Source organism: Emydura macquarii, unplaced genomic scaffold (assembly GCF_026122565.2).
Source record: "Emydura macquarii macquarii isolate MOO-44397 ecotype Brisbane River unplaced genomic scaffold, CSIRO-AGI_Emac_v2 contig_3485, whole genome shotgun sequence".
NCBI classification, from domain to species: domain Eukaryota; kingdom Metazoa; phylum Chordata; order Testudines; family Chelidae; genus Emydura; species Emydura macquarii.
Genome location: NW_027133622.1, coordinates 701,602 through 762,549, shown reverse-complemented (window position 1 = coordinate 762,549; position 60,948 = coordinate 701,602). Strand labels below are relative to the sequence as shown.

General features: G+C 47.2%; 2 protein-coding genes across 2 annotated transcripts in view; both read right to left on the bottom strand.

Annotated features, from left to right (window-relative positions):
- Positions 1–725: 725 nt before the first annotated feature.
- LOC137144806 (RING finger protein 112-like) lies at positions 726–40,375 on the bottom strand. Its single transcript, XM_067535293.1, has 13 exons — positions 40,136–40,375; positions 39,818–40,003; positions 18,389–18,601; positions 16,968–17,105; positions 16,514–16,618; positions 16,262–16,312; positions 15,112–15,168; positions 14,280–14,366; positions 10,942–11,071; positions 10,658–10,788; positions 3,555–3,608; positions 1,794–1,868; positions 726–1,229 (listed from the first exon to the last, which is right to left on the bottom strand). Exons 1-13 carry the CDS (start codon positions 40,373–40,375, stop codon positions 726–728), a joined length of 1,971 nt encoding a protein of 656 aa, XP_067391394.1.
- Positions 40,376–60,501: 20,126 nt separating this feature from the next.
- The window catches only part of LOC137144794 (serine protease 27-like), a 2,948-nt gene continuing 2,501 nt past the window's right edge, over positions 60,502–60,948 (bottom strand). Inside the window, exon 6 of the mRNA XM_067535283.1 lies at positions 60,502–60,765. Coding sequence (XP_067391384.1) covers positions 60,502–60,765 — 264 coding nt within the window. The remainder of the gene's footprint in view (positions 60,766–60,948) is intronic.

Genomic DNA, 60,948 nt, shown 5'->3' with positions numbered 1-60,948 from the left:
ACAAAGAATAGTATTGTTACATTCAAACTTCCAACTAAGTTTTCACATGTTCCTTCTGAACTCTTAATCAATAGAACAGTGACAGACAGGAAAGCAGTTTATCTACCTTGCTAACCTCTAACAGAGATATGTAAATAACATCAAATAACTACCAGCAAGACACTTGCATATCAGAGCTCTCGGCTACTTATAAAGAATGAGCCTCACTACCTTTGTATTTTCATATAACATATCTTGAAAGGTCAGAGTTGTGCCATGCAACTTGCAAAGTTGCTTGGCTTTTTTTGGCCTAGCATCACACCATGATATTGGGAGGTAACACTGATTTGGTACAACGCATTTGGTACAACTGATTTGGTACACACTCAGGTATGATTGCCCTGATTAAAGGACAATTGAGAACGTAAATTTGATGGTCAAACATGATGCGACTAAAGCAACCAAAGTCCTAGGGTATGTCTACAGTGCGGAATGAAGTTGATTTATTTAGTTATGTAGGGAGTTGATTTAGTTAGTGCATTGCGCAATATCGGGCCCAACGCAGGAGAAGTGGGCGACTTTCTCCAGGCCAAGTGGTACTGCAGGTCAGATGAGATGATCCAAACATCTCTTCTTAGAACCTGCGGCTGGATGTCTGCCCCGCTCCAGGGTGGTTTGTGAGTGACGTGTCTGAGCCACGCTGCAGCTCCATCACCCCATTCGTCACCCTGCGAGGGCGCTGCGGTTCAGATCAGGGGCTTCTTGTCAGACGGATCCTCAGTGCCTTCCTCCTTCTCCTCCCTTTGGCTGCCAGCATCCTTGACCCTCTTTATATCCTTCTTGGCAAAGATCCAACTGAATCCCCAGCCCATACTCCCCCCGATGCCTATCCCAGCCGCGACGCCCACCCCGGCTCCAGTGAGACCCACAGTAACTACAGCGGCAACGGCACCGACAGCGATCCCGGCACCGACAACTCCACCCACTGATGCCAGCGCCAGCGCCCCTACGCCAACACCTGCCCCAATGGCAAGTTTCTTAAAGCGCTTCCCATAAGTCTCCAGGAATTTCTCATCCTCCCTCATCATCTTCGCCTCCAGCTCTGTCAGCAGGGCTTCTTTCTCCAGCGCCAGCTCCCGCATGTCTGTCTGGCACTGCCACAGCAACTGCTTACGCTGCTCTGCGAACTGCTCCGCCATCTTGCTCGGTCGCACCTTCAGGCAGGCGATTATGTTCTGGGAGTCGCCGTCCTGCACCCGCCGGGAAGGGAGACGGCCAAGTGTGTTACAAGGGGCCAACATTGCATAGATCCCTCCCGTCTGTCCGCAATCGGTGCCCCTCACACACTGGGTGCTGCAGAGACCTGCACTGAGATCAGGCTCCCCATCACGCCAGCCGCTGCACACAAAACTGGCCCAAAAATCTCAGTCTAAACACCCAAAGGCAGGATCATTCTCCCCGTTTTATAGATGGGGAAACTGAGGTCCAGAGAGGGACTCAGTAACTTGCACAAGGTCACACCAGGAACTCTGCAGCAGCACTGTGGACAACACCCAGGAGTTCTGACTCCCAGTCCAGCCCATTAACCACCTGGTCCATGATGCCACCACTACTGCAGCTGCCCAGAAGGGGGGGACCAAGAACAACTTCCCCCCGGTGCAGAAGTTTAAGTCTCCCATCTCTGCAACCGTCCTGGGAGCCAGAAGTATGAGGTCCCATCTCCTACCCTGGAGCCTGGAGCCCACAACGCTGGTCAGGATGGTTCCCTGTGGTTTACCTGAGTGGGGGGCACAGACGCACATGCCCAGACTCACCTTTTCCCTTAGAAAGGCAGTGTGGTCCATGCGGACTCTGTCCATGGCTCTCTGGTTGTGGAAGGTGATGGCCATCTGCGCAGGGAGGACAAGACTGGGGTGAGCTGCCGTTTATGGGACCTTGTCTCCACCCCAGGGGCCATATCTTTCACTGTAGCAGACTTACGTAACAGAACGACACCGTTATCTGATGTGGAAGCGACTTCAGGCTTCTAGTGCCGCTGGTCACCAGTTTGATCCTCACGGCAGCCTAGCCTCAGCTCCCTTCCCTGCCCCGACCTGCACTTTGCAATTGTGGCTCTGTCCTGTAGCTGAGAACTGTGGAAACTCCTGCCCCAGCCAGGCTCGGCCTGAGGCTGACGCCTGACAGCACATCAGTGACACCGGATCCTGCGTGTCTGGTGGTATTTGGGGGCTGTTATCGATCTCGGGGAGGCAGATTGTTTGGGTGCGAATCTCAGCTCTGATTTGGGGCGGGGGGAAGGGTATTGTTCTGGGCTGGGTTAAACCTTGCTATGAAGCAGGAATGACTCCAGAATAGTCTCTGCTGTGGCGCTATCCTGGAGTGGCTATTGCTGAGTAGTTATTCTGGAATAGCTAGGCCGGTCTATTCCCTTGTGTAGATAAGCCCTCTCACCACCAATTCTCCTCTAGAAGAGGGCCTGTGTAGCACCTGTCGCAGCTGATCTGAGTCTGACACCCAAGCCTGTATCAGGTTTACAATGGTGCCATGGTGCTGGGCTCACACTCAAAAGGGGCCAGCGCCCGGACTGTAGTCCCACCCCTCCACCCATGCTCCACCTTGAGACCCTGCCCCCACTTGGCCTCTTCTCCTTGAGACCCTGCCCACCACTTGGTCCTCTCTTCCCCCTCTCCCCACATTCCCTGCTTGTTCCTCTCTACCCCCTCTGAGCAGGCACGGAGCATAGGCAGGGTCTCGGGAAGAAGGGGCAGAGCTGGGGTGGGAGCTTGTGGCCACAGTCCAGGCATCAGGACCCAGAAAAGATTAATCTCGCCATGGTCCCAGCCTGGGGCTCTAGCATCTCCACTGCATTATGCGGGTCTGGGTGCAACCACTCGTAACCCAGACTCCCAACTTCCCTCCCCAGTTATGGCTACCCTGTCCCATTGTTGGAGGCGCATCCTGGGAAAAATTGGACTGTCCTAATTTCACTGACCAGAGGAGAAAGGAAGTCGGCCTGTGGGATACTTTCAGGGTTGCGTTTACACTTGAAAGGAACAGGGCTTGAACCCTGGCTCCCTGTTTGACATTGGCTCAAACCCCCTCAGATTCCGGGCTCGTGGGAGCTGCTCCCCACCAGAGTGCCTGACCCACAGAGGAGAAAGGGGAATGTGAGGAATGTGTTCCTACAGGTCCCAGGAGCCACCTTGGTGGCTCTGCCAAATGTAAACATTTGGGGGTTTTGCAGGAAACTCAACAGTTCCTGCAGGAAAAACAAGAATCCCCATTTTCAGGCCAGCTCTGATAAATGGCTCTCATTTGCACACCACACCCGCAGGGCTGGTTCATGCTAGGGGTCTCACGGACTGGAGACATGTCCATAGGCTGGGTGACCCATCCAGAACCAGTCACCCTCTAGTCTAGTTAAATTCCTGTATCCCAGAGTCCAAAAACCTGAGACCCAGACCCTTTCCCAGTTGCCTTCAGCAGAATGCACCCAACTCCCAACTCCACCCCAGCCCTGACATGGAGAGGAAAGCGGAGAGACCCCACGGTCAGGTCAGAGACAGAGACCTTACCTGACAGGGAGAGGAGAAGCCAAAGCGACTTTCCTTCATCACATCAGATAAATTCTGTGAAGGAACCAAAACAAACCATCACATCACAGACTCCACAGTGCTTAGAAAGGCTGGGAACAGTGCTGAGATGTGGCCTCCTCTGGAGGTGGGGTCAGCTAGGAAAGAGCCACACAGTGATACCTGCTTGCACTGCTACAGACGGGGGACCGACTGGCTAGCAGCAAGAAAGGACCTGGGGGTCACAGTGGACAAGAAGCTAGAGATGAGTCAGCAGTGTGCCCTGGTTGCCAAGAAGACTAATAGCATACTGGGCTGCATTAATAGGAGCACTGCCAGAAGATGGAGGGAAGTGATTATTCCCATCTATTTGGCAGTGGTGAGGCCACATTTGGAGTATTCTGTCCAGTTTGGGCCCCCCCACTACAAAAGGATGTGGATAAATTGGAGAGAGGCCAGTGGAGGGCAACAAAAATGATTAGGGGACTGGAGCACAAGACTTATGAGGAGAGACTGACGGTGTAATACAATCGTGCCTAGGGTAGCCAACTGACAATGCCAGGGTCAGAGCAGGCTGCAAAAGGAGAGCAGATTCTTCCAATCACTGGTGGGTGGCACTGAAGCCCGGTTTCCCAACCAGCCACGAACTGCTTCTGATTTCCCCTCACTGATTATCACAAAGCCAGTCCACAATTGCCCACAGCCTCCTTTACTGCATTCCAGTTCCAGGCTCCAAATCAGCATCAGGTCCAGCAAAGAGCCCAGTTACTTAAACTCTCTGCTCTTTGCTAAAAAAGTTCTCTCTGGCCCCAGAGGGTTAGCCACAGCACCAGATCAATGTAGGTTTGGATCTTACCCAAATATCATACTGCCAGCCAATCCTTTAGTATCTAAACTAAAGGTTTATTGTAAAAAGAAAGAAATAAACCATGAGAGAAATATTAAAGGGTTAAAGTAAATCACAGATATACAAATGATTAAAAGTCCATATACATCAGGTTTCTGGAAGAAATGTGGAGTTTCAGGCTTGTATGGTCCCCTCTGGTTCACATCCAGTACCTGGATGGGTCTAGGTCCTTCAGTTCAGCTGCAAGATGAATTGATCCAGAGATAGGTGTGTGTCTGCAGACTGGACAGGAACAAAGACAAAATGAATCCAGTGGTTTCATATTATAAACCCCCTCCCCCGGCCATGTGGCCTGTGGACAGTCCCAAGACCCAAACTGCAGTCCAGAGTCATGTGGGCCAATCCTGGTGCCTCTTCAGGTGTGCTGCCTGCAATGGAGTCCAGAGTCACGCAAGCAGGTTCTGGTGACTCGTTGGTGATACTGGCTTCTTTCTCTGGGCCCCTCGCACCTGGGAATGCCTTAATGGGCCATTATGCGGGCCATTGTTCTGCGGCCATCCTATCTGGGGTGTTGCCCAGGCAGCACAATTTGAAACACAGATATCTAAAATCCATCTATAACTTCCATTTCACATATTACACATGAACATAAGTATTATTATCTTACTTAGCATATTATAACCTTCCGAACAGTACCTGACATGGCATATCTCACATGGATTATTATGATTCTGCCATGCTGATGTCACACAATATTCTAAATGCCCCCCCCCCCCCCCCCCACTCAAGCCACTCAAGCCAACGCGAAACTGGTGGAGAAAGGAGTAATCGGAGCTCCTGAATACACCTCAGGGCCCCCCCATCCAGACAGCATGACACCCCCCATGCAAAACTGATGCAGAAAGCGGTGTCCCTAGACACAACTGAATTCATCATAGGAACTTTCCCTCTTCAGGTTTTAACATGTTTCAAGGCTTTTACACAATATCAGGCACATGGTACATTTTTACAATTCTTGCACTAACCACAAACTACCTACAAGACTTAATAATGGCACACAGATCATTAGCAAAATCATGTTTAGCTAAAACAGGCTTTCTCCTTGCAAGGATCACTAAGGAGTTAACAATGTTATACAATTTTTTACAAACAGTTGTAAAGGTTTAGTTAGTTCAAGGGTGACACATACTTTACCACTGGTTGTTCTGTTACCTCTACATTATCCTCCTGCTGGGGCCAGGCTTTGGACCCCAACTCTTGCCCCCTCTAAAGAAACATTCCTTCATTGAGCCTCAACAAATTCATTCTGTATGTGACTCCAAGTCAGAGCATTCCAGGCATGCCCAACCCACTCTCAGCTGACCACACCCAAGAGGAATTCTCCTTGCTTACAGCCATCGATGGATCTTTTCCTCCCCTGTCTGGCAGGTAATCTGCATTAACCCATACACTAGCCAGTTTACTAGTTTTCAGATGCTTAACTGCTATCCCCTTCAAGTCTGGACTAGGTTTTAAAGAGAGATCCACCATTTTCACTAGCATCTCATAAACAGGGTTCTGATGTTCCTTCATTGCCAATCTCTGACCCCACATAGCATCAGATGTACCTGAGCTCACTAAGAGACTACAAGATACATCCAAAGCATTCAGAGGTGAGAGTTTGTCTGCCACCCCCTGTTTTCCCCAGAGATCACCAGCACAGCTGTTCTGCTGGGTAGCTTTAGGTACCCAAATTTCCCTCTGAAACTGAGGCACTATCTGCTCACTTAGAGAGCTAACAGCCTGGAGACATTCAGGTTCCAACCTCATTGTCTCTCCACTATAATGATTAAGCACATCCATTTGGTTACAGGGCTGTTTAAGCTTTCTAAATATCTTCACCCCATCTGGAATCTTTTTCAAGGTATCCAAATTGGACCTTTCTAAAACAAAGTCAGTGAATCCATCCACCTTTGGAAAACTTTGGCAGTTAGAAACTGAACTACTTTTCCCAACCTCTAAGCTGTTGCTTGCTACAAGCAACGGCCCATCCTGAGCTGACTTAATCAATTCACTTTTACACTCTTCAGTTGCAGCAAACTGCTTGCAAAAGCCATCAAGAGGTTTTATTTCTTCAGGAGCAGTTTTAGGCAACAATCCATTTCCCAGAGAAATGCCCCTTCCCTCTTCAGCTAGAGGCTGCTCTAAAGAAACATTTCCCTGAGCCTCAACAGACTCTTTCTGGGTTTCAGGTAAGTCCCGGCCCAAATCTGATACCACTGGCACCCCCTCAATTTGCATGAACTGAGAGGCACACCCTGTCTGCTCTTTAGACAGAGGATTGGAGCTAAACTCTCTCTCTGCAGATAAACTGCTATTCTCAACCTTCCAACCATTTGAAATTTCCCCCTTTTTGTCCCAGTCCACATGGCTGTTCCCAGACAAACTTTTGGAGACCGGGGTTGCTTTCCCCTCGGGCAAGTCAGTGCCCCCAACAGACACAGGCTTAGGAACCTTTCCCTCCTGCGTCTCAGTTGAATCCAGAACCACCTCTGGTCCAACTGACATAACACTGGAGATTTTCTCTCTCTCAGCATATAAACTGCTCTTCTGGACAAGCAAGCTGCTATTTTCCACAGTCCCAAGGCTAGAGACGCTCTCTTCCTTGTTATAGCATACCTGGCTAGGCACAGACAACTGCTTACATTCATGCACCCCCCTTTCCCACATTTTCCCATTGCCTACTGGTAATGCAGGAGACTTACATTTATACTCCCTCTGAATTTCACTCAGATTCAGAGCCGTCTTAGGCACATCCAACTCACGCCCAGCTGGTAGCACTGGAAAAGACCCCCCCTCTTGACTACCAGATAGGGAATCTACATCAAAACCACATTTTCTTTGTGATCTAGTGACGACATTGACCTTGCCCCTCAGAACTACAATGTCATTTCCTATTAAAATATCCGCCGGGATCAGCTCCCAAACCCCCACCACCATTTCACCCTTAAAATCTTCCCACTCCAAGTGGACCTTTGCCAAGGGCACCTTTACTTTGTACTCAGAAAGAGCCACCAAATTCACACTCCTATCCGGAAAATAATCCTCCTCCCAGATCAATTCCTTTTTAACCAAGGTAATTTCTGAGCCGGAATCCCTCCATCCAGTGCACTCAATCCCATTGACCCTGGCTCTCTTTACAAACTCCTCATTGCCCCTTTCCATCTCTGCCCTCACATAGTTAGTGAGCATTAAGTGAGCAAAGTGGTAGCATTAACTACTGCAGTGTTCGTCTCCCCACACAAGGTGGCAGGGCCTTCCTGTATCTGGACAGTCTCTGTGCTTAAAGAGACAGCGTTGGAATTAATTGCTGCCCGGGGGATCGCTGGCCTTGGATTATTCCTGTCGCCTGGGTTTGGATAATTTGGCCTTATAGGGCCTATCTGTCCACACTGGAAGCACGCAGCAGGCTTTCCCCCTGGGTTGGTATAGGACCTCCTGGCTAAATTGGGGCTAGTCTTATTCTGGACCCCTCCTCTCTTCTAATCTGCGAAGAATAAGGGCTGTTCTTCCCTTGAGGTTTATGCCCCTCCCAGTTCCTGTTTTCCACAAAAGCATCTACAATCTCTGCAGCCTCTAAAATGGTCTTGGGGCTTCTATCCAGGACAGCTGCTCTGATCTGGTGGGGTGCTATTTCTTGGAGTTGTTCCCTAGCAAACAAATCAATAACCTTGCTGAAACTGTTACAAGCCTTTGCTCCCTCAACCCACTTCTTCAAATACCCGAGCAGTTTATGAGCAGTTTCAACGTAGGTAACATTATCAGACAACTTAACATTTCTAAATTTCAGCCTGTAAGACTTGGGGGTAATTTTAAACCTTTGCAACACCCCTTTTTAAATTTCCCATAATCTAATGCATCCTCTAACTCCATTTCATTAAATACCGTCCTGGCTTTTCCAGTCAATTTGGTGAGGAGAACAGGCATCCTTCTCTCATCAGGAACCTGATGAACACTACAGAGTTTTTCAAAAGCAGACAGAAACTCTTCAATATCCTCGTCATCTCTGTAAACGGGACAGAGCCTTTCCAGATCTTTGCTGGTGGGAAGCGAAGAATTCTCAGATGGCTGCGGTGGATCCTTTCTTCCCTCCTGGAACTGGAGTTTGGCCAATTCCATTTGTCTCCGATGAGCTTGTTCAGCCATCTCATTATCTCTTTTCTTTCCCTGCCACTGAAGTTCTGCTATTTCTCTCTCATATTGGAGATGCTTGTCTCCCCAGGTTGACAGCTGATCTTCTTCCCCTGCTCCCTTTGCGGGAGAGTCGGTCGGGGATCCTATTTCCTTGTCATTGTCTTTGAGCAGATCTCTTATTTTCTGCTTAAAGACATTCCCTTTAAGGGTGATCTTTCTATCTATACATAGCTGTTTAAGTTGTTTTGTTCTCATAGCATCATATGATCTCTGCTCACTCATCTTGACTACTTTAATCTTTAACACTCTCAGTATCAAATTTCAAAATTTGGAATAGCGTGAGGTTCTGATCTAAACTCCAAATGTTCTGGTTCTGTGGATCCTGCCACGACTATGCCACTGTGATACGACTGTGCCTAGAGTAGCCAACTGATAATGCCAGGGTCGGGGCAGGCTGCAAAAGGAGAGCAGATTCTCCCAATCGCTGGTGGGTGACACTGAAGCCCGGTTTCCCAACCAGCCACAAACTGCTTCTGATTTCCCCTCACTGATTATCACAAAGCCAGTCCACAATTGCCCACAGCCTCCTTTACTGCATTCCAGCTCCAGGCTCCAAATCAGCATCAGGTCCAGCAAAGAGCCCAGTTACTTAAACTCTCTGCTCTTTGCTAAAAAGTTCTCTCTGGCCCCAGAGGGTTAGCCACAGCACCAGATCAATGTAGGTTTGGATCTTACCCAAATACCACGCTGCCAGCCAATCCTTTAGTATCTAAACTAAAGGTTTATTGTAAAAAGAAAGAAATAAACCATGAGAGAAATATTAAAGGGTTAAAGTAAATCACAGATATACAAATGATTAAAAGTCCATATACTTCAGGTTTCTAGAAGAAATGTGGAGTTTCAGGCTTGTATGGTCCCCTCTGGTTCACATCCAGTACCTGGATGGGTCTAGGTCCTTCAGTTCAGCTGCAAGATGAATTGATCCAGAGATAGGTGTGTGTCTGCAGACTGGACAGGAACAAAGACAAAATGGATCCAGTGGTTTCATCTTATAAACCCCCTCACCCGGCCATGTGGCCTGTGGACAGTCGCAAGACCCAAACTGCAGTCCAGAGTCACATGGGCCAATCCTGGTGCCTCTTCAGGTGTGCTGCCTGCAATGGAGTCCAGAGTCACGCAAGCAGGTTCTGGTGACTCATTGGTGATGCTGGCTTCTCCCTCTGGGCCCCTCGCACCTGGGAATGCCTTAATGGGCCATTATGCGGGCCATTGTTCTGCGGCCATCCTATCTGGGGTGTTGCCCAGGCAGCACAATTTGAAACACAGATATCTAAAATCCATCTATACCTTCCATTTCACATATTACACATAAACATAAGTATTATTATCTTACTTAGCATATTATAACCTTCCGAACAGTACCTGACATGGCATATCTCATATGGATTATTATGATTCTGCCATACTGATGTCACCCAATATACTAAATGCCCCCCCACTCAAGCCAGCCCGCATGACACCCCCAATGCAAAACTGGTGTAAAAAGGAGTAATCGGAGCTCCTGAATACACCTCAGGGCCCCCCATCCAGACAGCATGACAGAGGGAACTGGCCTTGTTTAGTTTGCAGAAGAGAAGAGTGAGGGGGGATTTGATAACAGCCCTCAAATATCTGAAGGGGGTTCCAGGTAGGATGGAGCTAGGCTGTTCTCAGTGGTGGCAGATGACAGAACAAGGAGCAATGGTCTCAAGTTGCAGTTTGGGAGGTCTAGGTTGGATATTAGGAAAAAGTTTTCCCCTAGGCGGGTGGTGAAGCACTGGAATGGGTTACCTAGGGAGGTGGTGGAATCTCCATCTTTAGAGGTTTTTAAGCTGAGGCTTGACAAAGCCCTGGCTGGGATGATTTAGCTGAGGTTAGTCCTGCTTTGAGCAGGAGGTTGGACTAGATACCTCCTGAGGTCCCTTCCAACCCTCATCTTCTATGATTTTAGGATTCTATGATACCGCACAGTTATTAGGGTCATCAGTGACTGCCCAGGGAGAGTTTCCCTGTCCTACATTCTGCAGCACATCTGGCCTCTCCCCACCTTTATCATGGCAGCAAGCTGTGTCCTGTTGAGCGGCTCGCCATGCTGGTCCCTCCGGACGTGTTGGCCAACCGAGCCCACCAGGGAGGTGACGTAGCCCCTCAGGCTCTCCCGGAAATCCTCATCCATGTCTGCAAAGGGGAGAGAGATGGACAATGGGCGTTAATCAAGGGCCTCTTTGATCCCCCTTCTCTCTGCCTTCCATGCCCAGGCATGAGCAGTGACCCAGTCACATTGCTCTGCACATGGCAGAGGGGTCGGAGCTGCTCTCCTGGGTCCTTTACCTCTCAGCCTTCCCTCGTTTCCAGTCATGATCCCTTTGCCAGGGAAGGGCATCAGGTAACAGTGGGTGCTGCTTCTCTTCAGTGCTTCCAGGGCCTTGGGGTGTTTGCAAGGGGATGTCGCCGCCAGCATCTGCCGGAGCCAGGGGGAATCGTTACAATGACACACGATACACAGTGTTAGCGTTAGCCAGAGCTGCTGGGCAGTAGGAGAGGGTCTGGAAGAGCCCTGCCTGGTTTGTGGCAGACGTTGGGAGGGGTGCAGTGAACGAGGCAGGGGATGGCAGGAAGAGAAAGGAGTGGCTCCAAGTCCCAGTCTCCACTTCTCCGGCTCCCAGCCTCTCCAGGCTCCTTGTCCCAGCCTGCTCCTTTCCCTCCCCTGGCCTGGCTTTTCTCCCCTCCACACTGCAATGAAGCCACTTCCTCCTCCACGCTGCCTGGGCTCACTGTAAACACGGGGTGACAGGCGTCCCCGCTCTCAGTTCTGGCACCTAGCCTGGGCAGGAATTACAGGGAGACTCCAGCGTTGCTTCTGCAGCCCCGGGCTGGAGCATGGTCCTTATGAACGGACTCTTTGGAGACTGCAGAAGGGAAACACTAGCACAGAGTTCTCAACCTTTTTGTGCTGGCAACCCACTTTGAATTTCAAACACAACTGTGACCCCCCTGCTTGAAAAAATTGTGACTCCCTCCATCTTACACTTGGTCCTGAGCTGCCCTGGGCGGAAGCACGTAACTTAGCTTTTCAGTGTCCCTTGTGGCGAGGGGGTCCTGGGCAATTTTCCTGCTTGCCGCCCCGTAACTGGTTCTGCACTTGTGAGCCCCGAACCCATCCCACAGCTCCCCTGGGGGTCGCACCCTCCCCGATTGAGAGACACTGACCTAGCAAGTCTCTCCAGAGTATTACTTGGCCTGGCTTGTTACTTGGCCAAATGTGGGGGGATTGTCTTGGGAACAGCCCATGGCAAATCTCTGACACACGGGCCACCCCCAGCCAAATGTCAAGTCCCTGCTCCAAGGCAGGGGTTGCTAGAGATGTTCAAAAAAAGGAACATCCAAATTTTTCTTTCAATATTGCCCAACCACGTGTCTTTCTTTAGCCACATTCTCAGAAACAGCTGGATGGATCACTCGACGATTGCCTGGTCTGTTCGTCCCCTCTGAAGCACCTGGTGTCACACACTGCACCAGCATGTACACCCTTGTGGTGTGATTGTGTATCATTCATGTTCACCCTTATAGTGTAATTGTGAGCCAGGGTGATGTGTAAGAAAAAGAGATATGAATCGATTTTATACTAATATTTGCCAATTATATATTGATATTTGCTAATTGCCCTGTGTGATTTTTAATGTAATATTAGAAATGATGCTGTTCTTTAATGAATTTCTTTACTGCTTGACATAAGTGAACTGTATTTTGTTAGGTTCCTTCATTTTGCTGTGTTTCTGAAACTTGGATTAGTTGCTTTTTGGGTAGAAGTGAGGACTGTGTGTGGGGTTTAAATAGATAAAGAAAGACGCTAGCCCAAACCATTTGGACAACAAAGAGGGGAATGAAGAAGCCAGCTGCAACTATCACCCTGACCCTGAAGGCCGAAGAATGCAGATAACAACCCTAAAGCATGGGAGAATCCATCCTGAGAATGTAACAAAATCTGAAATAAGAAAAGGAGAGGGCATGCTTGCCACTGACTGGTGCATGGCTACCATACAGAGTCTGAAGGCAGCAGGACACAGCAAGAACCATAGACTTACATGAGAGCCAGCAACTATAAAAATGGGTTGAGAACATGGAGACTTTGGGATTGTTCTGCAATTATCATCAAGGACCATCAGTTTGCGCACCGACAGAGGCCCGGCTCCCACCTCGTTCTCAGCCTATGTGGCCAGTAGGCTGGCTTGAACAACAAATAATAAGGACTGGTCATTATATTATATCAGTCTCCACAACTCTTGGGTGCGTGACTATGAATGTTTGAATGCAATAGCTTTTTAAGAATTTTTTTTTGTATTTACAATAAACGCAGCATATTGCCTTGTCCCCTGAACAGATCCCGCTGATCATTTCTTTTACAAGTATAACATAATTGTGTATTCTCTAATGCAAAGTATGTCATGTAAGATGTTTTTGGAATGCTCATGGTGTACTGAACCTTATTGTTATAGTAGTATGTTTTTTGCAATACCACATGTATGACTAAAAGCTCTGCTATGTAATATTCCCAAATATGTGTCTCATGGCTTGAAGCAGATTCAGGTAAAACCCTCCAAAAGCAGAGAGGTAGTTCATGCCTCACGAAGGCATGCATAAAACAACCCAGCTCTGCCAGGAACAATGGACTAGCCTAAGCACTACTAAGGGGTACTCATCTAACTCAAATGGAGGAATCTGTAGGACTGCCCAGGGGATGGGGAAGGAACATGTTAAAAGAAGAGATGTTTTGCAATCTTTCTCTCCTCCTCCTCCATCCGCAAACAGGACCAAAGAGCTGAAACGCTGACTTGGAGAGATCCTGGCTGCAGGCCAACCAGCCAGCCAGTGGTGAGAGTCATCTAAGACTGAAGGGTTGCTGAAAGTGTCCACCTTAGTTTAAAATGCGTTTGGCTTCTTTTTCATCTTGTAAAATCTGATCTACCTAAAATCTTTCTGCACTTAATACATTTGTTTGTTTTATCTAAAGCAGTGTGTGTGGTTTGAAGTGTATTAAGAATTCCATTTCAAGTGACAAGGCTGATGCATATCAATTTCTTTGGTAAATTGACAAACATATGAGCTTGCAAGGTGCAGTGTGCAGCATGTACACTGTAAAATGGCAATTCCTAGGGTTGCTTCTGGGATTGTGGGGTTTGGCCAGGGTCATTCTAATCCCGAGTGGCCGTCTAGAAGCACTCACTCACTTAGTGGGGAACAACTTGCTTGCTGGGGGCTGGGCCTGGACTGCTCAGGAGGGAGGTTCACACAGCAGAGCAGAGTTTGATAGGCTACAGGAGTGAGGGTTTGGGGTGACACAGCAATATACCAGTCCAGATTGCAGAATGGAATGTCACACCTTGCATTGGCCACTGTCAAAAGGTAGGATAATGGGCTGTGTGGACCATTGGTCTGACTCGGTTTGGCAGGTCTCATGTTCTTATGGAGAAATACAGAAAGAATTTAGCGTGAGGCAGAGAAGAAGCATGGAAAATTTCAGCCCGAACAGTTAAAGGTTGGCAAAGCAACTAAAAAGGGGTCTTATAATGGGATTTGTCAGGCAACTTTTATCCAGGGTGGTGCAACCAGCCCCCTAGAAAGGAAAGGCCCCATATACCAGTCCCCACCCCCATGAGCCCCGGAGTCACCTGTCTGACGTTTCTCAGATACTCCTTCCCACCGTCGGCTCCAAGGATCCGGGAGCTGCTCCAATCCCGAACCAGTAGGTCTAGGTGCTGCAGGAGAGACAGGAAGGGAATGGAGGTCACTGCAGTGTGGGAGGAAGCTGGGATGTACAGAAGGACAATGTCTGGAGGGAAAGCCTCAACCCTTGCGGAATGGGACAGGGGTGCCTGGGGCAGGAGCAGGCTGTGGAGTAGGGGAGGGGTCTTCAGCATATGTGCAACATGCCCAGCCATTTGATAGCACTGTCGTCAGCCAGGTGGAGAGCCGATAGCCCGTCGTCGATCTAAGTCAGCAGGCCCTCGTCAAGGCTGTACACCGTAGTCTGAAGATGAGCACAGTTGGCTCGCAGGTCGTTAGAGCCACCCCATCTGAAGCGACCAGCCACACAATTGCCCTGACCTGTTCGAAACCAGCTCAGGTGCCTTGGCAGGTCCAAAACTGGTGGTCCGATGGTGGGGTCAGTGACGACTGAGAGATTCGCTGAGCGCTCGTTGTGCCAAGAGATTCCACCCACATGCCCCACAGTGCCATAAAATGACCCTAAAAAGCATCTTGAAGGCAGGTGAGCTGGCGGGTGGTGGACAAAGTCTGCATAGAAAGGCAGGTCGCCATTTTCATGGCTCACAGCCAGCAGCATGACGGAGGTTCCCTCACAGCGAATACGGGGTGATGCTGCATTACTATGTATTGGCAGCGGAGTTGCACGGAAAGTCCCTATAACGATGCGCATAGGGGAGGGGTGCAATGGGGGGATACGTGGGGCAGGGCAGGTGATGAGGGGTGATGTTGTCTCACCTGAATAGGCTCCAATCCGTAGGCCTCTCCCACCACTTCAGCCACATGCAGGAACATCTGCAGAGCAAAGAGAAGGGTCGGGGGGTGAGTCTGGGGCTCCACAGGCATTTACCATGGGGAGGGGACCCTGCCTGTGATCAGAAAGGGGTCTGACTGCCCCATCCCCCCATCTGAGCCGCTCCCTCCACCCGTGGCAGAGACTGAGGCCCGCTGAGCACGAAAGAAAACTGGAGATGGACAGAGACGTTTTCACGGGTCACAGAGAAGCAGGCTGCACCCGGTCAAGGGGGTGTGCGGGGAGGCTGGGGGGCCACAGAAATCTGGTGCCAGGAGATGGCCATCGGTGCACACCCCTCCTCCACATACTGCGCCCCACAGAGGGGCAAGTCTGGTTCTAGGGCTCCGTGGAGTTGGGAGGCAGGTCAGATCAGTGATCCCAATGTGGGGGTCCTTCACACGAGGCATTCCCTGGATGCACCCCGCACCCCACACAAACAGCACTGCCTCAGGCTGACAGATGACACCAACACTCTTTGCACAGCCCCGGGGTCAAACCACAGCTATGCTTACAGCTTGAATGATTTTCGCCATGCCGCGTTTCCCTAGGCTCTCCCTGGGCCACCGTCACTCTGCATTAACCAGGTTTTTGCCAGCGACTAGACCCAGGGCAGCATGGACGGATACAATCCCTCCCCAAGCCGACCCATCCCATGCAGAGAGATTCCACCCCCCAGGGTACGTCCGAGGGCAGGATGTGGCAGATGCTGCAGGTGGTAGTGACCTCGCTAAGGGCGCAACCTGGCAGGGCTGTCACTGGGTAAGAGCCTGAAGAGAAGAGCAAAGCAGAGCAGGGTGCAGAGTGACTGCCCCAGGCCCTGGCCCCAGCAGCCTTCCCATCAATGGCAGAGCTGGGCTGGAAGGGAGTGATGGGTCCTAACTTTGGCTCAGTGGCCAACCCCGGACACCTGGGAGCAGAGAGCCAGGCTGGGCTGTGTGGGCTGACTCAAGAGACCTACATAACCGTGGGAGAGTCAGTTTCTCTCCAATGGGCCTCAGTTTCCCCACAGGACCAATTGGGAGGGAAAATAATCCTGTGGGGCCAACGGAGAAACCGGCATGGCCATGTTCTGTGTCGCCTGCTCTGCCTCACCTCCAGGTATTCGAGATCCGTGTCCTTAACCCGACTGCCAATATTCAGTATCTGCAAATAATCATGAGACAGACAGAGCTACAGCCACGAGCAGTGACAGCCGGCCCGGGACACATCATCCCCCATGGAGCACAGCACCCCCTAGTGCCGCACAGGGTATTGGGGCCAGCCCTGTCTGCTAAGGGACAGCACCCTCTACTGAATACCCGCCACACTCCCTGCAGCACTTCACCCCCTGCTTAGCCCCCCAACCTGGTAGGAGCTGAGCAGCATGGACAAGGCGGAAAGTTTGATGCTGGTCTCCTTGTTGCTTTCAATGTCCATGGAGCCCTTGGTGTCTATCAGCAGCACGGCCACCTGGGGGACAAGAGTGACAGCCCCAGGTCAGCTCTCAGCTTTGTGCAGTAACTCACAGCTCCTCTGCTTCCCACAGCCTGTCCCCTGCTCAGCCCCAATGGCACCTAGCATCTTGTTCCAGCCCGCCCCAGTGTTAGGTCCCTCCTCTCGTGCTTCTCCATTCCCCCCATTATCCATCCCTCAAGGTTATCCTGGAGCCTTTCCATGTCTCCATCCTTCTCTCCCTATTTCCCCCATTCCCTCTGTTCCCAGCCTTCTACCCTCTTCCCTCTTTCCCCTTTTCCTCCTCCCCACGCTCCCATGACCTCCTCCCCTATTACTTTGCACCCTCAATATCTCCCCCACTTACTTTGCCCCCCTCTGCCAGAACCCAGAAGGGCTGACTCCACGCCCACACACCCTCAGTGACTCTCTGTATGTCCATGCGCCACTCAAATCCCTCCAGGGGCTCATCCTCCCAGCCCATCCACGACCCTTCACTCGCCTCCTGCCGGAAAGACACACAGGAGGGGGTGGGGATGGATGTCAGTACAAGGTGGGAGAGGAGAGTGACTTGTCTCCCCCACCTCCAGGATGCAAACTCTTGGGGACGGGGGCAGAAACAGGGGTTAATTGCACTAGTGTGGGGTGGGGAGGAATACATGGTGACGGGTGTGCTCAGAATCTGACAGACAGATCAACAGAACCACTGCCACCTAGACAGCGAGACGGATGAACACACTGAGTTCTAAACAGACACACAGGCAGACAGAGAGAAATGCTTGGGTCCAGACAGACAGACAGACAGACACTAATATCAGACAGAATTCCAGGCAAACAGACACACTAGGGTCCAGCCATGGCCCCACCTAACCACGTATGTTGGGGGGGCAGTGCAGACAGACTCAAGTGCATCTCTGGGCCCTTCAGCAAGGGACAGAATGGGGCCACTCACACCCACAGCTCACAGAATCATAGAATCGTAGAAGATGAGAGTTGGAAGGGACCTCAGGAGTTATCTAGTCCAACCCCCTGCTCAAAGCAGGACTAACCTCAGCTAAATCATCCCAGCCAGGGCTTTGTCAAGTCACAGCTTAAAAATCTCTAAAGATGGAGATTCCACCACCTCCCTAGGTAACCCATTCCAGTGCTTCACCACCCGCCTAGGGGAAAACTTTTTCCTAATATCCAACCTAGACCTCCCAAACTGCAACTTGAGACCATTGCTCCTTGTTCTGTCACCTGCCACCACCAAGGACAGCCCAGCTCCATCCTCCCTGGAACCCCCTTTCAGGTAGTTAAAGGCTGCTATCAAATCCCCACTCACGCTTCTCGTTTGCAGACTAAAAAAGCCCAGTTCCCACAGCCTCTCCTCATAAGTCTTGTGCTCCAGCCCCCTCATCATTTTGTTGCCCTCTGCTGGACTCTCTCCAACTTGTCCACATCCTTTTTGTAGTGGGGGGCCCAAAACTGGACACAATACTCCAAATGCGGCCTCACCAGTGCCCAATAGAGGGGAATAATCATTTACCTCAATTTGCTGGCAATGCTCCTACTAATGTAGCCCAATATGCTATTTGGCTTCTTGCAGCCAAGGCACACTCCTGACTCATATCCACCTTCTTATCCGCTGAAACCCCCAGGTCCTTTCTGCAGAACTGCCTAGCCCATCGGTCCCCAGTCTGTAGCTGTGCATGGGATTCTTCCGTCCTAAGTGCAGGACTCTGCACTTGTCCTTGCTGAACCTCATCAGATTTCTTTTGGCCCACTCCCACCCCCATTTACACTCACCAGGCTCTGGAGCCGGCGCAGCAGGTAGTTCATCAGGAAGGATTTGCCTCGACGCTGCTCCCCGACGATGGACACCAGGCAGACGGGGGCAGCCCCCACCTCACCCTGCTCCAAGCAGCGACTCAGGGCCTCCTCATCCAGGAACAGGTCCCCTTCCTCATCCAGACGCACCAGCTGCACCGGGCGTCCTGGCTCTGGCTGAACTGCTGGCCCCTGCAGCAAGGACAGAGAAAGGTCAGAACTGGGACCCCATCCCTGAGCCAGACAGGAACCTGCCCCCAGATCAGATCCCTGTGCACCATTTCCATCTCCTGTGAGACATCCTTCTTGAACTGAGGACACCATAAATGGACACAGGATTCCAGCAGCGTTGCACCAGGGCCCAATCCAGAGATCAAATAAACCTCCCTGCGGTTTCTTGTGATTCCCCTGTCTGTGCATCCTTAGCTGTTTTGGCCTCAGAGTCTCATGGGGGATCACGGGGGGCTGATGATTCACTACAGCCCCCTGCTCTTTGTCAGCATCCCTGCACCCCCCGAGAGAGCCCCCAGCCCGTGAGCATGGCTGACATTCTTTGGCTGTGTCACGGCGCGTGTTGTTTGCTTGTGCCCAGCAACCCTAGCGATGGGGCTGTTGGGGAAGCCAGGCTTTTCTCTGCTCCCTACGGCCTGTCAGACACCGTGTGCCGGGGGCTAATCACTGGCTGTGTCGCTCCCAGCAGGGGCACAAGCCCCCGAGAGGAGGCTGATCTCAGTCTGCCAAGGGCAGCTGGGGAGACACAGTCGCTGCTGAAGCCTGAGTCCGGGAGACACCGAGCTCGACCTCAGGAAAGGCTACGCTCAGGGTGTAGCAAGGAAATAGCTTCCTTCCAGTCATTCAGTGAGCTGGGAGCTGATTGGCTGAGCTTTCCTCCTGGTGGAGTGAGAGCAAAATCACCTTCTCACACCTGTAAAGCCCTGGGGTTGGGTGTGGAAACTGAGGCACAGAAAGGGGAAAGAACATGCTCTGCCCTAACTCCCCTCTCCCAGTGCTGGACTTTGATGACAGAGCTCCAAAGTCATCTCTTTTTCTGCTGGAGCCTCTCCCCAATTTCCCAGCCTGGGATCCCTCCCAACCACCAACATACCCGGAATGGGACCTGCTCTACCCGTCCTACCAGCAGTGATGCCTAAGTGAGCTCCAGGGCTGGCCCGATTCGTTTTTTCATCCTAAATGGATTTTTCCCCCAAGATAGATGGAAAATGAGATTTTTATTTCCCTCCTCTTAGGAGACTGTGAACAAATAAGGTGAAAGACTAAGTAATAATCCTGCTTTTGGCCTTGCTTTTAGCCTAGGAGGCATACAAGAATGTAAGTGAAGGCACAAGGTTAAATTTGCCCCTGCCCAAACAGAGCAAGAGTTTCGCCTCTCTGTAATAAGAGAAGATAAGGGGACAGACCCCAGCAGGAGTTGCTACAGTAATCAAGCAGCTCAGGGAGAGAGAGGGAAACGCTGACACTAGGAGAAAGGGACTGTAGCTAAATGTAACCTCGCTCCCTAACCCCTCCTATTAGGTATAAAGGAGGCTCAGGTGGTATTAAAGACCCCAGACTCCCTCCAGAATAGAACGTGACCATATATTGCAAGGGGTGGTACCGGTGGAGGGGGGCCATACAGGTATAATTCAGCCTACCAAGAAGCAGGAGGGGGAGAAGTGGGCTCGGTCAGCATATGGAGCCATAGTTAGGGAAAGAGGGGGTGTGGAACTATGGTTGGGGTGATTGAAACTCTATCGACATATAGAGATAGGCCCAGCTGGTGTGAAGGGCTACAAATACAGTTATGGGAAAGGAAGCCCAACTGGTGTGAAGGGCTATGGTTTTATGCTTGCTTGTTTAGCCCCAATAAATGCATTGCCTAGATTGGACTCTGGACTGTTTTTTTCTGGCAAACTGTGTCTGGGAATTGAGAGGGAAAGGGCAGGGAGCCCTAACACCTCCATCTATAGATAAAATCTATCAGGTTTTCTTTAACAGAATGTACCAGATTTGCAGGACATTTGGGGTTTACCTGCAATCCCCAGCTGCCGGAGGCATGGGACTGCTGCACTGTTAAACCAAAGCAGTGAGCATCCAGCCCTCCTATTTCCAGTGCTTGAACCTGGAGGTTTATGGGGGAAGTTGGAAAGGGGGCTCTAAATACCAGAAAACAAATATAGAGCCCCTCTTTTTGGTGGGGGGTGAATAGCTGAGGGGCCAGCACTACTTCCACCACAGGTTAGCTTATGCCTGTAAATGTCCTGATCATGGCTAACGTAAGACAAGCCACATTCTGGGAGACTCTGCATGCACAGGGATTTGCCCTGGTTTTAGCTGGTTTAACTGGTTAGAGTTCTACTGTATCTCAAATCATGGCGTGAGCCAAAGCAGGCAATGGTGGGGGTAGATTAGCTGCTGTCTCTGCCTGTCTCTCTGCTGGATAGAGAGTGAGGGCTTAACTGTCCCTGCCCTGCAGGAACCTGACACCCAGCCACTGGGAATCTCCCCCCACACAGAGAGCCAAGAGCTATCATATGACTGGGCAACGCTTTTAACCTTCCTTTTTAGGGAGGGTTCTATCCTTGGCTCTGGAGAATTTGGGATTGTCATCTGAATAGTGACGGCTGGAGCAGGGAATGGGACATGGGGCCTTTCCCTTCCATGATCTGACAGCTCCCACAGTGTCTTAGGTGTTCGTTAATTGCTGCAATTTGCATTTCACTCCTTTGGGCTAAGCAGAGATCAGGACTGGCCCTTTCCTGGTCTCCCAGCTCTGTACCATGGCCATCACCTCATTGTCAGTATTAGTTCTCTTCATCACTTCACACTGAGGTGAACTCGTGATTTCCAAAAGGGGCTTAATAGAAAGAAGCAAGAGGGAAGGAGAGATACCAAAGGCCATTTCACCTTCTGTGCCCACACCCCCTCACACTCCCACACACATCCCTGTCTCCCTTTCAGGCCCTGCTGCTTTCATCTCTTCTGCACACCCTGTCTCTGCATCCTGGACTTTACCATGTCTGCATTGTGCTACGCGTACCCTGGGTGGTGAATTTCATGGTGTTAGGGCGCGCAAGACTTTGTAACGCTGTCAATGCTAAGCCAGAAAAGCTAGAGTGCATCCCAGACCTTACCATGTCACTTCTCTGTTCACTAACTGCAGCTGCTGCTGCGGTTGCTCAGCTTATGATAGTAATAAGTCCTGTGCCTATAAGTTATATCCTTGTGATTAATTGTACTTTCATTGTACTTTTCATCTTAAGGCTTGTGCCGGAGCTCCCGCTCCTGTCTGTCTTTCTTATGCTATCACAGGTAATAAATAAGCACTTTTGACATCCTTTTGGTGTGCTTCCATTCCGAATTTCACTACACATAGGTTTATAACACTTGGCTTTGGGATCATTCCTACCCGCTGGTAATGTAATTTACTTAATTTGCTCTGTCCCCTCAGCCATAACTCCATAGTGACAAAGCTTTGAGTGTGGGATGTGCCTTGGTTTCTTCACTAAGAATCTCATCCATGCTCACTAAACCAGAAACCTAATGAGTATGTGGCCATGTGACGCTCCTAATGATTTGAAGATTGGTAGTTGTGACCAATGGAGATGTGGCCCTTCCTGTAAAGATCTCAATACCTTTCATCATCAGTCACTGCCCAACACTACACAGCATTGAACAAGGTCTGGGGTTTGGCACTGAGAGACCTCAGCCTGCCTAGTGTCATGGCAAACACACCATTAAAAATCTTTTTAACCTTTTATTAAAGATACAGAAAAGAAGGAAAAACACTTAAAGTCTTTGAAATGTAGACTATCAAATGAGGCTTTAATTTTAGCAATGTCCCTGTTCTCTTTCCCTTCAGCTGGTGAGAGTTTTAGAGGGAAACCTCCTTGTCTGAGAGTCTCTTAGACATTATCAAAGGATGGTACTTATGACAATTTGGGGTGTAATCCAGAGCACTGGTGGGGGGGCTGTGTCACAGCCTGCCCTGTAACCTGGGAGCCCTACAATGCCTTGCTGCTGTAGCTCCCTACCTGGACTGCTCCCATACAGCCATCGGCACGGTACAGCTGTGTACAGCTGCCGCCTGCCAGCCACTCTCAGGTCACACTCTGGATCTCACCAACCTCAGTTATCACAGCAGGGTGACCCCCACGTTCTCCCAGTCCCAGCCCCACCCCCCAAAAAAGCCTGTGTTTTGCGCTGTCCAGCCCTCTCCTCTCAAGCCATAGAAGGAGAGAGGCAGGATTAAGGGAAGGAGCTCAGCCTGGCTGGGTCTCCACTGGCCATGGTAGCACTGTACATGAGGTAGAAATGCACAGAGGTTGAGGGATTACACTCTAATAATTTGTTTCCTCTACTGGGCATTCACTGTCTCCTGAGTTATTCTTTCTGTATCACAAGAAATAATTTTATACTCTATTTTGTAATATTGTGTTAAGGCTGCAAAATGAAGTTGTCTGAAGTTAGGAAATGCCAGCTTCACAATTGCCCATGCAACCTTGAATCAGTCCCTTGGCCATCTGCTCTTCCACTGAGTGAGGCAGGGGCCTGTAGATACGTAGGTATGTGGTCATGCAGATAGACATGATATCACAATGCAGACACTCTCTGGAATCTGTAATTCTGGCATTTCCTACATTTCAAATTTGACTTTGCAAATTTTATCTTCTTTTAGCTCTGGTTTTGTTTATTTGCCATCTGTTTTTAATGGAAAAATGCTGTCCAGCTGTAACAACCCCCTTCACGCAGCACCAGCAGGATTTAAATGTTCACCCTCTAGCACTGCAGCACAGACTGGTGCCACACAAGCAGCAGGAGAAGGCTGGGGATGGAACACTGGGGTCACTGAATGGTTGGGGATAACCTAGCCCAACTCTCTATACCCCCTTACCCTGGGAGCTGAGAGAGCTCTGTGACACTGGCAGACCAAGTGTCAGCTCACGCCAAGGTCCCAAGGCCTCAAGTGAATAGTGACAAAGGCACATCTGGAAACCAGTCTGGCTGACCTGTGTGTTAGTACTGTGAAGATAGGTGTTAATCTTATAACAATGTGTTTAGTGTTCAGACTCTATGAAATGCTTGTCAGTTGCTGCATGCATTAACCTCACTTATAATGTCTGTATCTCATGTGTAAGTTAGTATTTAAGTATTTATTCTATAATTGTAAAAATGTTTGCTTTGAAACTGCAAACCCAGCCAGGAAAGAAACGTCACCAGGTGTGAAATGCTGGTTTGCCCCAGGAGGGGTTATCTCCTGCCCAACAAAAGAAGGCCGTAAGCCCCAGACAGACCATTGTGGGACAAAAGACTTCGTTGATGGTTCCTCTCTCACCCATGCAGAAGTGCTCGTCCAATCAGTTTGAACTCAAGGGGGAAAGGGAAGAAAAATCTCTGTCAAGGAGAAATTCTTATCTTGTATGTGGCTTGGACTCTGACAGGGCAAGAACTACCAAGCATAGGCAAAAAGGTCCCCAGAATTAAGCTGGGTTAGCCCTAAAGGCCATACAGAGCTGGCATATTTCAGCAGCTCTATCACCACTTACAGCCTAAGACTGTAACTCCTTTGTGTGTGTATTTTACCTGCTTTAATCTTCCTAATCAACTCTCATTTCCTTTTCTTAGTTAATAAATCCGTAGTTAGTTTACTACAGGTTTGGCTACGAGTGTTGTCTTTGGTGGCAGCTAAGGTACAAGTTGACCTGGGGTAAGTGACTGGTCTCTGGGGACTGGAAGTAACTTGAATATTTGGTGATCTTTGGTGTAAAGGGATTCTCTATCACAGAGTCAAGCTTGCCTGAGTGACAAAATAGACCGGAGCCCAAGGGGACTGTCAGTGACTCCAGGTTAAGGCTTTTACGGTGCCTGAGGAGCTCACGCTTGTTACTTGGTTGGTGAAATCGGAGTCTAGAACTCACAACCAGTTTGGCGTTTGTGCCCTGCTTCTTGACAGCCTGCTCTGAGGTCAGTCTTCTTGACCATGAAGCACTGCAGACAGCATGACAAGCTCTTTCCTCACATGGTGCTTCCACAGGGGGGCATCGGTTACTGGGGTCAGGGTAGGGGATGGGGGAGGGTGAGGGCAGCCCAGCCCAGCAGTAGCCACCTCCCCTCCCTGCACACACAGGAAGCTGCTCTCAGCTCCCAGGCATTGCCAGTGCAGCATGTCGTGCTGCAGCTCCTTTGCCAGTGGCAGGGCCTGTATGTGTGATTTTGGTGCCGCTGACATTTCCCTGAGGAACATGGGCGAGAGAGGGACAGGGTGATTCTGAACACCTTCCAACTCAGCTAAATCTGAAGGGAATTTCACAGGACAAACAAAAGGCACCTTCATTAGTTCAAGGCACCGGGGTGTTGTAAACTGAGCTGTGAGAGTTTCTCACAGAAAAGGTCCCAGGAACCCTTTATAATTTAGAATGGAAAGTGTTTGGCAAACAAACCTAGAGACTCTCCTGCAATGCAAGAAAACGGTTCTCTCTCTCCCTCACACACACACACCCTCAGTTGGGGTAGTGTTTCAGTGTGGAAAAGAGCTGTAAAAATGAAGTGTTTGCTGTTCTACCCTGATTTCCAAGGAATCCTGTTTCCAGGGACAGAGAAGGAGAAACAGACAGTGAGAGGATAAAAAAAGAGAAACCCCAATTTCTTCCCTGCTCTCTCCAACCTCTGTTCCTCTCCCCCCAAAATCTGTTCCCTAGGCTCCCTCCTCCCTCTCTCCTCCCCTTTGCAGTTTCTACGTGGTGTGATTTGTTGAGGAGCTGAAGACGATCTTGGGGGTGGGGGAACAGCGCTAATGAGGGTGGCTAGTAATGAATTCTGACTCCCCATTGTACCTCCCACACATCACCCAGCCCAGTATATGTGCCCCCTTACTCCTCACCACCCTGCAGGATGCATCTCCTTTGTGGGGGTGAGGGACATGTCTGGTAAATGCGGGAATTTATGAACTCTCCATAGGACTCTGTACCAAGCCCCCTGGCATCACTACCCATTGGGGGGAGATAATTAATTTTCTCCCTAGGCCATGGGAGATCAGGACTTTGTATCGAGGACACAGCACCCCAGGAGAGTCTGGGCTGGAATCCACCCACACCAATGGAACATCCGGAAAAAACAATGGGAGTGATCAGTGACTGGACATCAACTCCTAGAGCAAGTTACTTCCCCCGCTTCTCTGCAGGGGAGCAGAACAAAATCCCTGAGGGAGCGAGCAAAGGGACAAGGTGTCGAGTGTCTGTGCTGAGATGAGCAGGGTGCACAGACATGCAGGGCACTGGGTAGAAACCCTCATATTCAGCAAGGTCAGATAATTATGATGTCTATTGTACAAAGTAGGCCTTATTTAGTATCATTTTTAAAAATCTTGATCTGCTAAACATTAACATCCCATTGGATTGTATGTGCTACCATTGTATGGGAAGCTATCAAATATCTCTGTAAATGCCACTAGAACATGTTGTGAGGTGAAAAATGACCTAAACCAGCTTTTCAGGTGCAACAGTGGAGTAGCCAGATGTGCTAATGGCCCCTCAAGAAAGGATTCCACCACCAGGGATTGTTTGCAATGAAAGCTTCCCTGTAGGACACATGTTCACAATGGGAATTGGCTGACCGTTAGGAAGCAGCCCCCGAGTCATATGCATGGACGGTTCCAGCAAGCTGGGCACAGCTATAAAAGGGGGAGAGTGACCTGATATTATCATAACTTGGCTTCACTGCCCACAGCTCAGCACCTGAAGAAAGGGCTGAAAGGCAAAGAACTTTGAACTGGGGGAGGGTCTGTGCCAGGCAGGCGGGGAAAGCGGACTGCCTGTGAACTGAGGATTGGTAGCCTGCTTGTGCCATCTCACAGGGTGAGAGAATTTTTAGATTCAAGTCCTGTTAGTGCGCAGAATTTAGACTGTGATCTGCTTTTTATTTCTTTGGTAACAATTTTTCATCTCTTAAGTCTGTTCTTTATGATCACTTAAAATCTCTTTTCCTGTCGTTAATAAACTTGTTTAATGTTTTATCTTAGTCCGTGTGTTTTTGAGGGATGTGTCTGAGAAATCTCAGCTCTAGTAACAAAAGCTGTTGCATGCCTGCCCCACAAAGAATGGGGAGGGGACCCCATTACTAAGCTTGTGCTGAACAAATCTGTGTCCAGCACCAGACGGTAACAGCATGGGGTATATCCCTGTGGGGGTGATGCTTGGCGAAGGGGGGAGGGGCGCACTGGCCAGGGTTCGCATCCATGGCTGTCCAAAGAGACCATTCCAGGTAACTCCGCTGGGTGTGTGTCGCCACCTGCTGTCGTGCTGGGTGATAACCGAGTCTGGAGAGACTGTCCGTGAGCCATCAGCAGACGCACTGGTGGGAAGTCAGCCCCAGTAAACCAGGGTAAAGAGGTCCAGCAGTACCCACTCCCAGGCTGTAGCCCAGGGGTTGGCATCTCTGCCACAGTTAGTTCAAGGCAAGTTCTGCCCAGGGCCTCTGCAGGGCTGTGTGAGCATCACTCAACAAAAGGGGAACAATTCAGCAGACCCCTGTCTAGGACCCTTCCCCATTAAATGGGGGTCGCGAGTGCAGGGGACGTGACCATTAACTCCCAATAGCTCTGGATCAGGCCCTAGGTGGAGGCATGAGATCAGCAAAGCAGCCTGGGACAGAGTCTGGAGAGCAGCTGGGAGACAAAGGGAAGAGCCAGCCCCAGATCCGCATCCTCTGCCCCTCCAGCCCTGCATCCCCCGGTGCTGCTCCAACACCCATCTCACTCTGCTCTGGGGAAGGCTGGTGGGATGGTTATAGAGGAGATCCCCCGTGGTGGGGTGACGAGTAGGAACCGAGAGATAGGAAGGTAGATGCGGGAGCCAGGCTGGGGCTGGAAACAATGAGAGGGACCCAACGTGTACCTGGCCTGCTCCTAATTCTGCTCCTAATTCTGCCTGCTCATCCCCCCTGGTAACCACAGCAGCCCAGGCCCAGCTACTTACTGTTTCCTCAAGTTTAGATGAGAGGTCAGCATCCTACACAGCAAAGAAAAGGACACAGGACACAATTATACCCACAGTAACAACAGCGGCCTCTGGATCGCCCTCTGCCTCTGTTCACTGCACCCCTTCTCCTCAGCTTCCCCATCCACCCACCCTCGTTCCCTGCTGCCCCTCCCTGAATCCCCTCCCCCCTCTATTTCCTCCTGTCCCTCTCTGTGCCCCCTCCCCTCCCTCTGTTCTCTGCTCCCCTTCCCCATGCCTCTCCCTTCCAGCTACTCAATCCTTCCTCTACCTTGCGCTGTGCTGTCCTCTCCCTCTATTCCCTCCTCCCCTCCATGTGCCCCTTCCCCCAACCTAATCCCTCCTCCACCTCCCCGTGTCCTCTCCCCTCACTCTATTTCCTTTTTCTTCTCCCCATATCCTCTCCCTTCCCCCATTCTATCCTCCGCGTGCCATTACTCCCTCCCTCTATTCCATCCTGCCCTTCCTGTGCCCCTCCCCATCCTCTAGCCTTTCCTCATGCATCCCATGTTCCCTTCCCTCCTCCCCTCCCCAGTCCCGTTCCCTATGCTCTATTCCCTCCTACTCCTGTCCCTGCAGCTTTCCATGCCCCTCCTCTGTTTTCTCCTGTCCCTCTCTGTGACCCCTCCACATGCGGTATTCCCTCCTCTTTCTCCTCCCCTACCTCTTTTTCTCCCCATTCAGCTCCCAGTTTCCCTTCTTTCTCCCACTCCTCCATGGCCATCTCTTCTGTTCTCCCTTTAGTCTCCTCTGCTCTAGTTGAGATAAAATCAAAATAGTGAATTACCCTATCAGTGTCTTTTGAGACTGTAGTTTTCAAGGTATCCTTTGCAGTTTTAGACATGGCCATCCTAGGAGAGAACAGAAAGGAGAGGGGATGGTGTAACTCTGCACGCGTTTCTCTGCTCATTCACCTCCGAACACCTCTGCAGTTCATTCAGTATCAGCTGGTTCAGTCACTGCCCATCCAGACAGCCAGAGCCCTGGGCACTGGGGAGACTCACAGCCCCCCATTTCCTGCTGCAGCCTGCTGGAAATTTCACACACCCAGCAGGGCTGGCGTTTCCCAGCTACTGGATATAGAACCCATGTTATCCCTTTCCCCATCCCCTCCCAACTCACCCTGCAGGCTTCTGGAATCTCACACATCATAATAGTCTGTACCCTTACGTTCATCCTTTTTACAAGACTGTGATAAATGTTGTACAAAGTCTGCCTTGCGAGGTATCATTTGAAAACTCATAATCTTCTGGGCATTATTATCCTGGTAAAATATATGTGTATGTAAAGTTATCAAAGTTACTCTGTAAGACATGTTCCAAGTCTCGGGAAGCAATTTCAAACCAATTCCTAAGAGGTAAAAGGCAAATTGACACCTCATCCAGGTGTCAACAAAATCAAATGCTAAAATGGCCATTCTTTGGCAGGAAGTAGGGTGTGAGTGAGAAATTTACATCTTGGAAAAGGAACAGCTGGTGGTTCCCATCCCCATAGACTTTCTGTCTCCTGCACCTCAGCTGGAGATGATTTTCAAAGAGAAAAATAACTATAAGAAATGAGAGCAGAGGCCACAGATCATCTCTTATCCCTTATTGCCCAGGGCATCAGCAACTTCTGAAGGATGAGGAAACACTGGGGTAGGGGAGGGGTCCTGGCTGAAAATATTCCAGCCAGTGAGACTGCTGTAGCATGTGATGAGAGACACCTTTGCTTTGAATTAATTTAGCTTGTTAAGCTAGGCTTTAGTTGCATTTTATTTTCTTGTAACTATTTCTGTTTTTTATGCCTCATTACTTGTAATCACTTAAAATCTCTCATTCTGTGGTTAATTAACTTGTTTTATTGTTTTATCTAAACCAGTGTGTTTGGATTGAAGGTTTTGGGAAACTCCTTTCGAGAGAACAGGATTCGTGTATATCATTTTCTATGAATGAAATGACAGACTTTACGTAAGCCTGTATTGTCCAGGAGGGTGGGTAGCACCAGATGCACATTTCTGGGGAAAAATCTGGCACTGGGAGGTCGCTGGTGTTGCTCTGTAATGTAATTCATGGGTGGCTATCTATTGTACTCAGACAATACAGCTGGGAGAGATTTACATGCTGGAGGCTGTGTGAGAGCTGGCCAGAAGTGGTAACTCTCACGTCGAAACAGTGTAAGAGGTACCCCAGGCTGAAGAACTGAGGGGACACAGCTGCTCATCTGTCCAGATTGTACCCTGGGTAATGTCACAGCGAGCAGGGCAAATTGTTGCCTCACTCTTTTTAAGGTTAATAATGTTTTCATTGATGGCCAATTGATCTGACTGTGATAAGGTTCTTCCCGCAGAATCATGCTACACAGAACTGACAATATTGAGTTCGGTATCTCATGGGGAGTCTTGGAGTGGATGACAAGAACACTCACACTGAAGGCAAAGTAAAGCCTTAACTATCTTTATTAAAATAATGAACAAAGCCAGAAAAGATCCCAACCACATGAAAAGATGGAGATAATACAACATTGGGGCTATCTGTGGTTTCTTTTTTGACATAAGCATTTAGAATTGCATGCTCATACACTTTGTCGAGCACCTGGGGGTAAGAGACAAAAGGATCAGCCCTGTCTCTGGCATGCCACAGTGTCCAACGGCCCAAGTTCCTCAATGAGTTGAAGGGGCAAGTAGTGGAAAAGCAGGCTGCAATAGGGACGCTCAGGAAAAAACAAGGCCTGGACCTCATGGTGACTGCCCTGGGTTCCCAGGGGTTCCAGGACGCAAGCGGGTTACTGAGCTGGAAGCAATTAAACAGATTTATAGATTCCAGGGCCAGAAGGGACCCTTGTGATCAACCAGTCTGACCTCCTGCATACACAGGCCACTGGACTTCCCTGAATTAATTCCCAGCTGGAGGACCCATAACTGCACTAGCTCTGATCGAATTAGCACACTAAAAATAGAAGTGTAGTTGTGGCGGCACAAGAGACAGAGGGACTGGCCGCCCTGAGTATGTGCCTCTGGTTTCAGATGGATACGTACTTGGGACAGCTAGCCACTCCTGTTACGCTGAATTCCTTTTAATTGCTTGTATTCAGAGAGAGAAACCAGCACAGGATCATAGCGAGATGCAACACAGGGAGCATCTTTATTGAACTAACACTAAAACTAGCCAGGACTGGCTGAGCTATCCCCTAATAGTCTCACTCTTGTTAGCTATGGCAACAAGCTAAGCTCTGTTGCTACGGCAGCCTAGGCAATTAGGCAAGACACAAAATACACAACAACTCCCACCACCCAGGCTGCCAGGGATACATTCTATTATTAGTGCACTAGCTGAATGGCAGCTAGCGTAGATGTGTCTTCTCAGGCGGGAAGTCATGCCCCCAGCACAAAGTGCAGACTTATCCTGAGGCAGGACCAAGGAAACCTAGATCATCCCTGACACATCTTGTGTAACCTGTTCTTAAAATCCTCCAATGACAGGGGTTCATTTATAACAGCCCTTAGCATATTAGAAGGCTCTTATAGTCCGCCCTCAGTCTTCTTTGTTCAAAATTAAACATGCCCAGTTTTTTTTTTAACCTTTCTGCATAGGTCAGACACAGGTAGGTCTTTCTGGCCTCAGTCTGAAAGATTTAAGAGACTCAGGCCTGCAGACCCACCCAGAGGTATGGGTCCAAGCCTGAGTCCTGCTGTGACATGGACCCAAGCCCCACTGTTTTGCAGTCTGGCTACAGCTCAAGTCTGGGTGACTAGATTCATGTCTGGAGAGTCCTCCAATGCTATCCCACAATCCCCTGAGCCTGTGTTTCCTGGCCATTCTATCAGAAAACTTCCCCCTCAATTCCCAGGAACCAGAAGTAACTGCCTGGTTCAAATATGCTGCTTGGTGTTTAACTCTTCCTTTCCATGCTGCCTGCTCCACCAGAAACACAGTGTACTTATTGTGGCTGCCCAATACCTCAAACACTAAGATGCTAGTTGAGTGGCAGGGGTACTGCAACTGAGAGGCAATCCCTGTAGGAGCTTCAGCAGCTACCCCTTGCAGGTGCTAGCCCTGGTGGGTCCCAATAACCACCCAGACACGTGGCTATGGGAAAGGGTATTTCTCTAGGGCTGGCAGGAAAGGAAAAGGCTGCAGTTATCTAGGCACAGAGGGTTCAACAGTTACAGTTTAAGTGAGCAACAACATAAACGTTTGGGTCCTGGGCAGTCCAGCGGAGAGTCAGGGTTCTTCAGGTTTAGTGCCTGAGGAGCCGTCTCTAGCCCAGTCTCTACTCCAGCAAATAGGAACTTGAGAGTTTCTCGGCCAGGCTCAGTTAGTGTTTCTCATGGGGTCCCTGTGCAGTGGCTCCCAGCCTAGCCATGGCTGCCCCCCAGAAGCCCCACACAGACCTGCACCCAGCTGTAACGTCTGGCAGTCACAGCCAGTTCCACGTGCGGCTCTGTCCACAGTTCCTGGGGCTTCTCCCCAGCTCCCTGCTGCCCTCCAGCTCCCGCTCCCAGGCGTCAGTCTCACTTTCTCTCCCCCGGTTGTAAAGGGAAAGGCTAGAACTTCATTTTGGGTACATATTTCCCCCACCCCTGATACTGAGAGGAATATTCCCACTGACCATGGGATCAAAATCCTCACATTAAATAATGCAAGAAAAAGATTTAAGAAAAGAATGTCAGTGACCAAAGAGCAGAAACTCACTACAGCAAAATGAGAGATTCTCTTTCTGTTGTCAGATGTCTCATTTCTGCTGAAGCCAGAAATGTCCCTATATGTTACTATATGTAGCGTTGTTGTAGTTAAAAAGTAGTTAAAAAGTCCTGTAGCACTTCAAAGACTAATAAATTTAATTTCTGCAGGCATAAGCTTTCGTGAGCTGCAACCCACTTTGTCAGATGTTGTAGCTGTGTGTCACATCCAATACATTAGAGAGACAAGGTGGGTGAGGTAATATCCTTTATTGGACCAACTTCTGTTGGGGAGAGAGACAAGTTTTTGAGCTTATTCAGAGCTCTGCTTATAGTGCTTTAACCTGAAGACCTGAAGAAGAGCTCTGTGTAAGCTGGAAAGCTTGTCTCTCACCAACAGAAGTTGTTCCAATAAACGATATTCTCTCACCCTCCTGCTCGGTCTAAATTTTACTCCCATTTATCCTTTGGGTGAACCCTTTTCTGGCCTCTTTTCAAGTGGAAGTTCTCCTTCCTCCTTGATGACAAATTCTTCTCACCATTTCACTAAACGATGAGAAGTGAAATTCCTTGCTCCGGCTTGGTCTACACTAGAGAGTTTTGTCACAAAAGTCACCTTTTGTCAACAAAAGAGTCCTGGCGTGCGCACTGCAATGACCCTTTTGTTGAAAAAACTGCCCTGTTTTGTCGACAAATTAAAACCACTTAGACGAGAGGCATAGAGCCTTTTCAGCAAAGTTTAATGAAAAAGCATTCGTGGAGACACTGCCCCTAAGATATATTGATGAAAACAGCCTCCTGAGTATCCCACAGTGCCATCATGACCACTCTGGTCAGCAGTTTGAGCTCGGCTGCCTGCAGCGTCCGCCCGTCCCCTTTCACAGCCCCTGAAAGTTTTTCAAGTTAACTCACCATGGAGAACTCACTCCACAGGACAGCAAATGCAGTCCTGCCCTGCCCCCGCCTGCCCTAAACTACCAGGGAAGGTGTAACTCCTGATGTGCCCTGCAGAACCAGGAGGAAGGCGGAGGCTGTGTCCCTCTCCCTGCCCCCGCAGGTTTACGGACCCGTCTCTACTGAGGGGCCATGGGGGATGCTAGCTGTGAGCTGCCTGTGCTGCATCTCCTGCCTCGGAATTGGTTGCTTCCAGCTGCTGTCTGAAGGTAAAGAGACAGCAGGAGGGCAGACACACTCATTGTCCCCCAACACACACTGTCTGTATGTCTCTCTGTGTGTGTGTGTCTCTCTCTCTCTCACATACACACAATCACTCACTCACCATGTCACACTCTCTCTCCTCTGTCCCTGCTTTTGTGGGCTTCTTGTGTGTGCTCAGCAGTGTCGGCTTGGCTGACAGGGCAGTGGAAAAGCGACTGTCAAACTAGTAGCAGACCCATGGAATGCTGGGATTCAGAAACCTCCATCCTGTGACGCTGGGCCTGTCTGGTGAGGCATTGCAAACCCTTCCCAAAGCACCCTGAATGCAGTTGCACAGTGGGATAGCTACCCACAGTGCTCTGCTCCCTTTGTCGACAAACGAGTTGAGAATGTAAATGTACTCCACTGACAGAAGGAGACAGTGAAGACACGCAACAGTGATTTAATTACTGTGGTGGCTGTATGCCGGCAAAACTTTTGTCGACAAAACTTTCTAGTGTAGACAAGGCCTTAATCTCTTAGTAGACACAAGTACCTCTGATTCCATGTGGAATTAGAGCTTGAGGATGGATGAATGTCAAAATCTTGGTTCTAACATGCTAGTAAAAATGGTTAATATCTCTTTAGCACAGAGTCCTGCCTTGGAATTGCTAACAATTAAGAGTTTGAAGGCTAGTAAACAAGCTAGTATCCGTTTTGATGCTAATTACCTGACTGACAGGGGGAGACAGGTTTCCCTGTAGCTGTTAGCAAACAGGAGAAAAGCAAGTTAACCCTGTGTAAGGGGTCTATTAGCCCATTACTGAAACTTAGTGGCTCTTTTTGGTTGGCCATCTCTGGAGGAAACAGGACCCTGAAACAGACACAGCCTCCAGGGCCAGTGGAGAAAGACCAACTCAGGTCAGCCTGATTGACAGGGCGGACAGGCCAATGAGGGAGCCAGGAGGACAGAGGGAGCTCAGCCCTCCCAGTGATCTGGAACTGCCTGCTTAGGCATGCCTGGGTAGAGCTGACTGGAGCCAAGGACAAAGCAGCCTGCAGCTGGAAGAGAAACACAGTAAATCTGGGCTGAGCTGACCCGACCCACAGCAGCAGAACCAGAGGGGCATCCCAGAGAGCCGAGCTGAGCGCAGCCGCACGGAGCAGAGTGAAGTAGGAACTGGGGCTGGAGCCGTCTGAAGCTGGGTGCGGTGAGCAGCTGGGGAGAACCAGGGGGAGCCTGGGAGTGTGTGCTACTGCCAGAAAAAGTATCTAACTCTCTGCATCCCTGCAGAATAGCCAGGGCCTGGACAGTGGGCCTGCGACATGAGACACGGACTGTGAAGATTCCCTACACGTTGGAACACTGTTTTTGGTGCCCCCATGCCAAGGGGAAGTGTTGGGTGTTTCCTTTAACCTTTTCTCCTCTTTTCTTATATTTTTATTTGATTTTTGATTGCTGTTTGTTTAATAAATTGTATTGCTTTGTATTGTATACAATGATTAGTGGGTCAGGGAAGTGCCCAGTGCAGAGTTAGTAGTCCAGAGTGGGAACACCCAAGCCCCTGCCCTAAGGGACCACGGCAAGATTGGGGGTTGAGCCCAGGAATTCTGGGCCCAGCCTTGTCAGGGTTACAGAGAACCCACCACACAGGAGAGTGGGAAGGGAACCCTCGAGGTCAGGTGGGTCTCTGGGTAAAGGGAGTGGAAGCAGGGACTCAGATCCTTTTGCTAGCCAACTCAACCGGGGTAGTGTATAAGCAAGGACAGTTCCCCACAATAGCGGGCCCATTCCCCCGCTTACACCTGGAAAGGCAGAATGCTTTTATTGTTTCATCTCACTTATGGCTAGAACACCAAAACCCCAAGGTTATTAAACAAACTAACATAGACAAGTTATCTGAACAGAAGGCATGGCATAACAAAAGTGCTTGTAAATGCACTCTTGTAGTAAATTTAACTCTTGTAACCAATTTGTTGCTGATATCAAAAGCTGTAAAAATGAACAATGTCCATGATCTTTTGAAAAAAGGGTACATAAGAACACACTGTGTAATGAAAAACCTTATGGTTATGCTCTTTTGTTAAATGAAAATTCACTTTGTGTTGAAAAGCCTGGTGATGTTAAAATTTCACAGCTAATGTCTGTAACCAACCCTAGAACTCTCCACAGCAGAAAACCCATTGCAAGCTTAGACTGTTGGACAAAAAGGGAAACTGAGGTACAAAACCTCATAACCTTCATGGCTAAATGTCAGAGTGAATGCCCTCTGGAAAACATGAATGTCTATGCTCAGTTGACATGTAGGCCAGACCCTGGAATCTCTCTTCCTTGTCACACTGGCCAAACTCAGACTTGGAGATCAGGGTAGCTCCCTCCATGGGTGAGTTATTACTCTTCAAAGACAGGTTTAGGAACATTCCTTTCCTTGTCATAATTCTCCTGAGACTGGGTCATGATAATAACCTGATTAAACAAAGTTTATCTATCACTTCCCATAAACTGCTCAGACACATACGTCCCTTCTCCACAGATCTCCCTGTTGATTACAGGTAATATAGGAGATTCTCATCCATACTCTTTCTTGGACCGGGGTATGATATTAAACTGGTTAAACATAGTTACTATGTAATTACCACACATACCCAAATTGTTATACACTGGACAGGCTCTCTTCCAAATTGTGCTGTTCAGAGAAGCTGGACTTCCAGGATGATAAGCTTTCTGCTGTTCTTTTATTTCTTCGATCTGGAGTTTAAGTCTACATTTACAATGATGGCGGCAAAATCTCCACTGCCAGATTGATCTTTCAGGTTCGATTGAGTGGTCAGTGAGACCCGCACAATCAATCCGGAAGTCGACTGAGTAAAACCACCCCCTGAAGTAGCATAGCGCTGCATTGACGGGAACACTGTTCCGTTGGCTCAACGCAGTCTGAACAGCGTGCAGAAGGGAAGCTGAGCAGTTGACATCAGTTATGCAAACTACTCTGCGTAGTTTGAGTAACTCCCATCGACTGTTGCCGAATCGCTGGGGCAGTGTGAACAAGCCCTCTGTCTGGTAACTTTCATCTGAGCTTCCAGCTTAAAAAGGCTATGTATCTGACTGAAAATGGTTCTTAGACCAAGATTCCAGTACAGTGTTTGCAACCTAAACATTGGAGCACTTACTAAGACACTGAAAGTGAAATGAATTACAAGGAGTAGAACTGATTTTTCCCCCATTGTCTACACTTAGAGCTCGAGAAACGCAGAAAGTAAAGCACATAAGTAGTTACCAACTACATTAAATTTTTTAAAATTCTTTAATCCCTCAAGCAGCCATTCTGTAGCTGTGTGTCTGCCGTGCTGTGAGTCCTTCTCTTCCAACTGGTGAGTAATCTTAGCTCCTTTTCTACTTACTCTTTCATATTTCTGAAGGGGGCAGAGTCTTACAAACTTGAGTGCCTCAGTGAATTTCATTGGAGTGATGTTTGCTCTCTCAAATCCTTACAGCAAAACACTAGAAACCTCCTTCCAAGCTTTATATTTATCATAACTCTTTGTATAAAACCAACCTTCAGTGCAAATAAACCCAATCCTATATAAGCCATTTGTAAGCTTTGGCTGCCAAAATATGTTCATTGTGGATCCATGCTGCTAACATCCATCATTTAATTACACTCTAGATAGTGATTTTTTTTTTGTTTGGTATCTCAGCTATTTTTGAACCATCCATTTCACCCCCTCCATTTGTTAATTAATGCACAGACTGTCTCTCTAATACTACTTTCCCCCTTGACAAGCCTTTAAATGTTCATCTTAACCCCTGTAGTTTGGCATCAGCTCATTTATGTTAGTGGTAAAATGATGATCAAGTTACAGCATGTAATCTGAAAATTTATTTCATGATGGAAAGATCTCCAAAAATATCATGCCTGTGAATAATCTAGAGCAGTGGTTCCCAAACTTTTTGAGTGGAAGCCCCACTAGTTAACACTAGGTAAAACATGCCCCCATCCTGCCCTGTCACTGGCCATAAACACATATAACCCCTATAAACCCTATAAACACAAAAAATGATAATAACACCACCAGATTACATAATAATAATAAATGACTCTTACCTGAGTAAGAAGCTAAACCTTCCCGGGCACAGCTGCCACCGCCCGCCCTGTGTGGCTTCCCCTTTTCCTGTCCCTCAGGGACTGAGCATAATGAAGGCAGGCTCTGGCAGGTAGGCTGTGGCTGCTACAGGCCTCCACCGGTGTGGGGCTGCTCCTCTGCACTCAGTGGCCTGGCTGGGGAAGCTGTGGGGGGGCCTGCTCTTCTGTTCCAGCCTGCGCAGAGCTCGAGGCTGCTGTGCCTGGTGCAGAGCTCAGGGGGCTAAATCATCTCAATATACTGAAGCCTCATGGACCCCCTGGAATCTTTGGCGCCCCCCAAGGAGGTCCCGCCCCTCAGATTGGGAACCGTTGATCTAGAGATCATGCAGCTGCTGTGCTGTCCCTGTATATAATGGAAACCCCTTCAAGCCAGGGGATGCACCCCCAGCACCCTTAGTTCCAGCACCGATGACTCTTTTTTTTTTTTTAAACGAAGTTATAAAACCATAGAGTACAAAAACGATTCCAAAGCCCTTTTAAAAAGGTTACGTGTCTGACTGACCAGGAGTGAGCAACGAGGAGGAGGGGGAGGGGATTACTTTACAATTCTTTTATCCATAACAGTATGTAAATGTATACATTTCCAGCAGTTCCCCATAGACCCTTATTTGGTTACAACGGCACCTATAAATGAATATTAACAACTACAAAATACATACAATTATACCCACCCCTCTTTGTTGTTTACACGATTACCATTCACCCTAAAACTTATAAATTTTCCATTAACATTCTTTAAAATAAAGGCCTGCCAGTGGGGAGAAGATAATAATACTTCCTTCCCACCAAATGACCTTGCACAGGGGATGCCCATAAACTTACCACCCCGCCCCCCCTCACAGGTTGTCAGGAAGGAAGGAGATAACAATCTCTAAGATTCACAAAAACAAAGTTTCCTGTAATTTAGGCCTGGCTACTCGTACAGTTTTCAAAGTTAAGTATAAGCAACATACCTAGTCCAGCAGATCAAATAGTGTCTGTTAGGGGAAAAAAAACAGTCTCCAAAAAAAAAAAGTTGTGGTTTTTATACCATTCTGAGTCTTTCAAAGTCCAGTTAGCAACGTGATTTGATCACTGTACCCTACCCCATATGTTCCCTTTTGTAACATGCACAACTGGTTTTTTTAAATCTGTACAACTGGGGTACTTTTTAAAATTTTCCTGTTTAAATGAAACTTTATGGTCTTCTTATAGTATTAAACAATAATGGCCATACATAACAGTCCTTAATGTTACTCTCTGACTGCAGAACCTTGCAGATATCAATAAATGGCTTGGGGGGGCGGGGTAATGCTAAAATAAAAACTGGGTGTACCACAGTCATAATAAACACCCATTTACTATGGGTAAAAACACATGACTTAAATGTTTGATTGTTCTTACAACAATTTTTTCAATAAAATATGCTGAAACCTTAAAACATTTTTAAAATAAAATGGTTGTACTACAAACACAGCACACACTCTACAAATAACATTAGTTGTTATTACAACAAATGCTTTTTAAAAATATGAAAGGAATTTGATTTTATTTTGGTTGTTGTTAATAGACGCTTTTAAACCTGTCATGACTTTAAGTTGCTAGGAAAAAAATGATCCACCAATTCCTGAGGCTTTATTTTAAACTGTCCAATAGCATTCAGTCACCCCCTTACTGTAAGTGAGACCCCGCAGACCTATTACCAGATAACTCTAGCCCCTGGTGAAAACAAAGGTTGGAATTCAGTGGGGGTAGAGGGGGGAGGGTTGGTGAGTCAGATCCAAGTCTCAAACATTCCTGGTTTGTTTGTTTTTTTAAAACACTTTTTGTTTGTTTGTTTTTTCCCACAGGTTTCTACTACACACATTTCAGCTTTTTGCTGTAAATACACAAAGACACAATAGCTGGGTTCTCACAAAAACTTTTTTTTTTTAATTTAAAAGACACGCAGCCACCTTGAAACATTTATCTCATATATATATATATAGATAGTCACAAAGCCCCTTTTCAGTATTTTTCTTTACAGCTAACAAACTGGATATCACGTGTAGGGCCCCTCACCATTCTCTAACTTAATCCTTTTGGATTTTTTACAAATAGTCTGCTTCCTAAGTAAGGCTCTGTAACTTTTTGTGTGGACCACACGGTCCATATAACGCTCTAAACAGGCATTGTCCGGTTTGGTCATTTTCTTTAAAACACCGCATGGGTCTTGACCAAATTGCACAACCTTTACCAAAGTCACCTCTCGTGCTAAATGTTCTTGAGTTAAGCAGAGACATTGCATAACATAACTTATGGCAATAACAGAGTTCAACAAACTTTCAAAACATAGTTCAGCACACAGGTCCCGAAGTTTGCAGTTTATATCCTCTGAAGTCCAAGTCACACAGTCATGGTCCCATTGGCCTGGAGCATCTATGACACAGCCCTCACAATCTTCAAAAAGCTTTTCCCTAAGACAGTGATTAAGGGTAGCATAAACAGCAACACATACAATAGCCCGCGTGGCTTTTTTATGCTCACGACGTGGCTCAGTTTGTTCCATGCCAAGACTCCTCTTAAACTCCATATAGGCATCATCCTCGGAGTCATCCTCTTCATTGATTTGTATCGGCGTTGAGCAGAAACAAGACAAGCCTGATTCATCTACGCTGTCTGATGCAACATTGTTTGTGGTCACCTGCCAAAAAATTTTCAGAAAAGAAATAGCTGTAAGTCTCTATGGCTTGGCTTTTGTTTTTGTTTTTAGATCTACACTACCTGGCTCAGTTACTAACCCCATCACACACCCCAACCATGCTCGTTCCTTTACCTGTGACTCGTTTCTTCCTTTGGCTTGTCCCGGCAGTGACTCCGTGGGGACAAACAACGTAAGGCCATCTGGCTTGTTGGGCACTCGAGTTTTGGGTTCTGGCGTGTCAAACAAAGGCTGAGACAAGGAACTGTCCTCCTCGGAACTGTCGTTAATGTAGTGCTTTCTACGCCTGGGGGCCAAGACCTTAGGAGGCAAAAAAAATTCCAAAGGCCTCACGAGAGTGGTGAAGGCGTCCATGTTCTCTCTGTGTTTTTCCGTGAGCTATGAACCACACGGTCTTGAAAACGAGACACTTTAAAGGCCCCAAGACTTCCGGGGGCGGTGCTGCCGCCCGAACATCCCCATTCATGCACTTTCCCTTCTGGGACAGCCTAAGACCACTGCGATTAGGGGAGGGGCCGCCCTGCTCCTCCCCATGCCCTTTCTGGGCCAATCCCGCTCTTGGCATGAAACGCACGCCGATTGGCAGAGGGGTCGCACTGCCTGCTTCCGGTCAGGTGGCTATCTTGACCAGAAAGTCATAACCCAAGGAGGGACCGGATATCCGGTGACCAGCTGGGCAGAACTTGTGGTGAAAGGGCGGGATTAAGGGTCAGGGGGCAGGGCCTACGGATCAAAGGGGCAGGCCTCCTGGGGGTGGGGGCGGAAGTCGGGTGACCGTATGGTGCAGGACTTCCGGTGACAAGGGCGGATGGGGCAGGACTTATGCCCTCAGGTGGGTGGGGTTAACGTTTGATTGATGGTAGGCCCCTTGTACTACTGCCTCTACTTCAGCTGCTTGGGCAGAATGGGGGCAACCTGGTCCTTGGAGCATCTCTCCGTCATTTACATGGATGGCTCCATACCCTGTTCAAGGATGCCCCTTATGGTAATAACTTGAACGGTCTGTAAACCAAATTACCAGCCCCTTCTGTTTTGCCTCTCCAAGTCTTTTGCCTCCCTGGACTGGCCATTTAATGTGCTTTACAAGGGGAGTGGGCAGGTATGCTCCTCTCCCTCTATAATTAGCCCATATGGGACTGGTGAAACCATTTGTTCTTTTTTAAACTCTGCTCCTTGATTTACTAGGGTAAGAGTCCACTGTGCAATGCATGGATTCGAGACCTGGCCATCCTGTATTTTCCCTGATATGATGTACTTGAGTCGGGAATGTACAGTCTGAACAATGACCTTTGATCCTCCAATAGTAAATTCCCAATATGTGAGGCTCCAGACCAATTCAAGGCACTCCTTTTCACAGGGGGAAAGCCTTGCTCTGTGTGATCCAGGAGCCTGGAAGCATAGGCAATGACTTTGAGCTTGTCACATTGCCTTTGACTGAGGGTGGCTCAGATGCTTATCTTGGAGGAAGCCAACTGAATCATAAACAGGAGGGCAGGGTCAGGATAAGCCAGGGCAGGAGCATTAGCCAAATCCTGTTTCAAGGTGGCCAGGGCAGTCTGTTCATCTGGTCTCCATTCCCAAATCTTTTTTTTTTTTTTTTTTAAATAATTGGTACAGTGACTTGGCCTTGTCAGAAAACATTTCAATGAACTCTCTGGAGAAATTAAAAGTTCCCAAGAGAGCTCGTAAGGAGTGTATGTCGGTGGGAGCAGGTAGCTTTCCTATTGTTTCTACCCTTTGCTGATCAGGGTTCCAGCCATCTTCCCCAAGATACCCACCCAGGTATTTCACTTGTTGCTGTACTAACTGAGCCTTTTCTCTGTTTACTTTAAATCTTGTCTCCTGTATTATAGTTAGCACCTCCCTAGTGATTTTCCTGTTCATTTCTGAAGTGTGGGTGTGTATCAAAATGTCATCTACGTATGAAATTACATGTGAGTGGTGTTCAGGGTGCAGATGGGTCCACATTTTAGTGACATGGGCATGACAGATACTAGGGGCCGAGTGGAAACCTTGGGAGTTCTGCTGAATGCATATTGTTGCCCCCTATAAGTAAAAGCAAACCTATACCAACAGGAGGGATGAAGGGGTATAGCCATGAAAGCATTAGCCAGATCAATCATAGAGAACCATTTTGAGCCAGCTGCCACTGCCGCTAAGATTTCATTGTATTTAGCTACTACAGGTGCTGCTGCAAGGGTGGTAATATTTAATGCACAGAAGTCTATTGTCATTCTGTAGGTGACCCTGTCCGCCTTAAGGACTGGCCATACGGGTGAATTGCAAATGCTTTGCATAGGTACGAGCACCCCTTGCTCCCAGAGACAGTCTACAGTATTTTTAATGCCTTCCTCTGCTGCAGCTGAATATTTATATTGTCTTTGAGGAGGGGGATCTTTTCATTCAATCAAAACCTCAGCACTTATTTTTCCACACTCTGTCTTATTTTTAGTCCATATACTGGGAAATTCTTGTACCCAGGGATCATTACCAGAGGTTAGGGTGGCTGTGGTGCCTTTATAGCAGCACAACGATGCACAGCCGAGATCTATGCCGGTCCCCCTTCAAATTTCCATAGCACTCTATTAGCTAGATCCAGAGTTAGCTGAAATGCTCGGAGGAAAGGAACTCCCAGGATTCCCTTTTCATTTCCCTTGTGAATACAGCATTCCACTCGTCCCTGTAGTCTGTCAATTTGCAAGGGCACATCCTGGGGCTTCCTGGATTTCTCCCCCATACCCGCTGAGCTGAACCTGTTTAGTAGTGAGAGACATAGGTGTGAATGTGTTTGTGTCACCTCCCTCTCTGAGTGGGTCATTGAGTCATTAAGGAACTGGAGGAAACCGACCTAGATCAGCAAGAGGTCCAGAGAGACAATGCTCGCTCCAGTGACTTGTGGATGACCCTCTTGGTAAGGAAGCTGAGCAAAGACCACTGACTGCGCATGACACGTTTAGCCCATCGTTAATCCATAGGAAGGATTAGACTTTCATCAGTAAAAGTCAGTAAAAGTCAATTTCACCATATGCCCACAAACCAACCACACAATATTTCCATTGTTAATAATGGAATTTACAGGTAGGTCCTATAAGAGAAATGCTGCTGTCAAATTCATTAGTCATAATCCAGTGACTGAGCCTCTGGAAGTAGGCTTACTACAAATGGACTTGCAAAGGCATTGGGAAACCAGAGGTGATCTGTTCATTTAAGGAAATTTTACTTTGTCAGTGATGGCCAATGATGTTGACAATTTGTGTTTCACCAGTTTATAAAAGCTGTCTTTGAGCAAACCCTGCTTATTTACAAGGCTTGTTCAAAGTCCTGTTCACTTATTTAATGACAGCACACGTTAGTGGGATCCAGTTTCCATGGAGGGCAATAGTAAGCTGGTATTCCATCTGGAACCAAACTGGAACAGAAAATGGAGGTAATTGCAGAACTCCAACATGGCCAAAAGCAATTAAGATGAGAGAGAAAACAAGAGATGAGGACTTTGGGAAAGGAATTAAAACAGGGTCGTCCAAAACAAGAACGGGAGAGTTTGAAAAAGGAAATTAAACAGAATGGAAAACAAGAGATGGAGACTTCACAAATGGAATTAAATCAAGATCTAAAGAAGATGTGGAGAAGGAGGGAGTTTTTTGTACTGCTTCCAAATGTCATTTATGACTCAGTTTACCTACCTGTCATGGGCTGAAAGGGTTAACTCCACCCTAGAGCTTTCCACCCAGCAGCTCAGGAAGAATGACAATGATGTGAATTGATTCAATCCTCCAGTACTTCAGCAGTCACATGGGGGATAACCACTATACTATACTGTCTTTGGCCCAGCTGTGCAGACATCCCCGGCTTGAGATAAGGGATCCCCGTGGTGTGATAGCTAAAGCACAGGGCTTTGGTTTTGATCATAAGCAGCCTGACACAGTGGTGCAGCCACGTGGCTAGAAGCAGAGGTGTGTGAACAACTGATTTTTCTCTTTGATGGATGTACCAAAAAATGGGGGGAATTGACCTGAAAAATTTTTTTGGTTTTACCTTGTCATCAAACCAAAAGAGTAAAAAAATAATAATAAATTTGGGGTATAAAAAAAATCTTTCTTTCTTTCTTTCTTTCTTTCTTTGGAAGTGAAATTGGACCATCTAAACATTTTGCAATTTGTGGGATTTCTTTCCCCCCGGCCAAAACAGTTCAGCCAGTCTGTTAGCAATTTGCAAAAGATTACAGTCAACCAAAATTGTCATGTCTTGACTGAAAGAAAGTTTCATCAGAAAAATTTCATCCAGCTTTATTCTGAAATGTGTTGGGGAAAGGGGCTATCTGCTGCCATCTAGTGATAGATGAGAGGAAGCAGCAGGTGATGAGTGCAGGGATTAGCTGGCTGTACCAGATACACTGAAAAAGGATGCACTGAAAAGGGTGATGTCATGACCTTAAAATGACTGGACACTATTTTTCGGGGATGCAAAACCCTTAGCCAAGCTAAGAGTGAATTTCTGCTGGGTGGAGGTAGAAAACGGACACAGGAAATGTGATGTTCCTGGTGGAAAAGGCTCTCCTAAGACAGGCAAGAGTCCATTGCGGCGGTGTCTTGAGAGGACTGATGTGGTTTGGACTTTGCCTGAGACAGAATTTATAGCGGTGGATGTTTGCTGGGCACTATAGACAACTTCACAAACCAGCCCCTAAGAAATCCAAAGGCTGTGACAGTAGCTGGGGCCCTAGGGAACAAATCCTTTACCAGGGTTGTTCTCCCGGATGAGATACGCACAGACCAAGGGTGACCCTTTGTCTCCAAAGTGTGTCATCAGGTTGGTAAGGTTCTAGGGATGCACTAGCAGGGTCGATCTAATTCCCAGGGTTGTTCAGCTCAGAACAGGGCAATGGTAGGATCCCTGACATTGGAGGTTTTTAAGGGCAAGTTGGACAAACCCCTGCCAGGGACAGCCTAGGTTTACTTGGTCCTACCTTGGAGCAAGGGCCCAGACTTGTTGATGTCTCGAGGTCCCTCCCAGCCCGACATTTCTAAGGTTCTGTGTAAGGTCACGTGGGGAAACTTTTAGAAGCAGGGGCGCTCTGGTTCCAGAATGCTTGAAGAAGGAAAAATGAGAGCCCGAAGCAGGATAAAACTTGGGGGTCCCTCCACAGCAGTGACCTGAGTAAATGAAGTGGTGCGTAGAGTAGAGTTGGGTTCCAGGACTAACCGCAAAGCTAACCATAAGATCACCTGAGGGCACGTAGGAGGGGCTGGGTTTCAGCTTGGCTGCCCCTGAATCTACGAATGTACTATGGAAGCTGAGTCTGGGCAGGCTGTGACAGTGATGAGTCCCCTGTTGGAACAGATGGGGCAGAGGCTGTTCCAAGCAGCAGCTCTTGCAGAAACAATAGACCTTCTTCAGAGGCTCGTTGAAGCCAGCTGGGAAACCAAGAGTGAATCCCGGAGCAGAGTTTGACCCAAAACCATTTTATTTCTGAACACATGACATGGGGATGCAGCATCCCTATATCATACACAGGGAGCACTGTGGAGCCACAGGAGGGAGCTATACAAAACATTTCCCGATAATGCCAATCTTCCAGTGATCCAATCCCAACCATCTTTGGTCTGCATGTCCAAGTGCTGCCCCCTAGAGGTGCACTTGGAGCAGTTCACCTCCTTGCCAAGGCTCTCTGCAGACTCAGGCAGTATTGCTGCATCAGTCACACTCAGGCAGTTCCCTCTTCTTAGAACAATTGGCTTAGGCTCGCTGCAGACTCAGGAACATGGGTGTTGCAGGAAGATATCAATTCCTCTCCCATCTGCATCTAAATAAGACTAAATAAAACCACCAAGTGAGGGGCCGTTGTAGTAGCGGCTCACCCAGAGCTCCTGGAGGTCGTGACCCCAGAAATGAAATGGTTCTCTGTATTTGACATTGGGAATGTTTTTTGGAGCTTGGTCTTGAGTCCAGAATCTCAGTATCAAACAGCTTTTGTGTTCCAGAGCACCCAGTATTGCTGGACTGTCTTGCCCATGGGCTATTGTGACACACCCACAATATCCCATGCTGCAGTAAGGAATATGTTAGAAATGGAAGGACTGCTCCAGACAGGAAAAATATTCCAGTATGTGGATGATATCTTGGTGGTTAGTGAGACAAAAAAGGAACATGAAAGATCAGTGCAGTGTTTGCTGCATTGCCATTGAGCATATGGCTTGAAATGTAACCCTTCAGACTCCCAAATTAAACAGAAAGAGGTGCAGTACTTAGGAATTAAAGTCAGTGGAGGAGTCAGAGCAGTGGCTAAAGAAAGAATAGAATGTATTATCAACCTCTCTCTCACTAATTTTTGCCAGGCATTTATAGTAGGATATGCACAGAAGGCAGGACCCTTGCATGAAGTGCTTAAAAGACCACAGTGCACATGGACAAAGGAGGTATCTAGTGCATGGGAAAGTTTGAAAGCAGGGCCAAAGGAAGCTCCCACTTTGGCTGCCTCAAAAAATGATCTTCCCTTTGTATTGTATCCTAGTGTAAAGAATGTTTGTATTTTGAGCATGCTCACTCAGGATGCAGGAGCTGGGGAAAGACCTATTTTAGCACAGTTTGAAGAGGTACAAAACATAAGCTGGGGGCTTGTGAGCAGATTGCTCTGGCTGCCTGCTGGACACTGCACAGGCAATTATTGGAGCAGGCGAAGTGGTTGTTAAAAGCCGTCATGCACTATGAAAGTTACTGAGCCAAGAAAATGTATCTAAAGGGCACGTGAGAGTGCATAAGGCTACAGTGTGGGTCTTTGCTCACGTGACGGAAGATGCGCAGCTGGTTACATTCTAAGAACAGGTGATATCAATATGAAGTCTGACCTTAATTGGTCAGGAACACGTCTGTGAGCCCCAAGGGGAAGTTAAAGTGCATCCTATTTTTAAGGTAACCTCAATTGAATAGGCAATAGGGAAAACCATCTGGTATGTGGATGGCAGCTTATTTTATGAGAAAGGAAAGCAAGTTACAGGATTAGCAGGGGCATGCCTTACAGGAGATATGCAATTAGAGCATGTTTTCAAGACAAAATAGAAAAACGGAGGAACCCAATCCACAGAGGTAGTGACAGTTATGTAAGTGTTGTTGTTGGTCTTGTTAGTGCTGTTGGTGCTTGTCAGTGCAGGCTGTGTGTGTGTTCCCCCATGTAGGTGCTGTCCCAGCTCTGCGCAGGTCACCGAGACGGCACTCACGATCGAATGACTTGACACGACCACAGAGTAGCTGAGCAATGAAGGCACCTGAGCCAGGTTTATTGCAGTTGAAGCTCAATGAGAAGGGACCCATAGAATAGCTACTGGTACACTTCAAATATGAGTGCTCTGTTACAATGGACTCGCCACAACTTAATGGCGGGATTTTCCGTTATCTTCTAGGCCGGACGGCATCGTTCCCTCTGACACACTCTTTTATACACTGTCACAGACAATTTTGCTCTGCCCCCTTCGACGTAGATAGTTGCCACCCTCTTGATGTAGTGTAACACCACCCTTTACTGTAAATTGGACGATTTGGGCAAAGCAACTCCATTTATCAACTTATTAGACATTTCTGTTCATCAAAGTGTCATTTCAGGGAGTCGGTTATGTCTGTGGTGTCAGGATGTCTTGGTGCCTTCTGCACCCACTGTGTATCTTTAGTAATATTTTGATATTAGTAATATTTTGGAGATGTGTATGCTTGCAGTATCAGCGTTTTCTCCGTGCCAGTTTCAGTCAGGTCATAAGTTCATAGGCTGGTTTCTGTTAACTTGGTTTTTTCCACTTAGGCCTTAAGCCTTAGCCTGTTCTGCTAGATTGCAGGTCTTAAGGTCTCACTTCTTACTACAAGTGCTAGTAGTGATGAAAGAAAAACAGACTGAAATAATTATTGGGGCTGATTCAGATTACGTATAAAATAGAGGCCACCATTTACCTTCAGTGGTGGGCCACTATGACGTTTACAGGAACAGAAGTGTCTGAAATTATACATATTCTCTTTGGCAAAGGGTGGAATGCCTAGCAGCGAATTATAAAAGGGTCAGAATGGTTAAAATCAAGGGCACATGGGCGAAATGATCTGTCGCTATGCGGAAGTGAATGGGCAGATAAACTTGCCAGGAAGCAGCGATTGTTGGTACGCTCTGGAAGGCTATGTTTGGGGCTGTAGCCACCCAGGCACAAACATAGAAAGGACAAAAAATAAGTAAAAGAAAATAAGGAAGAAATGCAGATACTACAGACCATGCAAGGGAAGGATGAACTAATACAGCAATGGATTGCAGAATACCCCTCAAAGTGGCAGAGGGACCCAAGAAAAAAGGAAGGGAATTTATTTATAGCAAAACCAGACGGTGAATGGGTTCTAGTGGTACCCCAGTAAATGCACCAGCTACTCCTGGGATGGATACACGGTTCAATAGGAGAAATTAGAAGAAGCAGTAGAAAAACTTTAAAAAGTGGGATGGTGTCCCGGAATGGGAGAAGATTTAGAAATACAGAAGTAAGCAGGGTCTGCATGAGCTCTAGCCTGTCATCTAGTGATGAGCCAGGGAAGCAGACTCCATTAACTGAACTTGTTTGCATAGACACGCCCACTCTGCCTCAGCGCACTGCACGATGGGAATGTTGGCTGGCATTGAATCACAGGTCACTTTGTTGTTGGGAGCAGGGACACTAAAGGGTTGTTATCCTTGTGTGAATCAAGGGCAGAAGAACTGTGCTGGCATACCCTGATTGAGGGACTCACCCTCAACCTAACTGCACTTGCTAGGCAGGGCACAGGGGTGCCAAAGTGAATAAAACCAAAATGGTCTAAGGTATTATATGGTCATTTCTTTCTCTACTGGATAATAACAGAGTTGTTTAAGATTCAATTGAGAGTCTTGTTGCAGAACACAGAGCTGAACCTGCTGATAATCAGATTTAAGTATTTGGGACTATCTCTGATACAAAAGACCACCCAGACTGCACTAGCAGCGAGGCTTCCCCGAACAGCTGAAATCATGGGGAGCTGGTGTTAATTAGTGGGACCTCAAGACATCCCAGAGGGGGCAGAGCAGAGAGCGGCTGAGGGAACATAGAGGGTGGCCAGCTGGCTGGTGGAGTGGAGTTGCAGATGGCAGAGCAAGTGCCTAGAGAACAGAATGAGCAAAGGTGCTCCTCCACCAGAGTGGGAGGTAAACTCATGCGGATGCATTTCTGAACTCTGAATCTTCACAGACCAAGGACAACAACTGTGAGTGGGGTGTGGTGGAGGGAAAAGTGAGGGGCACGTTAAAGGAACTTTTGGTTGCTGGACTTAAGAGCCTGAATCAAAAGGACACGGCCCAACAAACTCTGGGGTGGGTGTTTTGCTCATGGTTTTTTGCTTAGGAATCCTGCTGGCGGCATTTTTCCAAGTTAATGCCAGTTACTTTCCCCCTTTTTATTAAAAGTTTCTTTTCTACACTCAGACACTGTGCGTTGCCTCTAGAGGTGCCCGGGGTGGTATATAATTGTCCGAGGTTACCGGGTGGAGGCTGAAGCCAGTTTTGTGATGTGCTGTTGAAAAGGATCCCCTAGGTATTGAACTCGGCCCTTGTAGCTACTGACTTCAAGTGGCAGAAGGGTTACACATACCCATAGCTGCTTAACATGGCTTTGCCAGAAGGACAAGGAGAGGCAAATTAATGCATCAGGCTTTAAAAGGACCTTTACAATGCCCACCAGTAGATTTTGTAGGGCCACTACCCATCACACCAAGGAAAAAGAGATTTCTGTTTGTAATTGTAGACAGTTTTAGCAAGTGGGTGGGGGCATTCCCCACCAGGAAGGAAGATGGTCACACAGCCGCCAGAGTTCTAGTGACAGAAATATTTCCTGATTGGGGTCTGCCTCACAGTACTGACTCTGATAATGGACCGGCATTTATTGGGCAAGTCTACTTGAACCTGGGAATCTGGACTGGCATTCCCTTGCTAGTACATATCCTATACCACCCCCAAGCTGGAGATAAGGTAGAAAGGATGAACAAATCTCTCAAAATTGAGCTATCCAATGTGTAAGATGAATTGGGGACAAACTGGCATATGGCGCTCCCATGGGTGCTTATGAGAATCCAGAGTCACCCAAATTGCATGACCGGATTTAGTCCATATGAAATATTGTTTGGGAGACCTCTGCCCAGATGCGAAAATGTATTGTACCCTCCAGATTCGGAGACTATAAGAACACTATCAACAACAATTTGAATAGCCTCAAATACTGGTTGGGTAGAGTCCAGCCAGCTACCGCAGCACAGCAAGCCGCAGAGCAGTAAAAAAAAAAAAAAAAAAAAGAATCAAGCGTTTAGATTTAGTTGGGCTTTGTCCTGCTTTGAGCAAGGGGTGGGACTAGATACCTCCTGAGATCCCTTGCAACCCTCATCTTCTATGATTCTATGATAAGCATTTGATAAGGCTAGTGACATCCGGCAATGGCAAATATGGGGAAAGGAAATGGTTAAAACGGACCAGCACCCAAGAAAAAATTCCCAAAGGAGAACTGAAAGGCCCATGGCCAACTCTAGATAAACTGAGATCTTCACTGTATTTGGTGTAAGTGAGGGACCCCCACCTCGGTGGAAACAAGCCAGGCAGTTAAAAGAGCTGTTTGTTACATCTCTTGTGGTGTTTTTACAGGCTATCTCAAGGGATGACCGTTTACAAGGTAAGCATAATGGAATCTTTTCAAATTGGTAATGGAAGTTAACTGAATTTGGACCTAAACACCATATTGGTGCTCAGGAATTAATACAAAAAGACTGGAATCAAACGACAAGAATTGAATTAAGCAGGCCCTACGCTGTTAGACAACTAACTGGAAAAGGATGGATCTGGTGGGGAATAGGCAATGTGTTAACTGGTGGAATAATGGTTAATAATGGAATAATGGTTAAATGGTGGAATAATAGATACACATCAGAATGGAACAGGAAGGAAAGGAAAGACTCTGGATGCTGGGCCCAAAGGTCAGATGAACAAGTACAGGGCCTGTAATCCAACCAAACGCTACATTTCTTTTGGGAAATCCCATGACAGAGGATGAAATTTTGTTTGAATTGGATGTGGATTACTGGCAGCAGGTTGGTATAACCCGTGGTGCCCTTTCCAATGTGGATTAATTAAAGAAGGGTTAAAATATATACAATTATGCTACTTACCAAAAAACAAAAAAAAAGGAGAGAGAAGCAATTGTTTTCACAGGTCATGAAATTAATCTGGATATGAGGCCTGTTGAGCATGGGGAGCAGGAATCCAATGTGCAGAGGGACTGGCTGACACACAAAGAATGAATCAGACACATCTTGTAGTCAGACGCCATTGGGTAGAAATCTCTAATGATCCCACTATACTGGGAGTGGTGAGCCAAACTCATCCTGCAGGGACTGTTCTAAATCTAATGTGTGAAACAGAAAGAAGACTGTAGTCAGGCTACACCCATCAAAAAACACCCCTATCCAGAGGTGCGGTGTAGAGGGGGAACAAGGGGTCATGCTCCCCTCCCCAGATTTGCTGCTAGGCTTGTAATAAAGCATACTTTCACTGACTGAGCATGCTCAATAACATCTGCTGAAGCCACTGCCCTCACTCTGCCCCTCTCCCCCCGAACGAGTGGCAGGTACGAGTCATCTCTGCTTCTACCCCTAAAAATGACTCGGTGTTGGATTACTGCTACTAAAGAGACCAAGGGGGAGCATGCCTGTTACTGGAATCTCGATAATGTCATCATTGTAATCAGGTCATGACCTTTATTTTCATTCTCAACACTGACATACCGGCTTTAAAAACAACACATCAAATAGAGGACTATCAAATTACAGCAGTGGAATGGGATAATCTCACTCTGTCACGTAATATTAAGTCATACCTGCGTGTGAACGCTGATAGAATAATTGACTGGTTTAAAGCAGTCTGCCCGGCAATTAGCAACAGGGAAGGAATTGTTCAAACGTACCAGGTATGGACAGACAACATAACTTTTATTGATTTAGAGAGGTTTCTTTGAGTACAGCTGCACTTGCAGCAGTGGCTTCTAAAGAGAGGCATGGGAAAATCAGGCTGGTAGCCTATGCCTCTAGAGGAATGAGCCCAGTGGAACGTGAATAGTCCACTCATGATAAATATTTATTGGCCGCCAGCTGGACAACCAAGCGTCTTGCATTTTTAATTGGTTTAAACTGAATAGTGCTGCATCCCGCATACACACACCTCCAGTTCTCATTGGGTCAAGGATGGACAGGTGTCTAATGCTCGACTGGTGTACTGGACTTTGTTGTTTCAGGGTAAGGATATAACAATGACACCAGTAGGATCCTTATCTCTGTTACCACGTGCCCTCTTGTATTCTGGGAGCCGTCGTGTGTACCCAGATGCTGATCAAGGGGAAACCTTGGCCCAGTTTTCACATTAAAAAATGCCTCCCCAAATAAAAAGCTCCAATGATCAGGGGAAGCCAATACCTTCTTGCTGTTATTGATCCATTCTCTAAATGGGTGGAAGCATTTCCCCTTAAGATAAATACTGCTTTAACCACAGCAAAGATCTTGGTGAAAGGAATCTTCACTCACTGGGGGACTCCCCGCTGGGGCTGAGCCAGGCAGAGGAACACATGTGTTCCAAAGATGTTGACAGTTGTTAGCAGTGCAACAAAAATTGCATATTCCATATAAGTTTCAATCGTCAGGGATGGCATAGCGAATGAATCACACCATCAAATTAATGCTGCGGAAGCTGAAGGATGCCACTGGATGCAACTGGGATATCCTGATTCCAATCATTTTAATGACACTCAGGGCAACTCCAGCTGCCTCCACAGATCATACCCCCTTTGAGGTGATGACTGACTGAACTATGCAAATGCCAGAGCACCTTTTGTGGCATACCAGTGGCTCAAGGGAGGGAGTCAAACTAGAGACCTATCTGCAAGCATTGAAGAAACATCTTAATCAGGTTCACTTGCAGGTAGCAGTTAAATTGGGAAAGTCCAAATAGAAAGCAAAAGCCTATTTTGATAAAGTCCAAATAGAGAACGCTTGGGAAAGTGGAGATCTGGTGATGCTCCTATCATAGACTCGACCAGAACACAATTTATGTAACTGATGGACTGGTCCACACTATCTTATGGATAGACTCAGTTCCTCTCTGTACAAAATTAGAATAACAAGAGGAAAAAGAAAGGTAGATAAATTCTACTATGCCAATTGCTTCAAGTTGTGCCAGAAAAGAAATATTTCTCCACAGGCAAAGGAACCAGAGACATCGACCGCAAAAGAGGAAGTGGAGAACCAGATACAGCTGGCCCAGTAGCAGGAAAAGAAAATGCATATCTTAGCGTGGATTCTGTATTACTGCCTTAATACTGCACTTCAAACAGAACAATCACAGACTGTTCCAGTACAACAGGAAATAAGAATAACCAAGGTTAAACAGGTTGTTGGGATGATTCTCAGACTTGCCTACTGAGGCTCATAATGCAATAAATAACAGTTATTTGGGTGTGAGGACAAATGAAACAAGATCAAGGACTCAAGTTAAGTGTACCACACCTATCAACTGAGATTTTCTTTGAATAAAACTGTCAACCAATACTGGGACAATATATGACCAAAACTTGGAATAAAACATTCTTTATCGCATGGACTAATAGTACAACTTTGAATATACTTAAGATACCAAGTCCTCTGTCAGGTCTGCATAGATTAGAGATACATCTAACATTAGATGGTAGATGAAAATTTATATTATAAAGGGATTTTCAACTGGAGGTCCAAAAACCTGGAGGAAAGTACATGCATTATTTTTTTTAAAAACAACCATCAGTCAAACAACTCTTCCAACTATTCATAACAAGTTTTGTCAAAAAGTTAAAGGAGTAATAGGTGAGAAACTTGTTCTTGCATATAATATAGAAGAAAATGAGCAAATGTCTTTTGTAGATTGGGAAAAAAAATCTCTCTCTTAATTGAGGAATCCAGGTGGGAGGATGTAAAACATGTTATAACTGGAGATAAATCTTCACCAATAACTGATGGAATTCCATATGCATTATGGAAAAACAAAACCAAATGTCAAAACTCAGTGAAATGTGGATCATTGACTATATATAACCTAGATTATGAAAACAGAAGATAGCATGAAGCCTGAATCCAAATTAAGTCTTTGTGTAGTGTAAAAGTTATTAACCAATATTGTAAAGTAGAAGTACAGGTAATAGTAGTGGGAAAGGACTATCGTTCACAGGACCCTGTGGAATGTCTAGTTCTACAAGAAGGCCTTGCTAGTGGTCTCACTGATACACCTGTACCAGGCGTATTGGTCAATCAAGTACAATTTATGCATACCCGTGTTGTGTTAAATTTATCTAATTGGCAAATGAGTGAATTTAGTTATTGTAAGGCCACAAAGGTCACGTATTTCTTTTCAGTACTCCTTCTGGATAAGGTTACTGCTTAACAATGAATATAAGATATTGCCAATTTACGTGTCAATATAAAGACCAACATTTATGTTCCCAGAAGGAAATGAGAAATTAATCCTTTTCGAATTTTAAACAATATTACAGGTTTATTTGGAACTGGAATCCAAACACCTTATCATGCTGTGTGGAGTGGCTCACGATTGTGAGTGCCGACCTCAGGGCAGACTGTCAGAAAATAGGGCAGATCGCCAAAGCTGGTGGTATGTTCTATAGTTAGATTTCACCAAGCCAGAGACAAGCGTGAAATCCTGGATCATTATACCAATCTTACCATGGAGACACAGACAGTCTCCTCAGACTTTCCAGATAAACTGGACTTTGTGATAAAAGGTCACTTAAACCAAAAAGTCACACAACATCAGATTGCTCCCAGTCCCAAGAGACCAGTCATTTATCCCAGATCAGTTGATGCTCTAGATTTTACACCAAAGACAACACTGGTAGCCAATTCTATATTAAACTAAAGGTTTATTAGCTAAGAAAAGGAAATGAGACATAGTGAGAGGTTAAAGCAGGTAAAATGTATGCACAGGTGAGCCACAGTTTGTAATTCCAAATGGCGGCAGTGGTGTAATAAACTGCCAGTTTCGCAGAAGTCTTTTTAGGGTATCCAGATTGTTTCTGGAGATCTCTACTTTACATCTGGTACACTTCCCTGTAAGAGTCCAAACAGTGCAGAGATGAAGGATCCTTCCTTTAATTCATACTTAAAGCTTCTTCTCACAGAAAACAAGCTGACAGGGTCACTAACCCCATGGGCTTTTCCTTTCATGGTGGAGAGTGAGAAATGCAGTTTGAGTCCTTGACCTCCGATCATCACACACAAGGACCACTTGTTTTGAAATGAGTATTTTTCTGTTATAGCTCTTCATTTGCATTCTACAGGGCTTCTTTTTCACTTGATGGGTTATTTAGTTACAGGGCTATGCACAATTTAAATAGAATCATAGAATCATAGAATCATAGAATATTAGAGTTGGAAGGGACCTCAGGAGGTCATCTAGTCCAACCCCCTGCTCAAAGCAGGACTAACCTCAGCTATATCATCCCAACCAGGGCTTTGTCAAGCCGCAGCTTAAAAACCTCTAAGGATGGAGATTCCACCACCTCCCTTAACCCATTCCAGTGCTTCACCACCCTCCTAGTAAAAAACTTTTTCCTAATGTCCAATCTAGACCTCCCGCCCTGCAACTTGAGACCGTTGCTCCTTGTTCTGTCATCTGCCACCACCGAGAACAGCCTAGCCCCATCCTCCCTGGAACCCCCTTTCAGGTAGTTAAAGGCCGCTATCAAATCCCCCTCACTCTTCTCTTTTGCAGACTAAACAAGCCCAGTTCCCTCAGCCTCTCCTCATAAGTCTTGTGCTCCAGCCCCTAATCATTTTTGTTGCCCTCCGCTGGACTCTCTCCAACTTGTCCACATCCTTTTTGTATTGGGGGGCCCAAAACTGGACACAATATTCTAAATGCGGCCTCACCAATGCCGAATAGAGGGAATAATCACTTCCCGTGACCTGCTAGCAATGCCCCTCCTAATGCAGCCCAATATGCCATTGGCCTTCTTGACAACCAGGGCACACTGCTGACTCATATCCAGCTTTTTATCCACCGTTACCCCCAGGTCCTTTTCTGCAGAGCTGCTGCCCAGCTCGTCGGTCCCCAGTCTATAGCTGTGCATGGGATTCTTTCTTCCTAAGTGGAGGACTCTGCACTTTTCTTTGTTGAACCTCATTAGATTTCTTTTGGCCCAATCCTCCAGTTTGTTTAGGTCACTCTGTATCCTATCCCTACCTTGCAGGGTATCTACCACTCCCCCAGCTTAGTGTCGTTACAACATTATAATGGGATACAGATAAGTGAAAACAATGCAAGTACCATCCTTTTACCCCGGAATTTGACATTCCTGGGTGTACCCCTGAACTTGACAGTACTGCAGTAAGCCATTTTGTATGTTCAGCCACTGCTAGCTGAAAACCAAACATCACATAGCTAGCAAAATCTTAGGCCTTTCTGAAGCAAGGTCAGAAGGTTGCATATTTGCAGTTTGCTAATCAGAATGGGAGGATGGGACAGAAAGTTAGAGAAGAGAGTGAGTGAATAGCAACCTGGGTTTTAGGTGTCCCTGACGTTATTGTGGCTAGAAATACTAGAAATGTTTTGAGATAATGAGTAGTCTGTTGAAATTGGAAGAATTGGTGATCCAGTAGAGGTTATTATGCTGACACACTAGAAGTCACTGGAGGTTATGTACTTTGCTAGAGTTAGCTATAAAATATTAGGTAAAAGTTAATACCTCGGAGCAGTCCGAGGGAGCTTTTCTTCAGACAAGGTGCTGACAATGAAACTTTTCATCAGCTGGATGGAAAGAGCACCCCTGGAAGCCTGGTGATCACTCAAAATCACCTCATACTGTGGGTAACTATACCCAAGATGTCCTAACCCTATTGCATATATGTGTATGTGTGTATGCTTAATATCTAATAAATAGTAGTTTTAGATAAGATCAGGCTTGCTTGTATTAATCACTTATCAGACAGAAGCTTTGTGTTCCCATTTGATTTAGTCTTGATACTGCCTGGAGAGAAACAGTTAAGTTACCACTGCTTTGGATTCAGAAAAATCCTGGGTTCTGAAAATCCCGAGTTCTGAAAAATCCCATTAGTTGTCATGAAGTTTAAACATCAAGTTCACACTTATACATTTTACAATCATTTTGATCTATACTAATACACAAGTGAATTGGCCTGCAGCTCTGGAATGAACTAGCACCTGGTGTGTCAAAGCCACTAGTACCTACGGTTGTCGGGCACACAACAATACAATTAAGCAAAGGACTCCAGTTTTTCATGCATATATACCACCATGAGATTTACAGCTAAAACAGTTGTTAGAAAGGCAAGATTCACATTTAATTGAAAGTAGTAATGGTATGAATAAGGCAGAACAAGCATGGTATGAGATTTTACACAGGAGCAGCCCAAATGAAGTATTCGTTGTTCCTAGAGAGATGGAAATGAGATGGATTACTGTCCATAGTATCCTCCCTTTTAGCTACTGTCACCTTACCTGAAGCATCGATAGCTGATGATAGAGAGGAAGGAATTTATGAAGCTATGCATAGGACAAACCCACCTCAAGTTCCCAAATCTCGGTATTCTTCTGTACCGTAGATCCACCTCTTGAGGTGATATCCGAAGAAATAACTCACCCCTAATAAGTACAGAATAACTAAGTTACGAATACACAAGTATATATAGGTTTTAAGTACATATTGATGTTGAGTTACGAAATACAATTAATATTCGTCCTGTCGAGGGGGTAAAGTGTAGCCAATTAGTTCACCTCATTACCCATTTATCATTGTATTATGTGATATTATGGCTAATTTATATACTATTTCATATATAATCAATATATGTTACATAGATGTAAATTATAGGATGATAGAAGTATAGGACTGCTATGTATTTAGGAGTGATCAATGTGTATTAGGTATATAAGTAAAGCATGGTTTGAATGCAAGGTCTACAGGCTGAGACCTGTATGATTTTAGCTTGGCCATATGAGGCCACGGGCTTAGAAATGCCTAACATGAGTGTGTGACCTAGGAATAACACTGTGCCCATAAGGTCACTGCATAAGATGCGCCAGTAGGTGAGATTACAGAAAAATAGATCGCAATAAACTGCAAATATATTGTCTGAGACCAGGAGACACCCGACTGTAATGTCTTTAAACATCTGTACTGACCGCAGGGTACATAAATACTAATAAAAATAAGTCGAACTATGAGCAACCTATAAAAAACGGGGCACCCCAAAATTGCTGGGGTGTGGAGATACAGATAAGGGAAACAGGGCATGCATATGCATACGGTGTTAGGCATAGTTGGAATTAGAATACATATAACTCTTTTATATATAGGGTTCCCCGGCTGGGTAAAATTGGGAATATCCACAGGAAAAACCTCAGCAGGAACTGTCCCTCTGCTAATGAGTAATTGGTCAGAGGTCCATCAGACCCTGAAATACCTGTGAGGAAGTGAGGATGATTGCAGTTATAATTACTGCATAAGTTTTGTAGGATTTATACATGCATGAGTAATTGTATCTTTACTTATTACTTTAATAAAACTTGTCGTGCAGATAAGACTTTGCACTTGTCCCTGTGTCTGTGGCCATTATCCTTGGACATCGTGTGTCCCCTCCAAATATGAGAAAAGCACTGTTGCAGGGTCGGTTGAAGAGAGAGATTGAGCCGGGTGGAGTAATAAGGAGAATTTATTCGGTTACAGCTTCTCATCCACTCGTTCCCCTTTGTCTCGTGACCAACAAAGTGAGCCCTGAGTTCACTACTTTACAACTTTTTATTTAAAATAATATGTAAACACACACACTTCTACAACGTCCCATAAAATCCCTATTTGGTGATATAAATTGATATTAATGGCTGTGGGAGGCATATAATTATACCCGCCCCTGTTTGTTATTTCCCACAAAACTTGCATAGCGTATACATTTATTCTAACAGCAGGAATGACCATGAAGTCCCTTAACAAACTAGCAACAAGGGAAGAACTAGGGGGAGAGATCCCGAGCCTTCCCTAACACACATGGTGTCTGGGAAAGAAGAGATGATACTCTTTTACCACATGCTTTGTCCAGGTGGTGAGGAGAGGAATGGTTGCGGGGTGGGGGGGAATATAGCCTGCCCATATTACGATCCCGTTACCATGGTGCCTACTGGGCAGGTTTGCCCTGTTCTGGACACTGCTAAAAAGGTGCTCTGATATGCTCCCTCCTTCCCTAACTTCAAGGCTGGAAAGTTGCTGTGGTTTGCACATGATTATTGCTTGTGTAGTATATGGCCTTTTTAGCCCAAGTCCGGGGTCCCGCAAAGAACAATTCATGTTCAAAGCCTGGGCCCAACTTCCAGCCCCCCAGGAAAGTGACCCAGTGCTGACATCCTTTGTCCCCACGCCCACAAGCACCAGAGGCAATTTCACTCTGTTGAGCTTGAAACTGTTGCAACCAGAGTCAAACTCATGGTGATGCTGTACAAAATCACTAAACACATAATTAAATAAAAGGCTACAGTACAAACCCATGATATACCCACTCCTTGAATCCTGTGTGCAATTCTGGTCACTACAGCTCAGAAAAGATATACTAGCACTGGAAAAGGAACAGAGAAGGGCAACACAAATGATCACAGGTATGGAACAGCTTTCATATGGGAAGAAATAAAAGAGACTGGGACTTTTCATCTTATAAAAGAGATGACCGGGAGGATGGATATGATAGTGTTCCATAAAATCATGAGTGGTGTGGATAAAGTGAATGGGGAAGTGTTATTCACTCCTTCGCATAACACAAGAGCCAAGGCTCCTATGATGACATTAATAGGCAGCAGGTTTAAAACAAACAAAAGGAAGTCCTTCACACGACACACAGTCAACCTGTGGAACTCATTGCCAGGGGATGTTGTGAAGGCCAAAAGTGTAATTGGGTTCAAAAAGAATTAGATGAGTTGATGGAGGATAGGTCCAACAAGAGGCTATAAACCAAGGTGGTCCCTAAACCTCTGACTTCTAGAAGCTGGAGATGGATGACAGGGGATAGATCACTCGATAATTGCCCCATTCTATTCATTCCCTCTGAAGCACCTGCCATTGGACATTGTCAGAAGACAGGGAACTAGGCTAGATGGACCATTGGTCTGACCCAGTATGGCCGCTCTTATGTTCTTAGTGTAGGGTCAAAAACAGATCCCTGAGGGATCCCACCTGAAACAGCATCAGTCACACTCATAGCAACTCCCCCATCTCAGAGCAATTGGCTCCGGCTCTCTGAAAATTCAGGCAAGGGGGTGTGGCTTGTAGATCTCAGATATTCTCCTGTCTGCTTCTCACACTGCCCCCAGACAGTGTGCAGAGTTTCATTGCTGGGTGAACAAAGGGGGGTGTTCCAATGGAAGGGAGGAATCACAGTGACATCAGGAGAGTGGTGAAGAGAAGCATGGAGCTGCTGAAGGAGGGTCTGGTGTCACTCATCCCTGAGATGCAAGACCTCATGGTGCTGGCTTGGCTCCCAGAGCCCACGTGACCCCATGTCCATTCTCCGTAGGCCATCGTCCATGTATAGACACCGGGACGATTGGGCTGGCCACAGCCATCCCCCCAACTCACAATCCCCATCAGGAACCAGGTCCCGTTGTGGTCACAGGCCAGTGGCCCCCCAGAGTCACCCTACAGGGGCAAAGAAATTGGGATTAGTGAGGGCTTCCTCTCACCCTGCTCCAACCATCCAGAACCCAGCTCTTTGAGGCCCAAGGGCTATTTCATGGCCCCACCCATATATTGTGGCCACACCCTCACGAGAAGTGCACCTTCCCCCCCACCTTTCTCTGAAGGGGGCACTGGCAGCAGTAT

Coding starts and splice junctions, on each gene's coding strand:
- LOC137144806 (XM_067535293.1), bottom strand. CDS start 40,375: ATGGACGCCTTCACCACTCTCGTGAGGCCTTTGGAATTTTTTTTGCCT. Junction 17,106..18,388: donor TGCGCCGGCTCCAGAGCCTG/GTGAGTGTAAAT, acceptor TCTTTCCGGCAG/GAGGCGAGTGAAGGGTCGTG. Junction 10,789..10,941: donor AAACGAGGGAAGGCTGAGAG/GTAAAGGACCCA, acceptor TCCCCTTTGCAG/ACATGGATGAGGATTTCCGG.